Here is a 72,089-nt window from a genome sequence, read left to right on the forward strand (position 1 = left end):
GGCCAAGTTGGATCATCAACTCGGCACTTCTGGCTGAAGATTGTTGCAAATGATTCAGCCTTATCTTCTGCACTAATGTACTGGGCTCTCCCTTCATTAAGGATGGGGATATTTGTGGAGCCACCTCCTCCAGTTAGTTGTTTAATTGTCCACCACCATTCACGGCTGGACGTGGCAGAACTGCAGAGATTAGATCTAATCCATTGCTTATGGGATGCTTAGCTCTGCCTATCGCATGCTGCTTACGCAGTTTGGCATGCAAATAGTCCTGTGTTGTAGCTTCACCAGGTTGACACTTCATTTTGAGGTATGCTTGGTGCTGCTCCTGGCATGTCCTCCTGCACTCTTCATTGAACCAGGGTTGGTCTCCTGGCTTGATGGTAATGGTAGAGTGGGGGATATGCCGGCCCATGAGGTTACAGATTGTGGTTGAGTACAATTCTGCTACTGCTGATGGCCCACAGCACCTCATGAATGCCCAGTTTTGCATTGCTAGATCTGTTCGAAATCTATCCCATTTAGCACGCTGGTAGTGTCATACAACATGATGGACGGTATCATCAATGTGAAGGCGGAAATTCGTCTCCACAAGGACTGTGCCATGGTCACTCCTACCAATACTGTCATGGACAGACGCATCTGCGGCAGGCAGATTGGTGAGGACGAGATCAAGTCTGTTTTACTCTCTTGTTGGTTCCATCACCACCTGCCGCATACCCAGTCTAGCAGCTATGTCCTTTAGGACTCGGCCAGCTCGGTCAGTAGTAGTGCTACCGAGCCACTCTTGGTGATGGACATTGAAGTCCCCCACCCAGAGTACATTCTGTGCTTCCTCCAAGTGGTGTTCAACATGGAGGAGTACTGATTCATGAGCAGAGGGAGGGCGGTAGGTGATAATCAGCAGGAGGTTTCCTTGCCCGTGTTTGACCTAATGCCATGAGACTTCATGGGGTCCAGAGTCGATGATGAGGACTCCCAGGGCAACTCCCTTCCGACTGTATACCACTGCGCCACCACTTCTGCTGGGTCTGTCCTGCCAGTGGGACAGAACGTGCCCGCAGATGGTGATGGTGGTGTCTGAGACATTGTCTGCAATGTATGATTCTGTGAGTATGACTATGTCAGGCTGTTGCTTGACTAGTCTGTGGGACAGCTCTCCCAACTTTGGCACAAGCTCCCAGATGTTAGTAAGGAGGACTTTGCAGGGTCGACAGGGCTGGGTTTGCCATTGTCGTTTCCGGTGCCGAGGTCGATGCCGGGTGATCCGTCCGGTTTCATTCTTCATTGACTTCGTAGCGGTTAGATACAACTAAGTGGCTTGCTAGGCCATTTCAGAGGGCATTTAAGAGTCAACCACATTGCTGTGGGTCTGGAGTCACACGTAGGCCAGACCAGGTAAGGACAGCAGATTTCCTTCCCTAAAGGACATTAGTGAACCAGATGGGTTTTTACAACAATCGACAATGGTTTCATGGCCATCATTAGACTTGATTTTAATTCCAGATTTATTAATTGAATTCAAATTCTACCTTCTTCTGTGATGGGATTCAAATCCATGTCCCCACAGCAATACCCTGGGTCTCTGGGTTACTAGTCCAGTGACTACGCCATCGCCTCCTCCCATTTATTGCCGAGGTATAGAATACAAAAGCAGGGATGTAATGCTGGAACTGTATAAAACACTGGTTAGGCCACGGCTGGAGTATTGTGTACAGTTCTGGTCACCACATTACGGGAAGGACATAATTGCTCTGGAGAGAGTACAGAGGAGATTTACAAGTATGTTGCCAGGGCTTGAACGTTGCAGCTATGAGGAAAGATTGGATAGGCTAGGGTTGTTTTCCTTAGAACAACAGAGGCTGAGGGGTGACTTCATTGAAGTGGACAAAATTATAAGGGGCCTAGATAGAGAGGACAGGAAGAACCTGTTTCCCCTAGCGGACAGGTCACTTAGCAGGGGGCACAGATTTAAGGTGTTTGGTAGAAGGACTAGCAGGGATATGAAGAAAGCGTTTTCACCTAGTGCATGGTGGGTGTCTGGAATTCACTGCCAGGAACAGTGGTGGAGGCAGAAACCCTCAACTCATTTAAAAGGCACCAGGATATGCACCTGAAGTGTTGTAACCTGCAAGGCTACGGACCAGGTGCTGGAAGGTGGGATTAGATTGGGTGACTAGTTTTTTCAGCTGGCGCAGACACAACGGGCTGAATGGCCTCCTTCTGTGCTGTAATTTTTCTATGGTTCTACTTAAATGCAGGACAAAGGGAAACCCTAAAAAGGCTGCTCTTCACATTAATAGAAATCTTCAGGCTGATAGGTGCTGTCCTGCTCCAAGATGATGAGTCAGGTATTGAGAGACCAGTTGGGTACTTCTCCAAAAAATGTGGATGTAGGAGAGACCCCTCCCATAAAACAGAACCCCTATCACCTGGCTCCCAAGAAACTGACCCAGGTTCAGGAGGCAATGCAGTATATGCTGGAAAACAAGTTGATTGAGCCCAACCAGAGCAGCTGGACTTCCCCAATTGTGCTTCGGCCTAAGCCTGATGGCTCAACAAGGCTCTGCATTCATTATAGGAAGGTTAATGCAGTGACCAGAGCTGATTCCTACCCAATTCCCCCCCTGGAAGATTGTATAGATAAAGTAGGGAATGCCACCCACATAACCAAAATAGACTTGCTAAAAGAATATTGGCAGGTATTACCACCCCAAGCAAAAGAGATCTCAGCTTTTGTTACCCCAGACCACCTATTCCAATGTCGAGTGATGCCTTCTAGATTAAAGAATGCCCAACCACCTTCCAAAGGCTGATGAACAAGGTAGTGGCTGGCCTACCCAAGTGTGTAGTGTACCTGGATGATTTGCTAGTGTACCGTGAGACAGGGGGAACTACCTAGACCTTTTCCGAAGGTGGTAGTCAGCTGGTCTAGTGGTAAATCTTGCAGAAAGCAAGGTTGCTAAAGCTCAAGTAACCTACCTAGGGCATGTTGTATGTCAAGGGCAAGTGCTGCCCAGAGCAGCAAAAGTATAGGCGCTGATAGATTTTCCCATCCCCACGACAAACAGGAAATCATGTGATTTTTGGGCATGTGTGGGTTTTACCGCAAGTTTGTCCCAAACTTCAGCACCATAGCTGCCCCACTGACAGACATATTGCAGAAAAGAGCAAAGGTAGTGTGGTCAGAGAAGTGCCAAACAGTGTTTGAGAGGTTAAAAGCCATTCTAACCAATGAAACAGTTCTTGCAGCTCCAAATTTTAGTAATCCCTTTAAACTGGCAGTTGATGCTAGTGACTTAGGGATAGGTGCTGTCCTGCTCCAAGATGATGAGTCAGGTATTGAGAGACCAGTTGGGTACTTCTCCAAAAAATTAAACCGACAGCAAAAGAGGTATTCCACTATGGAAAAGGAAACACTGGGAATGTTGCTAGCTCTCCAGCATTTTGAAGTCAATGTCCAAAATGGATATAGAGAGACTATCATCTACACTGATCATAACGGCTTTACCTTTGTAAAGAAATTCAAAAATCAAAATGCAAGGCTATTTCGATGGAGTTTGCTTTTACAACCTTACCACTTAAAAATTACCCACGCTGCAGGAAAAAAAAATGTGATAGCTGATGCATTGTCCAGAGTATAACGCAATGCCATCATATAAGAAAAATTTAACCAGAGCCCAGCTAAGACAGTGTGAGTTTGAGAAGTGAGTGTTTGAGAATGAATGGGTTTTTTTCTTCCTATGGCCTTGTAATGAAATGTTACTGTCCTCACATTTCATTTCGTTTGGCGCGGAGGTGTCAAGAAAACATGCTATGCCATATCAGGATTTTTAATTCATCGCTTGGATCGGCGCAGGCTTGGAGGGCCGAAGGGCCTGTTCCTGTGCTGTAATTTTCTTTGTTCTTTGTTCTTTGTTCTATCAAACTTTTAAAAAGGAAAGCTGTGATCCTACATTTAACTTTTAAAAACCTGACAGCCAAGATGGCCACCACAATTTGCATTGAAAAACCTCACATTTTAGGACATCGAATTGGAGATGCAGGTCCAACGAGGTTCCACCCAGAACAATGCTTCATGAATTTGGAATCAGTTAACAGCTTCATTTCTAATGGCAAAACATTCAAAGCCATCTTGGAACATCAACAATGGAAATGTACCTCCATGGGGCGAACATTAAAACAATGAGATCAGAGAGAGTTTGAGAATTCCTAGACTTGAATCTAATTAAATTGCAAACAAGGACACTGGACAGTCATGTGATCACCTCCCCATCTGTGAAAAACTAGTAGTCTTTTGCAAAAGGAAAAGCTCCTGAGGCTATGAAGCAGACAACCTTCGAGTGTTAGCTGAACAAGACCCCAGTGGGACTGTCCATGCCTTTCTCTCTCTTCTCCTCCAGTTGTGTAGCAAGTTTTGAAACCTGTCTGTGACTGTGGAACACCCAAGTCTACCATTGCTACAGACAGAGACCCCGGGGAAGAAAGCCACCTACAACTCTGTAACCAAAAAAAACCTGAACCAGGTGGGCCAGCCACAAAGTGCACTTCTACCACCCAGAGACTTCAAGATCACAATTTCAGCTGGAAGACAATGGAATTACCTGACCTCACAAACTGTATATTATTTTTACTTGTTCTGGACTCTAAGCCAACCCAAACTATTCCTTATCACTCTGTAATTTATTTGTGTGTGTGATTCTCATATTTTATTCACATTGGGTTTTTGGTTAAGTACAATAAACTCACCTCTTTCTTGTTTAAAAAGGAATAAACCCTGTTGCAGTCAAGCAAGGAGAAGGACAAGAGGGGAGCCTTGTGACCCAAGCGCACCTGATTGTAACAAGGATGATACCAGAGCTGAGAGATTACAGCTATTGGGAAAGATTGAACTGGTTGGAGCTTTTTTTAAGAAAAAAGACATAGAGGTGACTGTTGTGTTTTCTTGCTTAACAAACACACCCATCACACAGACAAGATTGGTGAATCTAAAAGGTGGATTCTTTTATTGAAGATACTAACTTATATACAGCAATGTGGCAAGGTAGGGTAACATGTCTTGTCTCTGATGCTACTTCCAATAACTGCCTAGAGATCACATGGATCTGTACATCACATCCTGTCTAGTGAGGGAAAGCCATTTTAGATAGGTGCCTTAACATCCCTCTTTTTTCTAAATTAAAGATGTGTCTTAGAAGAATCAGAACTATTTACAATGCAATGAGTGAAAAAGATATTAAATGTTAAAAATTTACAGCAACAAATTTACAAGTCTCTATAGCGTTCTGGAGGTTGAACGATACGACAGGTTAATAGGGTGGTGAAAAAGGCATATGGGACACTTGCCTTTATCAATCGAGGCATAGATTACAAAAGCAGGGAGGTCATGTTGGAGTTGTACAGAACTTTGGTAAGGCCACAGCTGGAGTACTGTGTGCAATTCTGGTCGCCACATTCTAGGAAGGATGTGATTGCATTGGAGGGCGTGCAGAGGCGATTCACCAGGATGTTGCCTGGGATGGAACATTTAAGCTATGAAGAGAGGTTGGATAGGCTTGGGTTGTTTTTGCTGGAGCAGAGAAGATTGAGGGGTGACCTGATCGAGGTGTACAAGATTATGAGGGGCATGGACAGGGTGGATAGGGAGCAGCTGTTCCCCTTAGTTGAAGGGTCATTTATGAGGGGTCACAAGTTTAAGGTGAGGGGCGGGAGGTTTAAGGGAGACTTGAGGAAGAACTTTTTTACCCAGAGGGTGGTGACGGTCTGTAATGCACTGCCTGGGAGGGTGGTAGATGCAGGTTGCCTCACATCCTTTAAAAAGTACCTGGATGAGCACTTGGCACGTCATAACATTCAAGGCTATGGGCCAAGTGCTGGCAAATGGGATTAGGTAGACAGGTCAGGTGTTTTAATGCATCGGTGCAGACTTGATGGGCCAAAGGGCCTCTTCTGCACTGTATTATTCTGTGATTCTGAAATAATCTGGATGAGAGTAAAGGCTTTCGAAGGTTCCAACCTGTCAATACAGTCTGGGAGGTTGACAGTGTAAAATGCCTGTTCACTTTGTGTGTCAGTGCCCTGGCCACACTCACCTTCCAACCTTTCGGTCTGGCTGGATTTTTTGCCTTTGAAATTTGTACTGTTCCCTCTGTCTGTTGGGGTGTTGTACCTATCATGCATCCAACCATGGCCTGTCTTGTTGTAACTTTGGTTTCTTGCATTGGCGCTTCCAGTGCCCTCTGTTGCCAAATGCTTTGCAGATATCATGGAAGGCCTGACAATTTCTTGGAGAATGTATGAGGCCACGCTGCCTACGTGGCCTATTAGGCTTGGCTGTGTTGGAAACAGTGTCAATAGTAGACAAAGTGCACAGGGCTTGTACGCTCTGCCTGCCCATAAGGATGGCTTCGAATTTATGACTGTTTTTAGGCAAGGCATCTAAACTATAGCCTTTGGGTTGGTCAAGGAGGTCTTTTTGGAATGCTTTGATAGAGGTGGAAGTTATCATAAGCTCAATAATCCGGTCAGTTCGCTCAGCCTCAGAAAAATTGCCATCATGTCCCTTATCTCTACATCGGCTCACAAATTGGTCTATTGTTTCCTTTGGCAGCAGCCAGAACAACATAAGCTTGAGACAGTGTATTCTGAAGTTGAGTTTGACTTTCAATTGGTCTTCCAATGTGGACCATATTTTACTCATGTCTTGTAAGTCATCCTCCAAAAGACTGGACGTGTTTAACCTGTGAAGGTCTTCATTCCCAATGGCAATCTTAACTAAAATTGCTTGGCTATTTGGCTCAGCAACAGCCAAGTCAAGAAAGCACAGCTCCATTCTCTGGACTAGATTTTATGCTCAGTTAGAAGGCACGTTTTTTGGCTGGGGGGGTGCTGTAGAATCGGTGCGGAGTTGTCTGCCACAGAAGGCGAAGCCGTAATGCCAACTTCTAATTTTCTTGGAGACGGCGAAGTTCCGTGGCGGTCCCTCCGTTGCAACGCGACGGGATCATAATTTAAATCTGTTACATATTGTTTTGCATGAATACCAGGCGTTCGCAAGCTTTGGCTTGACGTGCGGCACTCAGGTGCCTTCACTTTCCTGCTAACTTCACAGCGGAATCACCGCCATTTTTCACACCTGCCGCTCTCGGCGGTGGATAATAAAATTCAGCCCTCTGTCTGAATAAATTAAGTTCAGTGAGGAGGTCTGCTGCCTTCCAGTTTAGGGCTGGAAACTTAGTTGTCATTTTGTTTTGGTAGTTTTGGTGGCAGGGATAAAAAAATTATATGAGCACAGCTTCTCAGTGCTTGAAATCTGTAGTCACTGTCTTACAATTCTTCAAGTGGCCACACCCTGTTGTTGGAGTAGGGATCCGTGGCACTGTTGCTGCCTTCCCGCGCTTCCAATAAGCCCCGCCCACAGAGCAGTGTTTCTGCATGAAAATAGCCCCCACGCCCTTGAGAAAAAATAGAAAAAAACGATGAAGGTCTCTGTCCTTCTCAAATGCTTAGAGGTTGCCGTGCACAAATGCTTCTGCCTGGCCATGTCACAATCGATCAATCAACCCCCTCTCCCCACCCAAATGCCCAATCTGGTGGCGTGCAAGCGATATGGTGCTCCCAGCCGATGGAGCTCTACCCAGCGCACACCTCTCGGAGTGGTTTTTCATTGATTGTTTCCTGCACAAACTGTTATCACAGGTTGATTCAGACTCATGATCCCTTAATGTAAAGCTGTAGAATTGAGACTTGTGCCTGCCAGTCAATGCGAGGTGTAATGTCCTGATGAAACAAACCTGCTGTGTGTTTGATGTCAACAATATCACACAGCCACTTACACAGACTTCGACATTGCCGCAAGGATCGCAGAGGAACCTGATGAGCTTCCAAACCTTCACATCTGAGTTTCCGTAGCGAGCAGATGCGTTCAGCTTTGCAGGATCTGTAGAAACTTGAAGTAAGATCTTCAACAATGACCAGCTGCTGCCATATTGTGTTTTCTCGCTTAACACAAACACACCTTGAGTGTTGTGTACAGTTCTGGTCACCGCACTACAGGAAGGATGTGATTGCACTAGAGAGCGTGCAGAGGCGATTCACCAGGATGTTGCCTGGGCTGGAGCATTTCAGCTATGAAGTGAGACTGGATAGGCTAGGGATGTTTTCCTTAGAGGAGAGAAGGCTGAGGGGGGACCTGACTGAGGTATACAAAATTTGGAGGGGCATCGATAGGATTGATAGGAAGAAACTTTTCCCTTAGTGGAGGGATTAGTAACCAGGGGGTGTAGATTTAAGGTAAGGGACAGGAGGTTTAGAGAGGATTTGAGGAAAAAATTTTCACCTAGAGGGTGGTTGGAATCTGGAACGCACTACCTGAAGGGGTGGTAGTAGCAGGAACCCTCACAACATTTAAGAAGTATTTAGATGAGCACTTGAAATGCCATAGCATACAAGGCTATGGGGCAAATGCTGGAAAATGGGATTAGAATAGATAGGTGCTTGATGGCCATCACATACATGATGGGCCAAAGGGCCTGTTTCTGTGCTGTATAACTCTATGAATCTATGACCAATCACACAGACAAGATTGGTGAATCTGAAAGGTGGGTTCTTTAATTGAAGACGCTTACTTATCTACAGCAATACTAGGAAGGTAGGGTAACACGTCTTATCTCTGGAGCTGCTTCCAACAACTACCTAGAGATCATCTGGGTCTGTACATCACATGCTGTCTGGTGATAGCCAACTATTTTAGATACACCCCTTAAAGAAATACCACAACAGTGACCTCATAGAGGCCTTTAAAATTTTGAATGGGATGGTCAGGGTAGATGTGGAGAGAATGTTTCCACTTGTGGGAGAATCCAAAACTGGGGGCCATAAATACCAACATAGTTACTAATAACTCTAATGGGAAAAAGGAGATATTTCTTTATCCACAATGGATCAAAATGTGAAACTCGCTAACAGAGGAAGTGGTTGAGGCAAATAGCTTGGATGCTTTAAAAATGAAGCTGGGCATGACAGAAAAGGGAATAGAAGGGTATGCTGAAATGAGGCACATGGAATGGCAGAGAGGATTTGTGTGGAGTATTAGCATCAGCCTGATGTCCTGTTTCTATCCTGTATATTCCATGTAATTTTATGTAATTCTTCTCCTGTCTACCATTTGTCCTTTCTCTACTTCCCTTATTGACTGACTCCCAAAAGCATATCTTGGCCTCAGCTCCAGTTTCACAGAATCACAGAATCATTACAGCACAGAAGGAGGCCAATCAGCTCATCGTGTTTGCACCAGCTCTCCGAATGAACAATTCAACTAATGCCATTCCACCGCCTTCTCCCCGTAACCCTGCACATTCTTTCCTTTTAGATAACAGTCTAATTCCCTTTTGACTGCCTCGATTGAACCTGCCTGCACCACACTCTCAGGCAGTGCATTCCAGACGTCGCACTGCGTGAAAAGGTTTTTCCTTATGTCGCTTTCACTTCTTTTGCCAATCACTTTAAATTTGTGCCCTCTCATCCTCGATCCTTTCACGAATGGGAACAGTTTCTCTCTGTCTACTCTGTCCAGACCGCCCATGATTTTGTATACCTCTATCAAATCACCTCTCAGCCTTCTCTTCCCCAAGGAAAACAGTCCTAACTTCTCCAATCTATCTTCATAACTGAAGTTCCCATCCCTGGAACCATTCTCGTGAATCTTTTCTGCACTCTCCAATGCTGTCACATCTTTCCTAAAAGTGTGGCGCCCAGAGCTGGATGCAGTACTCCAGCTGAGTCCAAACTAGTGTCTTATACAAGTTCATCATAACGTCCTTGTGCTTGTACTCTTTGCTATTAATAAAGCCCAGGATACTGTATGCTTTATTAACCGCGCTCTCAACCTGTCCTGCCACTTTCAATAAATTATGCACATATACACCCAGGTCCCTCTGCTCCTGCACACCCTTTATTCTATATTGTCTCTCCATATTCTTCCTACCAAAATGAATCACTTCACATTTTTCAGCATTGAACTTTATCTGCCACTTGTCTGCCCATTACACCAAATTGTCTATGTCCTTTTGCTGTTTGACACTATCCTCCTCATAGTTCACAATGCTTCCAAGTTTCTTATCATCCACACATTTTGAAATTGTGCCCTGTATAATTAGGTCATTAATATATATCAGGAAAAACAAGGGTCCCAACACTGACCCCTGGGGAACTCCACTACAAACCTTCCTCCAGCCTGAAAAACATCTATTAATTGCTACTCTGTTTCCTGTAATACAGCCAATTTCGTATCCATGTTGCTCCCATCCCTTTTATTGCATGAGCTATAATTTTGTTGACACGTCTGTTGTGCAATACTGAAAGTCTTCCTTCTGTAAGTCCATGTACACAACACCAACAGCATTGCCCTCATCAACCCTCTCTGTTAGCTCTTCAAAAAAGTCCAGAAAGTTAGTTAAACATGATTTTCCCTTGACAAATCCATGCTGGCCTTCCTTAATAATCCACATTTGTCCATGTACCTATTAATTTTGCCCCAATTTTTGTTTAATTCGTTCGGGGTATGTGGACATCACTGGCTAGGACAGCGTTTGTTGTCCATTCCTAATTGCCCTTGAGAAGGTGGTGGTGAACTGCCTTTTTGAACCACTGCAGTCCTTGGGGTGTAGGCACACCCACAGTGCTGTTAGGAAGGGAGTTCCAGGAATTTGACCCAGCGACAGTGAAGGAATGGCGATATAGTTCCAAGTCTGGATGGTGTGTGGCTTACAGGGGAACTTGCAGGTGGTGGTGTTCCCATGCATCTGCTGCTCTTGTCCTTCCAGGTGGTAGAGGTCGCAGGTTTGGAAGGTGCTGTCAAAGGAGCTTTGGTGAGTTGCTGCACTGCATCTTTTAGATGGTACACACTGCTGCCACTGTGCGTCGGTGGTGGAGGGAGTGAATGTTTGTAGATGGGGTGCCAATCAAGCGGGTTGCTTTGTCCTGGATGGTGTCGAGCTTCTTAAGTGTTGTTGGAGCTGCACCCATCCAGGCAAGTGGAGAGTATTCCATCACACTCCCGACTTGTGCCTTGTAGATGTTGGACAGGCATTGGGGAGACAGGAGGTGAGTTACTCGCCACAGAATTCCCAGCCACTGACCTGCTCTTGTAGCCACAGTATTTATGTGGCTGCTTCAGTTTAGTTTCTGGTCAATGGTAACCTCCAGTATGTTAATAGTGGGGATTCAACGATGGTAATGCCATTGCATGTCAAGGGGAGATGGTTAGATTCTCTCTTGTTTGAGATGGTCATTATTAGACACTTGTGTGGTGTGAATGTTACTTGTCACTTATCAGTCCAAATTATTGTATCTAGAAATTTCCCCACCACCAAAGTTAAGCTGACTGGCCTGTAGTTGCTGGGCTTATCTTTACACCCCTTTTTGAACAAGGGTATAACATTTGCAATTCTCCGGTCCTCTGGAACCACCCCTGAGTCTAAGGAAGATTGGAAAATTATGTCCAGTGCCTCCACAATTTCTACTCTCACTTCTCTCAGAATCCCATCCAGTGCTAGTGCTTTATCAACTTTAAGTATAGACAGCTTATCTAATACCTCATCCTTATCAATTTTAAATCACTCTTGTATATTAATTACCTCCTCATTCACCATGGCCTGGGTAGCATCTTCTTCCTTAGTAAATACAGATGCAAAGTATTCATTTAGCACTTCAGCTATTTCCCCTGCCTCCATGTGTAAATCCCTTTTTTGGTCCCTAATCAGCCCTACTCCTCCTTTAACCTCGGTTTTACTATTTATACGCCTATAGAAGACTTTGGAATTCCCTTTTATTTTAGCTTCCAGTCTCTTTTCATACTCCCTCTTTGCTTCTCTTATTTGCTTTTTCACTTCCCTCTGAACCTTCTACATTCAGCCTGGTTCTCCATTGTATTATCTACTTGACATCTGTCATAAACACATTTTTTCTTCATCTTAATCTCTATCTCTTTTGTCTTCTATGGAGCTTTGGATTTTTTTCCCCTACCTTTCCCCTTTGAGCGAATATACTTTGACTGTGCCTGAACTATCTATTCTTTGAAGGTTGCCCATTGTTCAGCTACCACTTTTCCTGCCAACTTTTGATTCCAATTTATTAGGCCCAGATCCATTCTTACACCATTTAAGTTGGCTTTCCCCAGTTAATTATTCTTACTCTAGATTGTTCTTTGTCCTTTTCCATAGCCAGCCTAAACCTTATAATACAATGATCACTGTCCCCTAAATCATGTCCTACTGATATCTGATCCACTTGGCCCACCCAATTACCAAGAACCAGGTCCAGCAGTGCCTCTCCTCTCATTGGACTGGAAACATACTGCTGTAGAAAATTTTCCTGAACACACTCTAGGAACTCTTGCCCCTCTCTGCCCTTTACACTACTACTATCCCAGTCTATGTTTGGATAATTAAAGTCCACCATTATAATTTTTTTTTAGAGATACAGCACTGAAACAGGCCCGTTGGCCCACCGAGTCTGTGCCGACCATCAACCACCCATTTATACTAATCCTATACTAATTCCATATTCCTACCACATCCCCACCAGTCCCTATATTTCCCGATCACCTACCTATCCTAGGGGTAATTTATAATGGCCAATTTACCTATCAACCTGCAAGTCTTTGGCATGTGGGAGGAAACCAGAGCACCCAGAGGAAACCCACGCAGACACAGGGAGAACTTGCAAACTCCACACAGGCAGTACCCGGAATTGAACCCGGGTCGCTGGAGCTGTAAGGCTGCGGTGCTAACCACTGCGCCACTGTGCCGCTTACTCTATAATTACTCTATAATTCTTGCACCTCTTTGTAATTTCCTTGCAAGTTTGTTCCTCTAAATCCTTACCACTAGTTGGTGGCCTAAGGACTACAATGAGCAATGTAATTGCACGTTTTTTGTTCCTTAGCTCTAGCCAAAATAGATTCGGTCCTTGACCCCTCCGGGATATCCTCTGTCTTGCATTTTAAAGCTCTCCTTAATCAATACTGCCATTCCTCCCCATTTTCTTCCTTTCCTATCTTTCCTGAACACCTTACATCCAGGAATATGAACACCCAGTTCTTCCTGTCTTTGAGACAGGTCTCTGTTATAGCGACAACTTCATATTTCCACGTGCTAATCCGCACCTGTAGTTCACCAATCTTATTAACTACACTCCGTGCATTCACATACATGCACATTAACCCTGATTTAGATTTTATTTCTTTCTCCCTTACTCTGACCCCACATAATCACTTACTATTCCCTACTCTAATGCTATCTATCTCTTCCAGTGTTCTGTGCACTTTGGTATTCCTCTCTGATATTTCCTCCTGGTTCCCACACCCCTGCCAAGTTAGTTTAAACCCTCCCCAATAGCACTAGCAAATCAACCTGCAAGAAACTCTGTCCCAGCTTTATTTAGATGCAACCCATCCGGCCTGTACAGGTCCCAACTTCCACAGAGCCAGTCCCAATGTCCCAAGAATCTAAAGCCCTCCCTCGTGCACCAGCCATGCATTCATCTGCTTTATCCTCCTATTTTTATACTCACTTTCTTCCCCACTAAACTTTTATTTCTCATTTCCAAGGCTCCCATCCTTCTGAGATAAGCTGCCAACTTACATACTGAAGATTTTTCTCTTCAATTACTCTTTAATCCCTCGCCCTTAAGTCTATACTAGATTTCTTATATTCTGATATTCTCAGATTTGTAAAACACTCTGGCATGTCTTACTGATATGTGTGGTACAGTATAAATGCAAGTTGTTTTTGTTGTTAATGCTCGAAAATGGTGATTCCACGTGAAAAAAAAACATTTGTAAACACGTTTCAGATGTAAATTCAGTGGTAATAAATTCACATCTGAGAGTTATGTGCCAGTTGGCTCAGATACAAGAGTGATGTACTTAACATGACTTCAAAGAAAGCATGTCCCATCAGCAGGAATAAAAGCTTTATTTTGAGACTAATTAAGGCTCCATGCAGATAATAAAGTGTTACTGTTGGTGTGTTTATGCCAATTAGTTTCACAATTAATGGACTTTTCCTAATCCACTCAGGACTCATAAGTGTCTCCTTCATAAGATATTTATATTTTCAGACTAGGCTATATTTTTCCAATAAAGAACAAAAATTCTCTTTATTTTCTATTGTGCATTTTCAAGTGATTAACATTACAGTGGATCATATTCATCAGAAAATGTGTTTTACTCATGTGCAACAACATATTGGGGCCTAAATTATGTAGCATCCCAAACCAGCCACAATTCTGGCAGTGCACAGCAACAGCATGATGGAATGCAGAGGTCCGAGGACCAAATCAAATTAAATCAGGTGAGCTGCAGGGGCCAATCAGGCACTCTGGCATAGCTCACCTGAAGGGATCTTCCCAATTTTGCCTTGCACCAAAGCCCAAAGGATCGTCTGGGAAGGGGTGGATGGCTTTCGGGATTTAGGGTGGGGAGGTGATTGAGAGGTGGGAAGTTGTTTTATGGAGCCAAGAGTGAACGTTTGCTCATTCCGACTGCACAAAGTACAAAACATTTTCAAGGTTTTTTAACCATTTTTGAAAGCTCAGTTGTTCCTCTAAGAAAAGCAAATGTAAGGCAGGCCTAAAACTTATAAAAGTTTGGAATCAACAATGGAGGTGCTTAAACAATCAAAGCAAGAATGTACAACAGAGACTACTTCTTAGCCATTGATATAACATTTGGAGCAATACTTTTCTTGTATCAAAGTCAATATCTTTCCTTTTAATTTAACCTTTCCAATTTCCCCAGCAACCACCAATAAAAAGTTAACTTTAATGCAGAAATTCTTTCAAATAACCCTAAAGGTATGCAGCAAAGATGTCAGAAGAAAATAATGGATTGCTTTAATACTTTTGGGTATCTATCAGCTCAAATGTATTTTAAAGTGAAAATCAAAACCAGGAAGTTAGGCACTTTAAGAACAGCACAACAGAATTCTACATTTCTTACTACACATCAATATTTGAAACTGCAATCTTTGTTCTAAATCCATGTTTCTCATTAGCCTTTGATAGAAGAGCTAAATTTCCCTGGAAGATTAAAGGCATAGAGGTTAAAATGAAGCAGGAAAGGGAGGCTTATGACAAACAAAGTTTCATAATATAGTAGAGAACCAAGCTGAAAATTGAAAGTACAGAGGAGATTTAAAAAGGAAGTAAGGGGGAAAAGAGAGAATATTTGAATAGAGTAGCACTTAACACAAAAGGGAACCCAAACGTCTATGATACACTCATTAACAGTAAACACTTAGTCAAAGTAAGGGTAGAGCCAAGTAGGAACCAAAAAGCAGATCTTCCAGTGGAGGTAGAAGACATGGTTGAGGTACATAGGAACATAGGAACAGGAGTAGACCATTCAACCCATCGAGCCTGCTCCACCATTCAATTAGATCATGGCTGATCATCTACCTCAACGCCACTTTCTCACGCTATCCCCATATCCCTTGACGTCATTAGTATCCAGATATCTATTGATTTCTGTCTTGAACATGCTCAATGATTGAGCTACCACAGCCCTCTGGGGTAGAGAATTGTGTTACGACCAACCACTCCAGTCAAAGACCCCAATCAAAATATACAATTCTGATTTTGGTGGGACCAACACACTGTTAATTCAATCCCGTCACTCCACAGATCAGCTAACATATCATTTAAAACTTTCCAAATTAAAGAAAGACCCAGCCAAACTGTACCATCTATTAACCCCCAAATGAGGCTAACCAAACCAGGTGTCTTTCAATCAACAAATTAACTGTTTAACTAAAAAAAAATTAAATTCTTAAACACTATGAAGATATAAACAACATTTAAAACAGAAAAAATTAGAGTCCTTGCAAATTTACAGTCCAATGTTGCTTGAAGTCCTCACAGAATGTTGCTTGAAGCCCTCACAGAATGTTGCTTTCTTTCTCCAGTGAATTTCAACAATTAACGACTTGCAAACACTTTCAACAGAATCAGTCTGACTTTCGAGTTTTTGAGGGATAAAGGATTGTCACAGTCTAACTTCTCATCCTTCTGTTTAAATTACTAGAGATCTCTGTTTTGGCTCGACTTTTTTTTAGAATTTTGAGAGATAATAATTAAACAGACTAAAATCCTCTTCCTTCAGTTTAAATGGTTGACAGCTCTTTCTTCAGGTGCCAACACCAGCTGTGTCTGTATGTCTCTGTGTCTGTGTCCTCTGTGTCTGTTAGAACAAACTGGCTTCAACTAAAAGCCAGTTCAAAACTGAATTGTAACAAATGTATCGCATGAGACTCACTCCGAGTGGCTGTATCTATGGTAACGAGAATTCAGTCTCCAAATGGCTGTTTCTAAAGCAATGAAAATGCACCTTCCTGTAACTCCTGAGGCTTTCTGGTTCTTAAAGCAATACTGATCTTTTGCAAGCCTTAAAAGCAAACTGCATATTCCCGAAAAAAAACTACAGGACCATGACAATTGCAAAGATTCACCACCCTCTGAGTAAAGAAATTCCTTCTCATCTCAGTCTTAAATGGCCTACCCCTTATTCTGAGACTATATCCCCTGGTTCTAGATTCACCATCCTATTGCCACGGAACCGTATTTATTTTCTCCTCGGATTAAAACAGTGTGCCTTTAAAACTCTGTTTTAAACTGTGCCTTTAAGACAGTGAGAGGAGCTTTTGGATTTCTGAGGCACAGTGTGCCAGCGGTGCTTGTTACTTAGGCCACAGCAGGGGAGAGAGAGAGCGGTCACATGGTATAATGTTTCGATTTGACTGTGTGTAAAACTGGCCAAAACTGGTCTGAGATAGCCACCAGCGAGGCGTGCTACTGAAGAAAAGAGCTCTCTATTCTCTCGCAGCAGAAAGTCTACAAGGAGCTACAGGCCAAGTTAATTGCCTAAGGAGAAATAAAGCCTTTTTTTGGAAGAGACCATTTGCATTGCTGAAGGTAGCAAAACTCCTTTTCTTTACTTCCAAGCCAGGAAGTATTTGCCTCAAGATTGAATCTCTCTTGACTGATTGTGTTTGCTGGAATTCAAAGTAAAGTTTTGACTGAGAGACTGTCGATTTTAAAATTCAAGTTGACCTATTGCTGTGTTCACCATTGAAAGAACTGTTTGATGCCTGCTACAGCCGAAGTGTTATGAATTAAGAACAGACTATTTCATCAAATCCGCGTGAAGACTTCAAGTAGCATTTGATTATTTTCACATTAGAATACCTCACCCATTAGGAACATATCCCACAAAGTCTTACTTATTTATTTATTCGTAAGAAAGAGCTAATCTTTAAACCACAATTTTTAAAGAAATTGGTTAACCATGATTTTTGAATGTATGTGTGTGAATGGGGGAGTTAGGTTAAAATAAGAAGTTATAAGGTCTTTAGACACAGGTTTATCTTAATAGTGTTTAAGATTTAGTGTTTAATAAATGGTTAATTTGTTGTTGTCTAAAGATACCTGGTTTGGTCTGTTTTATTCTGGGGGTTACTGGAGTGTTTAGTTTGGCTGTTTTTCCGGTTGGGTGGGAAAACTTTAATAATATGCTACGACGTGTGGAGTGATGGGACTGAATTGACAGTGCGTTGCTCCCACCTCGGTCATAACACTATCTATATCCACCCTGTCACGCCCTGTAAAAATATTGTAAGTTTCAATGAGATCACCTCTCATTCTTCAAAACTCTAGAGGATACAGACCCGGTTTCCTCAATCTCTCCACATAAGACAATCCTGCCATCCCAGGGATTAGACTGATGAATTTCCTTTGCATTCCCTCTATGGCATGTACACCCTTCCTTAGGTGAGGAGACCAAAACTGTACACAATACTCCAGGTGCAGTCTCACCAAGGCTCTATACAATTGTAGCAAGACTTCTTTACTCCTGTACTCAAAACACCTTGCAATGAAGGCCAGCATTTGCCTTCCCAATTGCTTGCTGCACCTGCATGCTAGCTTTCAGTGACTCATGAACAGCATGACATCAACACGTCCCAACTTCTCACCATTTTAGAAATACTCTGTCTTTCTGTTTTTTCTACCAAAGTGCATAACTTCACACTTATTCACATTATATTCCATCTGCAATGTTCTTGTCCATTTACTTAGCCTGTCCAAGTCCCCTTGAAGCCTCCTTGCCTGCTCCTCACAACTTACATTCCCACCTAGTTTTGTATCATGATCAAATTTGGAAATATTCCATTTGGTCCACACATCCAAATAGCTTGTGAACAGCTGTGGCCCCAACATTGATCCTTGCGGTACCCCACTAGTAACAGCCTGCCATCCTGAGAATGACCTGTTTATTCCTACTCTCTGTTTTCTGTCTGTTAACCAATTCTCAATCCATACCAGTATATTACCTCCAATCCCATGTGCTCTAATTTTGTTCACTAACCTCCTGTGTGGGATCTTATCAAAAGCCTTCTGAAAATCCAAATACACCACATCCACTGGGTCTTTTTTTATCTATGCTAAAAGTAACATCCTCAAAAAATTCCAACAAGTTTGTCAAACATAATTTCCTTTTCATAAATCCACGTTGACTCTGCCCAATCATATCATTATTTTCTAAGTGTCTAGTTATCACATCCTTTATAATAGCTTCTCACATTTTCCCTACTGATATCAAACTAACAAGTCTGTAATTCCCTCACTAAATAAGTACTTTGCATCTGTCTTCAGTAGAGAAGAGGATGCTTGCTATGTAGCAGTAAAGGAGAAGTCAATCAGCAATATTGCATAGGGTCAAAATAGAAAAATAGGCATTTAAATATTGGTAGTTCTCAAAGTAGAAAAATCACTTGGTCTGGATGGAATCCATCATGGAAGTAAGGGTTCTGGCCACAATCCTCCAATCATCCTTCGATATGGAGGTGGTGCCAGAGGACCAGAGAATTGCAAGTGTTGCATCCCTGTTTACAAAAAGGGTGAGGGATGAGCCCAGCCACTACAGCCCAATCAGCTTAATGTTGGTGGTTGGATTTTTTAGAGATAATCTGGAACAATATTATTTAGAAAATTATTTGAAAAAGTATGGGCTAATAAATGAATTTGTTAAAGGTAAATCATGTTTGACCAACTTGATCGAGTTCTTTGATGATGTAATGGAAAGGATTGATGAGGGTAGTGTGGGTGATGTTGCAGATGACAAGTGCTGTCTTACACTCTGTGTAGTCACGGCAACAGCTGAATCATTATTTTATATGTTCATTTGTAATGGGGAGGGGAAAGTAGGTCCTCAAGCAGGCCTCTCCTGGCATGCAAGGCATTTGAAACTGGCACGATTCAATTGATCCCCCTATGCGTCATGATTTTATATTGCTGCTGTTCAATGTATAAAATAGATATGGGACTGAATGAAATATAGATTATGGAGTTGAGCATGAGTGACCTACTTTCCCCTCCACTGTTACAAATGAACATATAAAATAATGATTCAGCTGTTGCTGTGACTACAGAGAGTGTAAGTCAGCATGTGGCCCATTTTTATACTCATCTCCTACTGCCCTTTCTCTTTCATCATTATCCAGTTATGTACAGTCTTCCCATCTGTGATCTCTAACTTATATCTTTTAGCATCACATTGTTGTGTGAAATACCTGAATATTTCTGTCAGTTGAACAAAGTTGAATAGCACAATTCTACTTAGATCTTACTCCTGTTATTCTTTTTCGTGAAATGATCAGTTCTTCTTGTAAACATTTTAGAATATTTAAAACCAAAATTATTGCATACAGAGCAAGTATTATACAACTGTTTTCCTAAGTAATAGACTGCTACACATAACCAAAAGAATATATTACATTTGTTGTGATAGGTCAGTACACAAACATGTTTTAATATGTGTATCAAGTATGATGGGCAAATACTTGTGAAATAATGACTAGGACCTCCCTAGGTTTACACTGAGAATAGATCATGAAAAGGAGCCCAAGATAAAGGTGCTCGACTAGCAATGAATTAATTTCAGTGATGTGATGTGAAATGGACTTAGCTCAGCTTACTTGGTTGGGAAGGTGGCAGATTAAACAGTGGGTCAATGGTCAGAGACATTTAAGTACTAGATGGATGATACATGTTAAATACAGTCTGACTAGAAGAAAAAGTATTGTTTCAATAGTAGCATCAAAGTATTGATTCATAGATAAATAGAAAAGTTAGGAAAAAGATAAAGTTAAAAATGGCATTTAATAAATATAGCTCAGTTAATACAGAAGAAAATTGTAAATTATAAAAGATACAGGAAGGAAACAAAAAGAGAGGAAGACTTTGAAGCTGATTAGCAACGTGAAAAAAGACTGGCAATCTGCATAAAGGGAAATAGCAAAAGCCTTGAAGTAAAAAGGTAGTCAAAGAAGTAAAGGGACAACTTAAAGGTGAATTTGAGAGGTTATTTTATTGGCTATTGGGACATGGGTGACACTGAGGCTATCTTTATTGTTTATCACTTCTCCTTGAACCAATGCAAACCTTGTAGTGACAGTGATACCACAATGGTAGGTAGATAAAGAATTCCAGAATGTTGTCTCAGCAATGCTGAAGGACATGTGTCCAAGTCAGGATGGTGTATGACTTGAAGGGGACTTCCCACAACATTGCCGCAGTTGTACTCTCAGTAGCAGAGGTTGAAGGGGAGGGAGATGCTAATGAAGTGACTTTGGTGAATTGCTGTAGTGCATCCTATTATACATAGTACATAGTACACAGTTGATGGAGGATGTGGATAATGGGTCGAATGGCACATGCACCAATCAAGCAAATATAGAAAAATCACCAGATACATATGTTTTTTTTTTCAAATCTTTTATATGCAGCCAATAAATACTGAAGAAGGTCAGGAACAGCTACTGGTACTACCATGAATTTATATAAATCTTTTTAAATGGGAATTGTGCCGAAGGACTAAAGGATTCTGAATGTCAGGAAAGGTGAAAAGGCTAAGCCAAAAAACTTGTAGAGCAGCAAAATTTTTTTATTCGTTTCATGAAATGTGGGCGCCGCTGTTTGTTGTCCATTCCTAATTGCCCTTGAAAAGGCAGTGGTGAGCTGCCTTCTTGAATCTGTGCAGTCCATCTGGTGCAGCTACACCCACAGCGCGATTAGGGAGGGAGTCCAGGATTTTGATCCAGTGACAGTGAAGGAACAGCGATATAGTTCTGTTTCAGTGCTGTATCTCTAAATAAAAATAAAAATAAAATAAATAGTTCCATGTCAGGATGGCGTGTGGCTTGGAGGAGAGCTTGCAGGTGGTGGTGTTCCCACACGTCTGCTGCCCTTGTCCTTCTAGGTGGAAGAGGTCACGAGTTTAGAAGGAGACGTGCTGTGTTGCTGCAGTGCATCTTGTATCTGGTACACACTGCTGCCACTGTGTGTCAGTGGTGGAGGGAATGAATATTTAAGGTGGTGGATGAAGTGCCGATCAAGCGGGCTGCTTTGTCCTGGATGGCGTTGAGCTTCCTGAGTGTTGTTGGAGCCGCACTCATTCAGGCAAGTGGAGAATATTCCATCACATGCCTGACTTGTGCCTTGTAGAAAGGGGACAGGCTTTGGGGAGGCAGGAAGTGGATTACTCACCACAGAAATCCCAATCTCTGACCTGCTCTTGTAGCCAGAGTATTTATATGGTTGCTCCAGTTCTGTTTCTGGTCAATGGTAACCCCAGGATACAGAGAGCAAAGCGTATGGGTAAATGGAGGGTTTTGGTTTGGCAGAATGTGGTTCAGGGAATGTGGCTCCAATTTTATAAGTAATTTGGTCAAGGACAGAAGAGGAACAATATAAACATTGCTGATAATAGTAACTTGGGTGGAAAGGTCATATTAAACATTGAGGAAGGATGCAGGTGAGTACAGGTGGATACAGGCAGATTATAAAAGTGGACAGTTAGGTGGTAAATACAGTTAATTGCAGAGCAATGTGAAGTAGTGCACTTTGGAAAAAGAATGTATTTAAAAAGGAAGGATACAAATAATACGAGCTGAACAATTAGAGGAAACTGATCAAAATGAGGCATTTTTGGCTGAGGAATAGCTTGGTAACAGCTCCTTTAATTCAGTCATGATACTTAGTTGTAAACCAGCTTTACTCACTGAAATCATGTCCTAATTTCATAATACAATACTATCTTTGCAAAATATAATTATAGTTTTAGCACTAGAGTTAGTGACTGTTTATTAGTTTTAACTATACAAGGAACTGATAAGGTCTATAGTGTGAATATTGTTCAGTTGATAAAGACAAGGAGAACCCTGTGGAGGTGCTCTACAGAAGCAGTAACTGAAGTAAACTAAGAGTTCTCCGTTCATTATCCTGATATCAGGGAAATTAAAAATGCTCTTGATGATGTAGGGAGTGAGAGGCCACCTGGAAGAATAGGCTGAAACACAGAAGCCAAAAATATTTCAAATAGAAAGGGTAAAAGAATTTAAAAATGTAACACAGACAGATCCAACTGAAGAATAAACACTGCTAAAGTCAATGGGATATGTGACCTTTTTCTACGCTTCATAAATATGCAATGAGAAAAAGTGCACAACTAATTAAAATTGTTTTTCATTTACTTAGAAAATTGTCACCCAAAACCCACAAGCATTTTCGATACAATCATTACAGAATCGACCTTTAAAATTGATTTCAATTTAATGTATTAAATTTAATATGTTTCAAGCATAGCCATATCTTTAAAGATCGGAGATTGCAGTGCCTGAAATTTGATAGATGAGTGTGTACCATCTCAAATTATGGGTAATTACATTCAACATCATTTTTATGTAGCAACTATAAGCGCAATCTACAATTTTCCATCGCATTAAATCAAAATGGCAAGCAAAGCATGCTTTATAAATATTGTACAGTTTTAAGAGACTTTATGGTGGGAAATTGGAGATGAGATTCAACCTCTTCTTCTTTGGCCTCCTTATCTCGAGAGACAATGGGTAAGCGCCTGGAGGTGGTCAGTGGTGTGTGGAGCAGCGCCTGGAGTGGCTATAAAGGCCAATTCTAGAGTGACAGACTCTTCCACAGGTGCTGCAGAAAAATTTGTTTGTCAGGGTTGTTACACAGTTGGCTCTCCCCTTGCGCTTTTGTCTTTTTTCCTGCCAACTGCTAAGTCTCTTCGACTCGCCACACTTTAGCCCCGCCTTTATGGCTGACCGCCAGCTCTGGCAAACGCTGGCAACTGACTCCCACGACTTGTGATCAATGTCACAGGACTTCATGTCGCGTTTGCAGACGTCTTTAAAGCGGAGACAAGGACGGCCGGTGGGTCTGATACCAGTGGCGAGCTCGCTGTACAATGTGTCTTTGGGGATCCGGCCATCTTCCATGCGGCTCACATGGCCAAGCCATCTCAAGCGCCGCTGACTCAGTAGTGTGTATATGCTGGGGATGTTGGCCGCCTCGAGGACTTCTGTGTTGAAGATACGGTCCTGCCACCTGATGCCAAGTATTCTCCGGAGGCAGCGAAGATGGAATGAATTGAGATGTCGCTCTTGGCTGACATACGTTGTCCAGGCCTCGCTGCCATAGAGCAAGGTACTGAGGACACAGGCTTGATACACTCGGACTTTTGTGTTCCGTGTCAGTGCGCCATTTACCCACACTCTCTTGGCCAGTCTGGACATAGCAGTGGAAGCCTTTCTCATGCGCTTGTTGATTTCTGCATCGAGAGACAAGTTGCTGGTGATTGTTCAGCCTAGGTAGGTGAACTCTTGAACCACTTCCAGAGCGTGGTCGCCAATATTGATGGATGGAGCATTTCTGACGTCCTGCCCCATGATGTTCGTTTTCCTGATGGTTAGGCCAAATTCATTTCAGGCAGACTCTGTCGATGAGACTCTGCAGGCACTCTTCAGTGTGAGATGTTAAAGCAGCATCGTCAGCAAAGAGGAGTTCCCTGATGAGGACTTTTCGTACTTTGGATTTCGCTCTTAGACGGGCAAGGTTGAACAACCTGCCCCCTGATCTTGTTTGGAGGAAAATTCCTTCTTCAGAAGACTTGAACGCATGTGAAAGCAGCAGGGAGAAGAAAATCCCAAGAAGTGTCGGTGCAAGAACACAGCCCTGTTTCACGTCACTCAGGATAGGAAAGGGGTCTGATGAGGTGCCGCCATGTTGAATTGTGCCTTTCATATTGTCATGGAATGAGGTGGTGATACTTAGTAGCTTTGGTGGACATCCAATCTTTTCTAGTAGTCTGAAGAGACCATGTCTGCTGACGAGGTCAAAGGCTTTGGTGAAATCAATGAAAGCAATCTAATTAAATGATCTAATTAAATGGCAGAACAGGCTCAGGTGGCTGAATGGCCAATCCTGTTCCTATGTTCCTATCGATCAGTAAGTTGGGTCATAGACTTAGGACTATTTACTCCATGAATGAAAGCAAAGAAGAAATATTTTTACATAGAAGAATTCTTTATTGAGGGAGAAACAATAACATCATTGGATAAATATTCAAAACAAAGAATAGAAAAAGATTTGAGAAAAGGGAAGGGAAATGGATTTAGATAGCTCTAATTATAGGGACAGCACTGGTACAAGTATAATGAACACCACTGCTGTAAATTTTATGATTCTACTACCACGAACATACTAATTAGGAGCAGGAGTAGGCCACTCAACCAGTCGAGCCTGCTCTGCTATTCAATAAGTTCATGGCTGAACTGATTACTCCACATTAACACCTACCCCCAATAACCTTTCACCTCCTTGCTTATCAAGAATCTATCTACCTCTGCCTTAAACATATTTAAAGACTCTGCTTCCACCGCCTTTTGAGGAAGAGAGTTCCAAAGACTCACGACCTTCTGAAAGAAAAAAATTTCTCCTCATCTCTCTACCACAGGATTCTACTGTTTTAATGTGGACTTTTGGTCCGTAACTTTTAGACGAACGTTTGTAATTCTTCAATTTTGGCATGGATTCTACTTTCATCCCCCTACGATTTGTTATCTGTTGAAAGTACCAACTGGGACACACACCTCTTGCAGCAGAGAAAGGAGCAGCATGCTCTGATGCCATCAGCAACATTAATCTTTGTCTGGGCCACTGCTGTGTACCTCCTAGCAGTTGGCCACAGAGCTTCTTTGGGATAGGCCCAGAAGAAGGTAAATCACTCACTGTTTTAACAGGGAATTGTGCATACTTCAGTAAGACCAAGCAAGAAAATCAAAAGGAAACAAATGTCTTAATATAATAGGTTAGTAAAAAATATATAACCAAAGAATCAACTGCACCATAAATAAATTCCCTATTTCACATTGTTTCTTCAGATTTCATTCTATTATGAGAAAATCTCAACTTGCTGCCAGCATTCCCTCAATCAAAAAGCAAGGAGTTGGGAATAAGACAATATGTAGCATACCATTAGACTGCTGTCAAGAAAATCTGCTATGCCAAAGGAGGATTTTGAATTCATCTATTGGAAACCTGCATTAAACTTTTAATTTAAAAAAAAGGAGCTGGAATCCTACAGTTACCTTTTTTAAAAAACTGGCCAAGATGGCCACCACAATTTGTATCTGAAAACCTCACATTCCAGGACATTGAATTGGATACTCATGTCTAACAAGAAGCCCATCCAGAACAATGCTTTGGCTAACTGATTAGATTATCCATATCACCCTTGTTAGCGGGACTTTCAAAGCCATCTTGAGGCATTCATGAGTGGAGACGTCCCTCCAGGGGTAAACACTGACAATATCATCTGAAAGAGGTTTTGGATTTTAGACTTTGGACCTCATTAAAAACAAAGGGGGATTGAGAGAACCATGTGATCATCTCCCCAGGCTGTGTAAAACTGGGAGCTTTGTTACACACAGCAGACAAGCTACTGAGACCTTGAAGCAGAGAGGCTTCATCTGCTAACCAAGCAGAACCCAGGTGGGACTGTCTCTCTCCCTCTCTCTCCAGATAACATCACAAGTTTAAAAATTTTCTGCTACTGTGGACCATCCAAGCCGATAGATTACTACAAACAGAGACCCCAGGGGAAGAAAACCACCTACAATTCTGTCTCCAAGAAAATTCTGAGCCAGGTGTGCCAGCCACAAAGTGCACTGCCACCAGCCAAAGACTTCAAGATCACAACTTCAGCCAGAAGGCAACAAAATCATCCAACCCCACAGATTATGTATTAATTTTTACTTGGACACTAATCCAAAATAAACTATTTCTTATCACAAGAAATGCTGGAACCAGTCAGCAGGTCTGGCAGCATCTGTGAAAATAGAAGCAGAGTTAACATTTCGGGTCAGTGACCCTTCTTCGGAACTGACAAATATTAGAAAAGTCACAGGTTATAAGCAAGTGAGGTGGGGGTGGGGCAAGAGATAACAAAGGAGGTCTAGATTGGACCAGGCCACATAGCTGACCAAAAGGTCACGACGCAAAGGCAAACAATATGTTAATGGTGTGTTGAAAGACAAAGCATTAGTACAGATTAGGTGTTAATACACTGAATATTGAACAGCAGCAAGTGCAAACCTGAAAAAAAACAGTGGGTAAGCAAACTGAACAAACTAAGATGAAATGAAATAAATGCAAAAAAAAAGATTGTAAAAACTGTAAAAAAGAATGTAAAAAAAAAAGGAAGAAAAAATAACTAAAAATGAAAGTAAAATGGGGGGTTGTCATGCTCTGAAATTATTGAACTCAATGTTCAGTCCGGCAGGCTGTAGTGTGCCTAATCGGTAAATGAGATGCTGTTCCTCGAGCTTGCGTTGATGTTCACTGGAACACTGCAGCAATCCCAGGACAGAGATGTGAGCGTGAAAGCAGGAGGGAGTGTTGAAATGGCAAGCAACCAGAAGCTCAGGGTCCTGCCTGCGGACTGAGCGGAGATGTTCCGCAAAGCGGTCACCCAGTCTGCGCTTGGTCTCCCCAATGTAGAGGAGACCACATTGTGAGCAGTGAGTACAGTATACTACATTGAAAGAAGTACAAGTAAATCGCTGCTTCACCTGAAAGGAGTGTTTGGGGCCTGGGATAGTGAGGAGAGAGGAGGTAAATGGGCAGGTATTACACCTCCTGCGATTGCAGGGGAAGGTGCCATGGGACGGGGACGAGGTGGTGGGGGTAATGGAGGAGTGGACCAGGGTGTCGCGGTGGGAACGATCCCTTCGGAATGCTGACAGGGGAAGGGAGGGGAAGATGCGACTGGTAGTGGCATCACGCTGGAGGTGGCGGAAATGGCGGAGGATGATCCTTTGGATATGGAGGCTGATGGGGTGAAAAGTGAGGACAAGGGGAACCCTGTCATGGTTCTGGGAGGGAGGGGAAGGGGTAAGGGTAGAGGTGCGGGGAATGGGCCGGACACAGTTGAGGGCCCTGTCAACCACAGTGGGGGGAAATCCTTGGTTGAGGAAAAAGGAGGTCATATCAGAAGCACCGTCATGGAAGGTAGCATCATCAGAGCAAATGCGTCGGAGACGGAGAAACTGGAAGAATGGAATGGAGTCCTTACAGGAGGTAGGGTGTGAATAAATGTAGTCGAGGTAGCTGTGGGAGTCGGTGGGCTTATAATGGATATTAGTAGACAACCTATCCCCAGAGATGGAGACAGAGAAGTCGAGGAAGGTATCTCTGACACTTCCCTTCCCTTCCTTGCCATTTCAACACTCCCCTCTGCTCTCATGCTCACATCTCTGTCCTGGGATTGCTGCAGTGTTCCAGTGAACATCAACACAAGCTCGAGGAACAGCATCTCATCTGTGTGTATGATTCTCGTGTGCGCGTCTGAGTGAAAGTGTAGAGTAATTTTATTATTTTATCTAGATTGGATTTAGTTTTTTTCAGTAGAATAAACTCAAACTCACCTCTTTCTTGTTTGAACTCAAAAAAACCTGCCAATTGGTTCTTTGCAATTCCAACAAAGGTAAACGTTAAAACACTCACTGAGGTGGGAAAGACAACCACTGTTTAAAAAGGGAATAAAACAGTGAAGCTGTCTGGGGGCAGAAGGGAACAGTGCAGCTGTCCGAAGGTAGTGGGGAACAATGCAGCTGTCTGAAAGCAGAGAGGAACAGTGCAGCTGTCGGAAGGTGGTGGGGAACAGTGCAACTGTGTGGAGGCGGTGACTGACAGTGCATCTGTCTGGAGGCGGTGGGGAACAGTGCAGCTGTCTGGTGGGGAACAGTGCAGCTGTCTGGTGGCAGAGGGGTACAGTGCATCTCTCTGGACGTGGTGGGGGACAGTGCAGCTGTCTGGTGATGGTGTGGAACAGTGCAGTTGTCTGGTGGCAGAGGGGGACAGTGCAGCTGTCTGGAGGTGGTGGGGAACAGTGCAGCTGTCCGGAGATGGTGTGGAACAGTGCAGCTGTCTGGAGGCAGAGGGGAACAGTGCAGTTGTCTGGAGGTGGTGAGGAACAGTGCAGCTGTCTGGTGTGGAACAGTGCAGCTGTCTGGTGGCAGAGGGGTACAGTGCAGCTGTCTGGAGGTGGTGGGGAACAGTGCAGCTGTCTGGAGATGGTGGGGAACAGTGCAGCTGTCTGGTGGGGAACAGTGCAGCTGCCTGAAGATGGTGGGGAACAGTGCAGCTGCCTGGAGGCAGAGAGGAACAGTGCAGTTGTCTGGAGGTGGTGGGGAACAGTGCAGCTGTCTGGAGATGGTGGGAAACAGTGCAGCTGTCTGGAGATGGTGGGGAACAGTGCAGCTGTCTGGTGGCAGAGGGGTACAGTGCAGCTGTCTGGAGGCAGAGGGGAACAGTGCAGCTGTCTGGAGGTGGTGGGGGACAGTGCAGCTGTCTGGAGGCAGAGGAGAACACTGCAGCTGTCTGGAGGCAGGGGGGAACAGTGCAGCTGTCTGGAGGTGGTGGGGAACAGTGCAGCTGTCTGGAGGTGGTGGGGTACAGTGCAGCTGTCTGGTGGCAGAGGGGTACAGTGCAGCTGTCTGGTGGCAAAGGGGTACAGTGCAGCTGTCTGGAGGTGGTGGGGAACAGTGCAGCTCTCTGGTGGCAGAGGGGTACAGTGCAGCTGTCTGGTGGCAAAGGGGTACAGTGCAGCTGTCTGGAGGTGGTGGGGAACAGTGCAGCTGCCTGGGGGTGGTGGGGAACAGTGCAGCTGTCTGGTGGCAGAGGGGTACAATGCAGCTGTCTGGAGGTGGTGGGGAACAGTGCAGCTGTCTGGAGGCAGAGAGGAACAGTGCAGCTGTCTGGAGGTGGTGGGGAACTGTGCAGCTGCCTGGAGGCAGAGAGGAACAGTGCAGCTGTCTGGAGGTGGTGGGGAACAGTGCAGCTGTCTGGAGGCAAAGGAGAACAGTGCAGCTGTCTGGAGGCAGAGGAGAACAGTGCAGCTGTCTGGAGGCAGAGGAGAACAGTGCAGCTGTTTGGAGGTGGTGGGGAATCGTGCAGCTGTCTGTTGGCAGAGGGGTACAGTGCAGCTGTCTGGAGGTGGTGGGGACCAGTGCAGCTGTCTGGAGGCAGAGGAGAACAGTGCAGCTGTCTGGAGGCAGAGGAGAACAGTGCAGATGTCTGGAGGCAGAGGAGAACACTGCAGCTGTCTGGAGATGGTGGGGAACAGTGCAGCTGTCTGTTGGCAGAGGGGTACAGTGCAGCTGTCTGGAGGTGGTGGGGACCAGTGCAGCTGTCTGGAGGTGGTGGGGAACAGTGCAGCTGTCTGTTGGCAGAGGGGTACAGTGCAGCTGTCTGGAGGTGGTGGGGACCAGTGCAGCTGTCTGGAGGCAGAGGAGAACAGTGCAGCTGTCTGGAGGCAGAGGAGAACAGTGCAGATGTCTGGAGGCAGAGGAGAACACTGCAGCTGTCTGGAGATGGTGGGGAACAGTGCAGCTGTGGGAGATGGTGTGGAACAGTGCAGCTGTCTGGTGGCAGAAGGGAACAGTGCAGCTGTCTGGAGGCAGAGGAGAACAGTGCAGCTGCCTGGAGGTGGTGGGGAACAGTGCAGCTGTCTGGAGGCAGAGGGGAACAGTGCAGCTGTCTGGAGGTGGTGGGGAACAGTGCCACTGTGTGGTGGCGGTGGCTAACAGTGCATCTGTCTGGGGGCAGAGGAGAACACTGCAGCTGTCTGGAGATGGTGTGGAACAGTGCAGCTGTCTGCGGGCGGTGGGGAACAGTGCAGCTGTCAGGAGGCAGAGGGGAACAGTGCAGCTGTCTGGAGGTGGTGGGGAACAGTGCAGCTGTCTGGTGGCAGTGGGGTACAGTGCAGCTGTCTGGAGGTGGTGGGGCACAGTGCAGCTGTCTGCAGGTGGTGGGGGACAGTGCAGCTGTCTGGAGATGGTGTGGAACAGTGCAGCTGTCTGGTGGCAGAGGGGTACAGTGCAGTTGTCTGGAGGTGGTGGGGAACAGTGCGGCTGTCTGGTGTGGAACAGTGCAGCTGTCTGGAGATGGTGGGGAACAGTGCAGCTGTCTGGAGATGGTGGGGAACAGTGCAGCTGTCTGGAGGTGGTGGGGGACAGTGCAGCTGTCTGGACGCAGAGGAGAACACTGCAGCTGTCTGGAAGCAGAGGGGAACAGTGCAGCTGTCTGGAGATGGTGGGGAACAGTGCAGCTGCCTGGAGGCAGAGGAGAACACTGCAGCTGTCTGAAGGCAGAAGGGAACAGTGCAGCTGTCTGGAGATGGTGGGAAACAGTGCAGCTGCCTGGAGACAGAGAGGAACACTGCAGCTGTCTGGAGGTGGTGGGGAACAGTGCAGCTGTCTGGAGGTGGTGGGGAACAGTGCAGATGTCTGGAGATGGTGGGAAACAGTGCAGCTGCCTGGAGACAGAGAGGAACACTGCAGCTGTCTGGAGGTGGTGGGGAACAGTGCAGCTGTCTGGAGGCAGAGGGGAACAGTGCAGCTGTCTGGAGGTGGTGGGGAACAGTGCAGATGTCTGGAGATGGTGGGGAACGGTGCAGCTGTCTGGTGGCAGAGGGGTGAAGTGCAGCTGTCTGGAGGTGGTGGGGGACAGTGCAGCTGTCTGCGGGCGGTGGGGAACAGTGCAGCTGTCTAGAGGCAGAGGGGAACAGTGCAGCTGTCTGCGGGCGGTGGGGAACAGTGCAGCTGTCTGGAGGCAGAGGGGTACAGTGCAGCTGTCTGGAGGTGGTGGGGAACAGTGCAGCTGTCTGGAGATGGTGGGGAACAGTGCAGCTGTCTGGTGGGGAACAGTGCAGCTGCCTGAAGATGGTGGGGAACAGTGCAGCTGCCTGGAGGCAGAGAGGAACAGTGCAGTTGTCTGGAGGTGGTGGGGAACCGTGCAGCTGTCTGGAGGCAGAGGAGAACAGTGCAGCTGTCTGGAGATGGTGGAAAGCAGTGCAGCTGTCTGGAGATGGTGGGAAACAGTGCAGCTGTCTGGAGATGGTGGGGAACAGTGCAGCTGTCTGGAGATGGTGGGGAACAGTGCAGCTGTCTGGTGGCAGAGGGGTACAGTGCAGCTGTCTGGAGGTGGTGGGGGACAGTGCAGCTGTCTGGAGGCAGAGGAGAACACTGCAGCTGTCTGGAGGCAGGGGGGAACAGTGCAGCTGTCTGGAGGTGGTGGGGAACAGTGCAGCTGTCTGGAGGTGGTGGGGTACAGTGCAGCTGTCTGGTGGCAGAGGGGTACACTGCAGCTGTCTGGAGGTGGTGGGGAACAGTGCAGCTGCCTGGAGGTGGTGGGGTACAGTGCAGCTGTCTGGTGGCAGGGGGGTACAGTGCAGCTGTCTGGTGGCAGAGGGTACAGTGCAGCTGTCTGGAGGTGGTGGGGAACAGTGCAGCTGCCTGGAGGTGGTGGGGAACAGTGCAGCTGTCTGGTGGCAGAGGGGTACAATGCAGCTGTCTGGAGGTGGTGGGGAACAGTGCAGCTGTCTGGAGGCAGAGAGGAACAGTGCAGCTGTCTGGAGGTGGTGGGGAACAGTGCAGCTGCCTGGAGGCAGAGAGGAACAGTGCAACTGTCTGGAGGTGGTGGGGAACAGTGCAGCTGCCTGGAGGCAGAGAGGAACAGTGCAACTGTCTGGAGGTGGTGGGGAACAGTGCAGCTGTCTGGAGGCAGAGGAGAACAGTGCAGCTGTCTGGAGGCAGAGGAGAACAGTGCAGCTGTTTGCAGGTGGTGGGGAACAGTGCAGCTGCCTGGAGGTGGTGGGGAACAGTGCAGCTGTCTGGAGGCAAAGGAGAACAGTGCAGCTGTCTGGAGGCAGAGGAGAACACTGCAGCTGTCTGGAGATGGTGGGGAACAGTGCATCTGTCTGGAGGCAGAAGGGAACAGTGCAGCTGTCTGGAGGCAGAGGAGAACAGTGCAGCTGCCTGGAGGTGGTGGGGAACAGTGCAGCTGTCTGGAGGCAGAGGGGAACAGTGCAGCTGTCTGGAGGTGGTGGGGAACAGTGCCACTGTGTGGTGGCGGTGGCTAACAGTGCATCTGTCTGGAGGCAGAGGAGAACACTGCAGCTGTCTGGCGATGGTGTGGAACAGTGCAGCTGTCTGTGGGCGGTGGGGAACAGTGCAGCTGTCAGGAGGCAGAGGGGAACAGTGCAGCTGTCTGGAGGTGGTGGGGAACAGTGCAGCTGTCTGGTGGCAGTGGGGTACAGTGCAGCTGTCTGGAGGTGGTGGGGTACAGTGCAGCTGTCTGGAGGTGGTGGGGAACAGTGCAGCTGTCTGGAGATGGTGGGGAACAGTGCAGCTGTCTGGTGGGGAACAGTGCAGCTGCCTGAAGATGGTGGGGAACAGTGCAGCTGCCTGGAGGCAGAGAGGAACAGTGCAGTTGTCTGGAGGTGGTGGGGAACAGTGCAGCTGTCTGGAGGCAGAGGAGAACAGTGCAGCTGTCTGGAGATGGTGGAAAGCAGTGCAGCTGTCTGGAGATGGTGGGAAACAGTGCAGCTGTCTGGAGATGGTGGGGAACAGTGCAGCTGTCTGGAGATGGTGGGGAACAGTGCAGCTGTCTGGAGATGGTGGGGAACAGTGCAGCTGTCTGGAGGTGGTGGGGGACAGTGCAGCTGTCTGGAGGCAGAGGAGAACACTGCAGCTGTCTGGAGGCAGGGGGGAACAGTGCAGCTGTCTGGAGGTGGTGGGGAACAGTGCAGCTGTCTGGAGGTGGTGGGGTACAGTGCAGCTGTCTGGTGGCAGAGGGGTACACTGCAGCTGTCTGGAGGTGGTGGGGAACAGTGCAGCTGCCTGGAGGTGGTGGGGTACAGTGCAGCTGTCTGGTGGCAGGGGGGTACAGTGCAGCTGTCTGGTGGCAGAGGGTACAGTGCAGCTGTCTGGAGGTGGTGGGGAACAGTGCAGCTGCCTGGAGGTGGTGGGGAACAGTGCAGCTGTCTGGTGGCAGAGGGGTACAATGCAGCTGTCTGGAGGTGGTGGGGAACAGTGCAGCTGTCTGGAGGCAGAGAGGAACAGTGCAGCTGTCTGGAGGTGGTGGGGAACAGTGCAGCTGCCTGGAGGCAGAGAGGAACAGTGCAACTGTCTGGAGGTGGTGGGGAACAGTGCAGCTGCCTGGAGGCAGAGAGGAACAGTGCAACTGTCTGGAGGTGGTGGGGAACAGTGCAGCTGTCTGGAGGCAAAGGAGAACAGTGCAGCTGTCTGGAGGCAGAGGAGAACACTGCAGCTGTCTGGAGATGGTGGGGAACAGTGCAGCTGTCTGGAGGCAGAAGGGAACAGTGCAGCTGTCTGGAGGCAGAGGAGAACAGTGCAGCTGCCTGGAGGTGGTGGGGAACAGTGCAGCTGTCTGGAGGCAGAGGGGAACAGTGCAGCTGTCTGGAGGTGGTGGGGAACAGTGCCACTGTGTGGTGGCGGTGGCTAACAGTGCATCTGTCTGGAGGCAGAGGAGAACACTGCAGCTGTCTGGAGATGGTGTGGAACAGTGCAGCTGTCTGTGGGCGGTGGGGAACAGTGCAGCTGTCAGGAGGCAGAGGGGAACAGTGCAGCTGTCTGGAGGTGGTGGGGAACAGTGCAGCTGTCTGGAGTTGGTGTGGAACAGTGCAGCTGTCTGGAGGCAGAGGGGAACAGTGCTGCTGTCTGGAGGTGGTGGGGGACAGTGCAGCTGTCTGGAGGCAGAGGGGAACAGTGCTGCTGTCTGGAGGTGGTGGGGGACAGTGCAGCTGTCTGGACGCAGAGGAGAACACTGCAGCTGTCTGGAGGCAGAGGGGAACAGTGCAGCTGTCTGGAGATGGTGGGGAACAGTGCAGCTGTCTGGTGGGGAACAGTGCAGCTGTCTGGTGGCAGTGGGGTACAGTGCAGCTGTCTGGAGGTGGTGGGGGACAGTGCAGCTGTCTGGAGATGGTGTGGAACAGTGCAGCTGTCTGGTGGCAGAGGGGAACAGTGCAGTTGTCTGGAGGTGGTGGGGAACTTTGCGGCTGTCTGGTGTGGAACAGTGCAGCTGTCTGGTGGCAGAGGGGTACAGTGCAGCTGTCTAGAGATGGTGGGGAACAGTGCAGCTGTCTGGAGATGGTGGGGAACAGTGCAGCTGTCTGGAGGTGGTGGGGGACAGTGCAGCTGTCTGGACGCAGAGGAGAACACTGCAGCTGTCTGGTGGCAGAGGGGAACAGTGCAGCTGTCTGGAGATGGTGGGGAACAGTGCAGCTGCCTGGAGGCAGAGGAGAACACTGCAGCTGTCTGGAGGCAGAAGGGAACAGTGCAGCTGTCTGGAGATGGTGGGAAACAGTGCAGCTGCCTGGAGACAGAGAGGAACACTGCAGCTGTCTGGAGGTGGTGGGGAACAGTGCAGCTGTCTGGTGGTGGTGGGGAACAGTGCAGATGTCTGGAGATGGTGGGAAACAGTGCAGCTGCCTGGAGACAGAGAGGAACACTGCAGCTGTCTGGAGGTGGTGGGGAACAGTGCAGCTGTCTGGAGGCAGAGGGGAACAGTGCAGCTGTCTGGAGGTGGTGGGGAACAGTGCAGATGTCTGGAGATGGTGGGGAACAGTGCAGCTGTCTGGTGGCAGAGGGGTGAAGTGCAGCTGTCTGGAGGTGGTGGGGGACAGTGCAGCTGTCTGCGGGCGGTGGGGAACAGTGCAGCTGTCTAGAGGCAGAGGGGAACAGTGCAGCTGTCTGCGGGCGGTGGGGAACAGTGCAGCTGTCTGGAGGCAGAGGGGTACAGTGCAGCTGTCTGGAGGTGGTGGGGAACAGTGCAGCTGTCTGGAGATGGTGGGGAACAGTGCAGCTGTCTGGTGGGGAACAGTGCAGCTGCCTGAAGATGGTGGGGAACAGTGCAGCTGCCTGGAGGCAGAGAGGAACAGTGCAGTTGTCTGGAGGTGGTGGGGAACAGTGCAGCTGTCTGGAGGCAGAGGAGAACAGTGCAGCTGTCTGGAGATGGTGGAAAGCAGTGCAGCTGTCTGGAGATGGTGGGAAACAGTGCAGCTGTCTAGAGATGGTGGGGAACAGTGCAGCTGTCTGGAGATGGTGGGGAACAGTGCAGCTGTCTGGAGGTGGTGGGGGACAGTGCAGCTGTCTGGAGGCAGAGGAGAACACTGCAGCTGTCTGGAGGCAGGGGGGAACAGTGCAGCTGTCTGGAGGTGGTGGGGAACAGTGCAGCTGCCTGGAGGTGGTGGGGTACAGTGCAGCTGTCTGGTGGCAGGGGGGTACAGTGCAGCTGTCTAGTGGCAGAGGGGTACAGTGCAGCTGTCTGGAGGTGGTGGGGAACAGTGCAGCTGCCTGGAGGTGGTGGGGAACAGTGCAGCTGTCTGGTGGCAGAGGGGTACAGTGCAGCTGTCTGGAGGTGGTGGGGAACAGTGCAGCTGTCTGGAGGCAGAGAGGAACAGTGCAGCTGTCTGGAGGTGGTGGGGAACAGTGCAGCTGTCTGGAGGCAGAGAGGAACAGTGCAGCTGTCTGGAGGTGGTGGGGAACAGTGCAGCTGCCTGGAGGCAGAGAGGAACAGTGCAGCTGTCTGGAGGTGGTGGGGAACAGTGCAGCTGTCTGGAGGCAGAGGAGAACAGTGCAGCTGTCTGGAGGCAGAGGAGAACAGTGCAGCTGTTTGGAGGTGGTGGGGAACAGTGCAGCTGCCTGGAGGTGGTGGGGAACAGTGCAGCTGTCTGGAGGCAAAGGAGAACAGTGCAGCTGTCTGGAGGCAGAGGAGAACACTGCAGCTGTCTGGAGATGGTGGGGAACAGTGCAGCTGTCTGGAGGCAGAAGGGAACAGTGCAGCTGTCTGGAGGCAGAGGAGAACAGTGCAGCTGCCTGGAGGTGGTGGGGAACAGTGCAGCTGTCTGGAGGCAGAGGGGAACAGTGCAGCTGTCTGGAGGTGGTGGGGAACAGTGCCACTGTGTGGTGGCGGTGGCTAACAGTGCATCTGTCTGGAGGCAGAGGAGAACACTGCAGCTGTCTGGAGATGGTGTGGAACAGTGCAGTTGTCTGTGGGCGGTGGGGAACAGTGCAGCTGTCTGGAGGTGGTGGGGAACAGTGCAGCTGTCAGGAGGCAGAGGGGAACAGTGCAGCTGTCTGGAGGTGGTGGGGAACAGTGCAGCTGTCTGGAGTTGGTGTGGAACAGTGCAGCTGTCTGGAGGCAGAGGGGAACAGTGCTGCTGTCTGGAGGTGGTGGGGAACAGTGCAGCTGTCTGGTGGGGAACAGTGCAGCTGTCTGGTGGCATTGGGGTACAGTGCAGCTGTCTGGAGGTGGTGGGGGACAGTGCAGCTGTCTGGAGATGGTGTGGAACAGTGCAGCTGTCTGGTGGCAGAGGGGAACAGTGCAGTTGTCTGGAGGTGGTGGGGAACAGTGCGGCTGTCTGGTGTGGAACAGTGCAGCTGTCTGGTGGCAGAGGGGTACAGTGCAGCTGTCTAGAGATGGTGGGGAACAGTGCAGCTGTCTGGAGATGGTGGGGAACAGTGCAGCTGTCTGGAGATGGTGGGGAACAGTGCAGCTGTCTGGAGGTGGTGGGGGACAGTGCAGCTGTCTGGACGCAGAGGAGAACACTGCAGCTGTCTGGAGGCAGAGGGGAACAGTGCAGCTGTCTGGAGATGGTGGGGACCAGTGCAGCTGCCTGGAGGCAGAGGAGAACACTGCAGCTGTCTGGAGGCAGAAGGGAACAGTGCAGCTGTCTGGAGATGGTGGGAAACAGTGCAGCTGCCTGGAGACAGAGAGGAACACTGCAGCTGTCTGGAGGTGGTGGGGAACAGTGCAGCTGTCTGGTGGTGGTGGGGAACAGTGCAGATGTCTGGAGATGGTGGGAAACAGTGCAGCTGCCTGGAGACAGAGAGGAACACTGCAGCTGTCTGGAGGTGGTGGGGAACAGTGCAGCTGTCTGGAGGCAGAGGGGAACAGTGCAGCTGTCTGGAGGTGGTGGGGAACAGTGCAGATGTCTGGAGATGGTGGGGAACAGTGCAGCTGTCTGGTGGCAGAGGGGTGAAGTGCATCTGTCTGGAGGTGGTGGGGGACAGTGCAGCTGTCTGCGGGCGGTGGGGAGCAGTGCAGCTGTCTCGAGGCAGAGGGGAACAGTGCAGCTGTCTGTGGGCGGTGGGGAACAGTGCAGCTGTTGGAGGCAGAGGGGAACAGTGCAGCTGTCTGCAGGCGGTGGGGAACAGTGCAGCTGTCTGGAGGCAGAGGGGAACAGTGCAGCTGTCCGAAGGTAGTGGGGAACTGTGCAACTGTCTGGAAGTGATGGGGAATAGTACTCTGTCTGGAGGTGGTGGGGAACAGTGCAGCTGCCTAAAGGCAGCCTCCCAGCAGCAGACCAGGAACCTGTGATCCAGGCAGGCTTCGAGGCCACCCCTGCCTGCCTGGCTTCAACTGTAGTTGCAGGCTGGACTGTGGTGGGGTGTCCCTCCAACAATGGGGACCAAGCTGCTTGATCTATTTTTTATTTAAAATTTTTTAAAGTTGGAGAGAGGGACCCTCCGTCTTGGGGCACCATCTCCCTCACTTACCTTGAATTGCATCCTGCTGCTGTTTCCAAACTGAATCACAGAATCACAGAATAATACAGTGCAGAAGAGGCCCTTCGGCCCGTCACGTCTGCACTGATGCATTAAAGACACCTGACCTGTCTACCTAATCCCATTTGCCAGCACTTGGCCCATAGCCTTGAATGTTATGACGTGCCAAGTGCTTATCCAGGTACTTTGTAAAGGATGTGAGGCAACCTGCCTCTACCACCCTCCCACGCAGTGCATTCCAGACCGTCTCCACCCTCTGGGTAAAAAAGTTCTTCCTCAAATCCCCCTTAACCCTCCTGCCCCTTACCTTAAACTTCTGACCCCTCGTAACTGACCCTTCAACTAAGGGGAACAGCTTCTCCCTATCCACCCTGTCCATGCCCCTCATAATCTTGTACACCTCGATCAAGTCACCCCTCAGTCTTCTTTGCTCCAGTGAAAACAACCCAAGCCTATCCAACCTCTCTTCATAGCTTAAATGTTCCATCCCATAAACATTCTGGTGAATCGCCTCTGCACCCACTCCAGTGCAATCACATCCTTCCTATAATGTGGCGACCAGAATTGCACACAGTACTCCAGCTGTGGCCTTACCATAGTTCTATACAACTCCAACATGACCTCCCTTCTTTTGTAATCTATGCCTCGATTGATAAAGGCAACTGTCCCATATGCCTTTTTCACCACCCTATTAACCTGCCCTTCTGCCTTCAGAGACCTATGGACAAACACGCCAAGGTCCCTTTATTCCTCAGAACTTCCCAGTGTCAGGACATTCATTGAATACTTCCGTGTCACATTACTCCTTCCCTGGCTTATCTCTACAACCTTTCTTAAATAGTGGGACCACATTAGCTGTTCTCCAGTCCTCTGGCACCTTCCCCGTGGCCAGAGAGGATTTAAAAATTAGGGTCAGGGCCCCTGCAATCTCCACCCTTGCCTCCCACAGCATCCTGGGACACAAATCGTCCGGACCTGGAGATTTGTCCACTTTTAAGCCTGCCAAAACCTCCAATACCTTGTCACTCCCTTTGACAATTTGCTCAAGAATCTCACAGTCTCTCTCTCTGAGTTCCATATCTACATCTTCATTCTCTTGGGTGAAGACAAATGTGAAGTATTTGTTCAACACCCTACCAATGTCCTCTGGCTCCACCCACATATTTCCCCCTTGGTCCCTAATGGGTCCTACTCTTTCCCTGGTTATCCTCTTCCCATTGATATAGAATATCTTGGGATTTTCCCTACTTTTACCAACCAGAGCGTTCTCATATCACCTCTTTGCTCTTCTAATTGCTTTCTTAAGCTCCATCCTACACTTTCTGTACTTCACTAATGCTTCCGTTGATTTGCTCTCCTTGTTTTTGCTAAAAGCCTCTCTTTTCCTTCTCATTGTACCCTGAATGTTTCTGGTCATCCATGGTTCTCTGGGCTTGTTGATCCTACCTATTACCCTAGAGCGAACATGTTGGGCCTGTACCCTCCCCATTTCCTTTTTGAATGCCTCCCACTGCTCTTCTGTAGATTTCCTGACAAGTAACTCTTTCCAGTCTACCTTGGCCAGATCCTGCCTTATTTTACTAAAATTCGCTCTCCCCCAATCCAAAACCTTTTTTTACAACTTGTCTAGTTCTTTCTCCATAACTAGCTTAAATTGTACCATGGTGTGGTCGCTACCACCAAAATGCTCCCCCACCAACACATCAACCACCTGTCCGGCTTCATTCCCCAGAATTAGGTCCAGCACTGCACCCTTCCTTGTTGGATCCTCTACATATTGAGCTAAAAAGTTCTCCTGTATACATTTTAAGAACTCCACTCCATTTAAGCCCTTAACACGATGACTATCCCAATTAATGTTGGGAAAGTTGAAATCACCTAATATAATTACCCTATTATTATTTTTACACACCTCTGCGAATTGCGCACATATTTGCTCCTCAATTTCCCGCTGACTATCATAAACACCTAGCAATGTGGCTGTCCCTTTTTTATTCCTAAACTCTACCCATAAAGCTTCATTTGATGCCCCCTCCAAGATATCATCTCTCCTTACTGCAGTAACTGACTCCTTAACTAATATTGCAATGCCCCCTCCTCTTTTACCCCCTCCTCTGTCTCTCCTGAAGATTCTATATCCCGGGATATTGAGCAGCCAATTTTGCCCCTCCCTCAACCTCTTATTGGCCTTCCAGTTTCATGAGCAAATACGAAGGCCATTACTAGGACAATTCGCAGAAAATCACTGTAAAAACTCCTGTTCAATCATCAAGTCCTGGCTATTAGGAAAGGTGCTCTGAGCTTCGTACTTTTAAATTTAATATTGAATAAATGGAGGCGTGTGAGTCGAGCTGTGTTGTGGACCTCATTGACAAATTACTGCATAACTATGCCATTTTACTCAACACACAAATGAAGATACTGGTCTGAGTTTAAATATCAGTTTCTGTCAATGTGGGAAGTGGAATATTACAGCATTGTATTGCATTATTCTGCTGAAACAAATAGTTTTTCTCCCATTACAAAATGGAATGCTGAATACCTTTGGTCGAGTAACTGCAAAGGAACCATTTAAATTGCAATATTGTTAATATACAATATACACCTATATCTGTTTTTTAGCACTGCTTATCATCAGTGCTCCTGACACAGTAATGAATAAACCAATCACTCCTTTGTATTTAATGTTCTATCCTTGTGATTCAAAATCCCTCTGTGCAATATAGTGTTTTATATGTACAAATACATGCATATATTCAAGAAGAGGTATAAGATAAGCCAGTATGTCAATTAGTTATAGTGCTCTGGCTTAGAAGGTTTGATGAAGTCCGGCTGGTTGAAAGTAATAAATGACTCTAACTTGTCAAAAGAACCTGTTTTATGCATTAAAACAAAGCTTTTTGTAATCGAATAATTGGCTGCAAGAACCACAGTGATTGACAAATAGAAATGACTTAAGGAAGAATTCAGACACAGCCTCATAGTACACCCAAACGAATCACCATTTTGACTTGAAATAATCGGTATCACCGATTACTACATTGTCTTTGTTCATTAGTTCTTCATTTCATGTGACAACAACAACTTGCATTTATATAGCCCCTTCAATGTAATAAAATGTTCCAAGGCACTTTACGGAAGCATTATCCATCAAACATTGACACTGAGCCACATAAGGAGACAATAGGACAGACAACCAAATGCTTGGGTGAAGAGGTTGGTTTTAAAGGAGGAGATAGAGGAAGCAAGGTGGAGAGGTTTAAGGAGGAAATTCCAGAACTTAGGGCACAGGTAGCTGAAGGCATGGCTGCCAATGGTGGAGCATTTAAAATCGGGGTGGCACAACAGGCCAGAACTAGAGGTTTTGAGGGTGTAGGTCTGGAGGAGATTACAGAGATAGGGAGGGACTAGGTCATGGAGGGATTTGAAAACAAGGATGAGAATTTTAAAGTTGAGGCATTGCCGGACTGGGAGCCAATGTTGATCAGTGAGCACAGGGGCGATGGGTGAACAGGACAGGCGAGTTAGGATGTGGGCAGCAAAGTTTTGAATTAGCTTAAGTTTATGTAGGGTGGAAGATAGGAGGCTAGCCAAGAACGCATTGGAATAGTCAAGTTTAGAGGTAACAAAGACATGGATGAGGGCTTCAGCATCAGATGAGCTGAGACAGGGGCAGAGTTAGGTAATGTCACAGAGGTGGAAGTAGGTGATCTTGGTGATGGAGCTGATATGTGCTCAGAAGCTTATCTCAGGCTCAAGTCTGACACCAAGGTTGCCAACAGTCTGGATCTGCCTCAGAGAATGATGTAATGCTTCAAAGTGGATTAGATAAACCACAGAACCAGGTTACTGTAAAGTTTCTGTACTCTGCTTTCGGAAGGATATTAATGCCATGTGGATAGTGAAAGAAAATGGGGTGTGGGGTCATCACAGTTCAGGGTTCCAAGCCTGAAAACAGGCCTTGATGAATATTGCACCCTAAATATCCTACCAGAAATAAGGGTGGAAGCAGAATCCATAATAGTTTACATGGAAGCTGAGTGCATCTCACTCTCCAACCAGGTGTGTGATCACCATACGCACAGGCCCGTTGAGGCAGGTAGCATATAAACTTCATGCTGCCTCCACATCTAAATGATTTCAGCATGCAGACCAGCGCAGAACACTGCTGATTGGCTGCACACTCGACAGGGGACAAAGTAGTGTGCATGGTTAGCATGTGTTTCAGCTAGTCTACATATCTTAAATATTAGATGAGACAGAGGATACCCAACCCACCTCACCTTGGGATTCTTGACCAAAATAGACCTACAAGGTACAGGGTCAAGTTCTGTGATCAAATCAGAGAGTTTATTAGGCTTAACTAAGATATACAAAGTTAATACTTAACAAGGGCAATAGGTATGCAGCTGCAACTCAGCACCAGTTCTTGCTTCTGAGCTCACTGGGGCATGAACATCCCTCCTTCTTCTCTTGCTGTGTTTTGTTGACCATTGTCTATCTTCTTCTTCTTAGTGTGCCAATGATGTTCTGTTAACTCCTCTCTAAGTGTGCCACGAGGTCCCAAACTCTCCTCTTTTTATCCCTCTTGCCATATTAGGCCATGATCTAATTCAGCCAATGTGATTGGGTTAAGACTACACCATTGTTTGCTCCTAGTCTCATGATGGCTTAGCACACAGATCCTCACAGATGGTTCCTGTTTTTAACCCTTGCCAGATACCCCAAAGTTCCCCTTTTTCCTGAGATACATCTATTTCTGCAGTTTTGTGGTTTTAACGACTAGACTCTTTGACCTTTTTTATCCTAGTTCTATAACAAGTGCAGAAAAACATGTTTTCCAAATGTCAATTCAGCATTAAACAGCTATACATAAATTGGCCTGTTTCAGCCAAGCCTGTCCATCATGCGTTGCAGTCAAGCCTTGACACTAGTTTCTTGCAGAAAGAGTATTACAATGCTATTCATAAAAGTAAGCCATGCAAATGCTATAAACCTTACAAGGGGGAGGGGGGGGGGGGGTGCAGGAGGAATATTGGAAAAGCAATAGTAATAGAGGATTCAATAGTTAGGGAATAGACAGGTATTTCTGCAGCCACAGACGTGAATCCAGAATGGTATGTTGGTGCCAGGGTCAAGGATGTCATTGAGCGACTGCAGAGCACTCAAAGGGGGAGGGTGAACAGCCAGCGGTCGTGGTCCATATTGGTACCAACAACATAGGTAGAAAGAGGGATGCAGCACAGACAGATTTTAGGGATCTAGTAATGAAATTACTAGATTACTTCTGGTACCACGCATAAGTGAGCATAGAAATAGGAGGATAGAGCAAATGAATGCATGGCTGGAGAGATGGTGCAGGAGGGCGGGCTTTAAATTCCTGGGACTTTGGGACCAGTTCAGGGTGAGATGGACCTGTACAGGCCGGACAGGTTGCGCCTGAACAAAGCCGGGACCAATGTCCTTGCATGGCAATTTGCTAGTGCTATTGGAGAGAGTTCAAAATACTTGGCAGGGGTTTGGAAATCAAGAGGTAATATTAGAGAGGAAAACCAAGGTGCACAGAGAATTGGGAGACACAGATGGCACTAGAGTAGGAAATAGTAAGGTATTAGGTGGGGTCAGAGTAAGAAGAAATATAATAAGATCTAAATTAGGTTTACTGTGCATGTATGTGAATGCATAGAGTGGTAAAAAAGGTTGGTGAGCTGCAGGCACAGATTGCCAGGTGGAAATATGATGTTGGAGCAATAACGGCGATCTGGCTCAAAAAAAGCGCAGGACTGGGTACAAAATACTCCTCGATACAAGGTGTTTAGGGAAGAAGGGAAAGGAGGAGAGGTAGCAGTATTGATTAAGGAGAACATTACTGTGTTGGAGAGAGAGGAAGTCCTAGAGGGGTCAAGGACAGAATCTATTTGGTTAGAGCTAAGGAGCAATAGAGGTACTATTATATTACTGGGTATATTCTATAGGGAAAGATATAGAGGAGCAAATCTGCATGGAAATTACAGAAAGGTGCAAGAATTATCGTGTAGTTGTAATGGGGGACTTTAATTACCCTAATATAGACTGGGATAGTAATAGTGTAAAGGGCAAAACAGAAGGATATTGAGAGGGGTAGAAGAAGTGAGAGACCTTGGAGTGCATGTTCACAGGTCCCTGAAGGTAGCAGGACAGGTAGATAGAGTGGTGAAGAAGGCATATGGAATGATTTCCTTTATTGTCTGAGGTATAGAGTACAAAAGTAGGGATGTAATTCTGGAACTGTATAAAACGCTGGTTAGGCCACAGCTGGAGTATTGCATACAGTTCTGGTCACCACATTACAGGAAGGACATAATTGCTCTGGAGAGTGTACAGAGGAGATTTACAAGAATATTGCCAGGGCTTGAAAGTTGCAGCTATGAGGAAAGATTGGATAGGCTGGGGTTGATTTCCTTGGAATAGAGGAGGCTGAGGGGTGGCTTAATTGAGGTGTACAAAATTATAAGGGGCCTATATAGAGTAGACAGGAAAGACCTGTTTCCCCTAGCGGAGAGGTCAATTACCAGGGGGGCACAGATTTAATGTGATTGGTGGAAGGATTAGAGGGGACATGAGGAAAAACTTCTTCACCCAGAGGGTGGTGGGTGTCGAGAATTCACTGTCTGGATCGGTGGTGGAGGCAGAAACCCTCAACTCATTTAAAAGGTACCTGCACATGAATCTGAAGTGCTGTAACCCACAAGGCTATGGACCAGGTGCTGGAAGGTGGGATTAGATTGGGCAGCTAGTCTTTTCAGCTGCAGGACATGATGGGCTGAATGGCCTCCTTCTGTGCCGTAACTTTTCTATGGTTTTCTATGGCAGAGAGGAACAAGAGCTTCTACAGTACGTTCAGGAGAATTTTCTACATCAGTATGTTTCCAGTTCAATGACGAAGAAGGCATTGCTGAGTCTGGTTTTGGGAAAAGAGGTGGGGCTAGTGTCAGTAGGAGAGCATTTTGGGGACAGTCATTATAGTATCATAAGGTTTAGGTTGGCTATGGAAAAGGAGAAAGAGCATTCCAGAGCAAAAATAGTTAATTGGAGGAGGGCCAATTTCAATGGGGTGAGAATGGATCTGGCCCAGATAAATTGGAATCAAAGATTGGCAGGCAAATCTGTCACAGAACAATGGGCTGCCTTTAAAAGGAAAATAGATCGGGTGCAGTCAAGGTACATTCCCCCGAAGGGGAAAGGTAGGACAAACAAATCCAGAGCTCCCTGAATGACGTAGATATAGAGAGTAAGATGAAGCAGAAAAGGGTCCATATGTCAGATGTCAAGTGGATAATACAATTGAGAACCAGGCTGAATATAGAAGGTTCAGAGGAGAACTGTAAAAATAAATAAGAGAAGCAAAGAGAGAGTATGAGAAGAGGCTGACAGCTAACATAAGAGAATCCAAAAGTTTTTGATAGGCATATAAAAAGTAAAACGGTGGTAAAAGGAGAATTTCAACCAATTAGGGACTTGAATTGATATTTACACATGGAGGCAGAGGGTATGGCTGAAGTACTAAATGAGTACTTTGCATCTCTCTTTACCAAGGAAGAAGATGCAGCCCAAGCCATAGTGAAAAAGGAGGTAGTTGAGACACTGGGTGAGCTACAAATTGATAAAGAGGAGATATTAGATAAGCTGGCCATACTTAAAGTTGATAAGTCACAGGACAGGATGGGATCTATCCAAGGTGTCATGCAGGCCCCCACCTGTCAAGAATGAGGCACATTAATTTTGCCACATGGACATTAAAGCTTCAAATTGTTGCTAGGAAGAAGAGAAGGCCTATTACAAGGGCTGCCAGACTGGCTGCATATTAACAGACAGTGTTTGAAAGGACAAAGGGGCTATTCCCTGCTCCAATTTAACCCACAATGGACCTTTGATCATCAGGTATTATGTGCAGAGGAGACATTTTAAGGTCTGCTAGGACAAGACAATCCACAAGGGCCAGGACTGGTTAGGTGAGCTGGTCACATGACTAACTGGCTGTTGCAGGTTTTTTTTAATTTGCCACAGAGAATTTTAACTCAGAAAGCTCTCGGCTCCTGGATTGAAAAGATCTCTCCTGGCTGGCTCGCCGCAGCTTCTCCTGTCTGTTCCCATCTCTTCCTCATGGAACTCCAAAAACCCACTGAAGACACATGAACCCCAAGAGAGAAAAGTCTCCTCCAGTGAACAAGGTTTAAGAAGAATACTAGGCCCCAACGAAAAGCAAGATCAACCTAAAAAAGGACTCTACAGTCAGCTCAAACAAACTCTTCAGATATTACCTCAAACATCTCCACTTATTTTTTTCTCCTGCTCTTTTCTGTCCCTATCTGCATGTGTGTATCGCATATGCATGCTAGCGTGGGTGCGGAGTGTATCCGTAGGCATTAACCAAACTAGAGTTTAAGTTTAAGTTTTAATAAATTTTACCTTTCTTCTTTAAACCTAAGAAAGCTTGTTTGTGCTCATTTCTTTACCTTATAATTGGAAAGCGGTGAACAAGGATTCACCAAGGGGGAGCTAAAAACAGAGTGTGTTTAAAAATAAAACCCTGTTATAGTAACACCAGGTGAAGGCTCAAAGGGAACCCTTAAATCTCTTTCTTACCTGGTCGTAACAAAGGATATTGAGGAAAGTAAGAGTGGAAATTGTGGAGGCACTGGTCATAACCTTCCAATCCTCCTTCGATACAGGAGTGGTGCCAGAGAACTAGAGAACTGCAAATGTTACCGAAAAAGTGTAAGGATAAGGCCAGCAGCTACTGGCCAGTCAGTCTCTAATCTTGTTAATGGGAAAGCTTTTAGAAACGATAACTCAGGACAAAATTAACAGTCACTTGGGCAAATGTGGATTAATTAAGGAAAGCCAGCATGAGCTTTTTAAGGGAAAATCATGTTTAACTAACTTACTTGAGTTTTTTGATGAGGGTTACGTGGTTGATGTGGTGTAAATAGACTTCCAAAATGCAATTGATAAAGTGTCACGTAACAGGCATCTCAGCAATGTTAGAACTCATGGAATAAAAGAGACAGTGGCAGCATGGATATGAAATTGGCTGAGTGACAAGCAAAAGAGAGTAGTTGTGAACAGTTGTTTTTCTGACTGGAGGAATATATAGTGGGGTTCCCCAGGGGTTGGTGTTAGGCTGGTGCTTTTCTTGATATATATTAATGGCACAGAATTGGGTGTACTGGGCACAATTTCAAAATTTGCAGATGACACAAAACTTGGAAGTATTGTGAACTGTGAGAAGGATAGTAACAATCTTCAAAAGGACATAGAAAGGCTAGTGGAATGGGCAGACAAGTGGCAGATGAAATTTAATGCAGAGAAGTGTAATGTGATTCATTTTGGTTGGAAAAACAAGGAGAGCCATACATTCAATTCTAAAGAGGATGCAGGAGCAGAAGGACCTGGGGGTATAGATCATTGAAGGTGACACGGCAGGTTGAGAAAGTTTTTAATATGGTGTATGGAATCCTGGGCTCTATAAATAGGGTGATAGAGTACAAAAGCAAGGATGTTATGATAAACCACTACAAAAAACTAGTTCAGCCTCAACTGGAATATTGTGTCCAGTTCTGGGTACCACACTTTAGGAAGGATGTGAAGGCATTAGTGAGGGTGTGGAAAAGATTCACGAGAATGTTTCCAGGGATGAGAAACTTCAGTTACGTAGATAGGTTGAAGAAGCTGAGTCTGTTCTCCTTGGAGAAGAGAAGATGAAGAGGAGATTTGTTAGAGGTGTTTGTGAGAGTGTGGTGGATTCACTCAAGGCCTTCAAAAGAGAACTGGATAATTATCTGCAGGGCTATGGGAAAAAGGCAGGGGAGTGGGACTAGGTGAGTTGTTCTTTCAGAGAGCCAGGATAGACGTTGAAGGGGTTAAGTAGACATAAAATGTTAATTAGAAAGGCAACACAGTAGAATATAGTTAGGTCAGGATGAGAAAAAGACAAACAAGCAGCTAAGATGGTGGCAAGATTAGGGAGTGAATGTTGAAGCCGAATTGGCCCAGGCTGCATAATGTTTGACTAATGTGAAACAAAGAGATAGAGGACCAAGGCTGGAGACATCTGTTGTGTGCTCTGATAAGACTGGAACTGTGTATTCATAACAGTGCATGACCAATCATCCATTGTGTGACCACATTGCATGACAAGAACAGTATATAAGTTTGTATCTTTGAGTGTAAAATCAGAGTATTATCTCGGACTACCAGAGATGGTCTCTCCCTGTATACGCTTGAATAAATGATCGAAACCTGTACCTGAGTCTCCTTGTATAGTGATTCAGTTGTCCCACAACAGATGTGATGGGCCAAATAGTTTCCTTTTGTTTATGATTCTATAGTTTCTATGTTTAATTCATGTTTCATTTGAAGTGGATTATTTGTATTGTTCCTGTATCTTAGAGTCACCCATCTGATCTTTTTCATCCATGCTGTTATTGAAGTGAAATTCCAGCCAAACAGTATGGGCTTCCAATTCAATGAAAAGATGTGTTTTTAAAACCATGTCTAAAGAGGTCACACTGTGATTGAAACCAGAGGTACCAACATTGGACAAGCCCAGGTGTCTGATGCTGAGGCTTCAGCCTGATATCTGAGACCCTAACTAATTGAAAACATATAGTTCAAAGCAGTAAACAATTTCTGTCTTGTTAAATGCAGGGAAAACCAAGGCCCTCTGTGGGTTGTGGGCTACAACACTACCTGTGTGCAGTGGTACTGGAAGCCTTCTATAACATCAATAGGGATGTTAACTTTAATAGAGGGTTTCCACTACTGCTCTGAATACTGGGATAACTCTCCCTGCACACCATTTCCTTCTTTTTCTCCTGTTCTTCAATAAGTCAAAGTAAAACAAAGCCCTTGCAATTCCTGAAGCCAAATAGTCTATGGCAGGAAAAAAAGAATAGCAAACGAATAGGAATGGCCAAGAGAAAGAGAAGGAAAACTGGATGAGATAAAGGGGAAAAACAAAGATTTATGGAGCTTGGCCATCCTCTGTGACCTATGTTTTTGTGTAAGTGAACCTTCAGATATATAACTTGGGCCTGAAAATCACACCATTGGGTTTGTCCAGTATTAACAATTGACCACCAGAGACAGATAAACGGTCATACCAGAAATGTTAACCTATCTTTCTCTTTTAGATGCATGTGTGAAAACTTGGCAGGAGAAAGAAAGATTTTCAACAAGCAGTCTTGTTTGCCTCAGAAAACAAGTAGTGAAACATCCCCAAGCACTTCACTAAAGAATCAGATTGGACATCAAGCAGGAATTGGAAGAGCTGAGGGGAAGTGACTGAAGGTGTGGTTGAAGAGACACTTTTTCACAAGTGTGAATAATTTACATTAGATTTGGTCTTTGGTACTCAAAGCCGAGAGGAAACCTAGTATAGAGACTATGGGTAGAATCCTCCCAGCCCTGCGGAGGCAGCTTTGGAGGCTAGTGAGCAAGTAAATTTAGAAAGTTGCACATTGGGTCAACTCCCCGACACGTTCTCGCCCCCGTGCACTTTTGCCAGATGTGGGCACATTGGCAGACACTGCCCACCTGGCAGCAGCAGGTAGCCAATTAGGCCAACAAAGGATCCTTTAGGGATAAGTTGTAGATGCCGCTGGGATTTTCCCAGTGTCAGACTAGCACCCCCTGCTGATTCAGGAGGCTGGCAGCAGCTTGGAGACAGCCTCCCGGCAGCAAGTGGAAGGGCCATCGGTGTCTCCTCTCATTGGCTCCATTATTGTGCTGCATGAATGCAAAGGCTACAGCCTGAGCCATGACTATTCCCATGGAGGGGTTTCCCTTCCACACTGATGACTATAAGAGTTGTGGGCCTTCCTTATATTTAAATGTTCGCTGATGATTGCACAATGTTCAGCACCATTCGTGACTCCTCAGATACTGAAGCAGTCCGTGTAGAAATGCAGCAAGACCTGAAAAATATCCAGGCTTGGGCTGATAAGTGGCAAGTAACATTCGCGCCACACAAGTGCCAGGCAATGACCATCTCCAAGAGAGAATCTAAACATCTCCCCTTGACATTCAACGGCATTACCATCGCTGAATCCCCCACTATCAACATCCTAGGGGCTACCATTGACTAGAAACTGAACTGGAGTAGCCATATAAATACCGTGGCTACAACAGCAGGTCAGAGGCTAGGAATCCTGAGGCGAGTAACTCACCTCCTGACTCCCCAAAGCCAGTCCACCATCTACAAGGCACAAGTCAGGAGTGTGATGGAATACTCTCCACTTGCCTGGATGGGTGCAGCTCCAACAACACTCAAGAAGCTCGACACCATCTAGGACAAAGCAGCCCGCTTGATTGGCACCCCATCTACAAACATTCACTCCCTCCACCACCGACGCACAGTGGCAGCAGTGTGTACCATCTACAAGATGCACTGCAGCAATGCACCAAGGCTCCTTAGACAGCACCTTCCAAATCCGCGACCTCTATCAACTAGAAGGACAAGGGCAGCAAATGCATGGGAACACCACCACCTGCAAGTTCCCCTCCAAGTCACACACCATCCTGACTTGGAACTATACCGCCGTTCCTTCACTGTTGCTGGGTCAAAATCCTGGAACTTCCAGGTATACCCTGTACCTACCCCAAATGGACTGTAGCGGTTCAAGAAGGCAGCTCACCACCACCTTCTCAAGGGGCAATTAGGGATGGGTAATAAATGTTGGCCTGGCCAGCAACGCCCACATCCCTGAATGAATTTTTAAAAATCTTAAGCAGGCTTCCGAGGGCACCTCCCTCTTGAGATGGCCTCACACTTCCCTATCTGCCTCACCAGAGCCTACCTCTCCCAGTGGGGCTGCCATCCGTCCAGTGCTGCAGGCTCTCCTATTGAGCTCCTGCCTCGGGAACCCGCCCATTGTCCCTAATTGTACGGTTCGGTTCACCTCTGACCCATGCGGGTTCAAGTCCCAGATATGGTCCCGATGCCTGAAATTTTTCAGTTTCCGCCCTATACATTAGTTATAAAAAGAAACTATAATAAGAGAAGTAAAGGGGTTAAGTACAAAGATTATACTTATAACTTTGTAAAATAAGAGCAATACAACCTGCTAACATCTATCAGATTTCGAGTTTATCAATGTCGAATAGCCTTGTGATAATACTGAGCATGTCCTGTTCTGCTCCGAGAATGTTCTAATATTCTATGCCGTATGTCTACCTTATATGCATTAAATCACTCATTATATTATGGGAACTTGTGCCAGCTTTTGTGCCTGTATGTCAAGAGATTTCATTGTTTCCCCAAGCCAAGTAGCCTCCTAACAATTTCTGCACATTCCAAAATAGGCAAAAACAGTCAACCCATAGTTTCCATGCTATGTTCCCATTAACATGAGATAACCATAGTAGACAAAATGCCTTCTGATGTAGGTATACCAGGACAGTTACACCAGCTGCTGACAATAACAGCTTTGAATCGAAAAGGCTTATTCTACTGAAAAACCTGCAAAATATACTTTTCGCACACTGGGGCTTTCAAAGATCGAAACAGGTAGTAACACAAGGAAGTTTAGAGAGGAAATTCCAAGGTGCAGGGCTGAGTGTTATATATTGTTATACTATCTGTAAAGTGCTAGGAAATAATTAGCTAGGAACTAGTTGTTATGTGTAAGTGTTCCAGGGGGCTACATTCATGGCTGTACTGGAGAGTCATGTGACATGTAATAGGATCCCAGCCTGGGTCTGTCCTATATCAGAGAGCATGAAGCTGAATGAGTGAAATAAAGATTCCAGTCTTTCCAAGTCTTACGTGTAATTATTTCCAACATATGGGAACCAGAAAACAACCAGGAGACATAATACTCTGCTACCAATGACAGTGCAGAGGGTTGGGGACGTACAGTAGTCTGGAGTCAAAAGAGAACTGGAAGTAAGTTGGATGTGCTGGAAATCACACATGCCAATTTTGTCATATGGAACACTGCTTTAAACTTTTACTGGACATTGCAAATAACTTTAAAAAAACAGAACTGAACAGTTAAAAAATGGTCAAGCACATTTGCATTTTGAGAAGTCAAAGGCTGGCTGAGAGACAGAAGTGAAATACCAGTCTAGCTGGAACAATGGTGGCGCTCCCTGATTCAATTAGCGAGATTGGTTTTGCCAATAGGGGTAATCAAAAGACATCAACACTCCTTTGACTTTGTAAGGGCCAAACTCCATCCCCCACTGAGTATGTCAGAAAGGCTCTGAAATTCCAACAACCCTTCAGGGATTGTTGCTCCAAACAAAGAGATGGTCACATGGCCTACCTGCTGGGTTAAGACTGAGGTTTTTGAATTGGGCCTCAGAAAGCAAAGAGACTGCAGCTGAACTGGAAGAAAAAGTTTCTTTCTCACTGTCTCTCTCTCCAACAAAGTCCCAGGGAAACCATGGTGGCATTTGTAACCCTAAAGACTATGGAACTTTACAGGCAACCAGCAAGAGAACAATTAAAACTTCCCTTCGGTCATCTGGAGCCAGAGAAGCAAGCCTGAAATTGTGCACGTGGACCCCAGCAAGGATTCCAAGACTTTAACTTCAATTAAGGACATTACAGCCCAGTATTTGCATTCCATTTATTACCAACTTTACTTCAACCTCCCAACTCTTTCATCCCCTCTGTATCTATTTGTGTGTTTGTGTGCTTCTTGTATGCATGAGAGAGTGGATGCGTCGCATATTTTAGTGATATTAGCCAGGTTAGAGTGATAAGGTTAATAAACTTACATCTTTCTTGTTTAAACTCACAAAAACCTGTCTGATTGGTTCATTTGTAATTATATTCGAGGAACAGTAAGCAAGTACTCACTGAGGTGGTAAGCTAAAATCACTGTTTTAAAAGGTAAACCCCATTACGGCCAAACCAGAGAAGAGGCAAGAGGGGAGCCTGAGACCCCTTCCTCACCTGGTCGTAACATAGAACATAGAGCTGGATGTGGTTGCTGAGTTAGGGCAGAGCAACCTGACAGAGGGATTGGGACATGATGGCAAGGATTTTGAAATTAATGTGCTGGGAGCTGGTGAGTCAGTTGAAGTCAACAAGGACTGAGGGAATAGTTAAGCATAGCTTAGGTTTCAGGCAATGGAGTCCATGATAAGTTGGAATTTGTATAGGGACAGCTGAAGAATTTGGTTGTAAGTGTTGGAAAAGTTGAACCTGGAGGTAATAAAGGTGTGGATAAGGGTTTTATTACAGTAAGGGTCAGATCAGGACAGATATGAGCAATATCTTTGGAAGTAGGTGGTTGTCACATCAGACAAAGTGTGGAGTTTGAAGCTCAGGACTGTATTAGTGGATAATTATGGAGCACTGTACATTTTAGTCCATTTGTGAACAGACCAATTCTTGGCAGACAAAAAACGTTATTTATTGAAGTAGTTCTACCAATACAGACTGAACGGTCCACAGCTGTACATTCATTCTGTAGGAGCTATAAGGAAAGTATGAATAGACTAGGGTTGTTTTCCTTAGAACAGAGGAGGCTGAGGGGTGACTTAATTGAGATGTACCAAATTCTGGGGGGCCTCGACAGGAAGGATCTGTTTCCCCTGGCGCAGAGGTCAATTACCAGGGGCACAGATTTAAGCTAATTGGTAGAAGGATTTGAGGGGACATAAGGAAAAACATTTTCACCCAGAGGGTGGTGGGTGTCTGGAATTCACTGCCTGGATCAGTGGTGGAGGCAGAAACCCTCAAATCATTTAAAAGGTACCTGGACCTGCACCTGAAGTGCTGTAACCTGCAGGGCTACAGATCAGGTGCTGGAAGGTGGGAGTAGATTGAGCAGCTATTTCTTTTCAGCCGGCAGACATGATGGGCTGAATGGCATCTTATTATGCCGTTACTTTTCTATGGTTCCATGCGGATAGACTGAAAAAGCTGGTGTTGTCCTCCTTAAAGCTGTGAAGACTAAAAGGAGATTTGATAGAGGTGTATAAAACCATAAAGGATTTTGCTAGAATAAATAAAGAGAAACTGTTTCCAATGGCTAAAGAATCGATAACAAGAGGGCACAGATTTAAGGTAATTGGCAAAAGAACTAGAGGCAACATGAGAAAAAACCTTTTTTACGTAATGTGTAATTTGGATATGGAATGCGCTGCCTGATAGGCTGGTGGATAAAGATTCAATAGTAGCCTTCAAAAGGAAATTGAATAAATACTTGAAGGAGAAAACATTGCAAAGATATGGGGAAAAAGCCAGGGAGCGGGACCAACTAGGTTGCTCATCGAAAGAACTGCTGGAGACTTGAAGGGCTGAATGGCGTTCTATGATTCTATGTTTAAACAATATCTGCTTTGTATTGGTATTAATCCCACTCACAGAGAGCTGACTCCATACCAGGGCATGTCAGGACAGTCAAGCATAACAACCCAGTTAGAATGATGAAAGAAGGCTGCATTTGTAATAAGATCTGAGTTTCTTTTGCCATTATAACTATCTAATTCTACTAGTCCCAAATTAAGAAGATTAGTGATTAGGAGACGTTTCTCTCCACCAAAAGTAATGGATACATGCAAATAGCAGCCACAGTAGTTAATGATATGTGAGTTAATTCCTTTACCATAAATAGCTGGTTAGGATTATAATTGGGGATTTGAAACATAAGTATGGTAGAGATGAGAAAATGTTCCCTGGACCTTGGTTGTCCTGAGGCAATGGGGGTGCCATTTAGGAAAGCAACAAGCCAGTTGGATAATACAGGTTTTGAGCTTAGTAGCTATTTTCCATCTTTTCTTGACTTCCCTTTGGCAGTCAGAGAGAACATTTTCTTACACTACCATAGGGAGATGAAATAACATAGGTGGCATCCATTGGGGGAAAATCCACATGGCCTTGGAAAAAAGAGCCTTTTTCTTATTCCATACATCTTTACATTCTTTCTTTCCATTTCCATTTTATATTTAATTTCATTTTCATTTGGATCTGGGAAAACAATTATTTTTATATTTTTATAAGTCACTCTGTAAAACAGAGTGACTTTTACCACTTTTGCTTGGAATGGTGATGTGGAGGTGAAACAGCTATGATTGGTGGTACTCAATCCAACTTTGTCATGATTCAGTGTCCGGGATACATTATACATTAGTAACAGGTAAAAACAGCAACACTTCAAATCATTTTTGGAAAATATTATTTTTCCCTGTTTCATTTTTAATTGTAGAATAAATGTTTAATGGGACTAATGTCCACAAACTTGCAAATCAGTCATCCTTTGGAAAACAATTCTGGTTAAAGCAGAAAATGCTAAATGCTAAATTCATGCAACATAGTTTAATCTTAAATGGAATTAAAAGTTCAATAAATATTCCTCTGCTGCCACCTTGTGGTGTTAATAAAGAAATCGAAAGCTATAGTTTGTTGCCATTCTCTCTGAAAGTAGTCTGATTAAGAGGGCATTAAGATCAGAAATGAGAGGAATTCCCTTTTGAGTTGTTTCAATTAAGATCTGATATTCATAAACAAATAAAAATAATTGTTTTCCCAGATCCAGGTGAAAATGAAATTAAATATAAAATGGAAATGGAAAGTTCTGCCTCCACTAGACAAAACTGGGTAACTGAATGTAATAACAATTCCCAAAATTCCCCCAAAGCTGATATGAGAAAATTTGTTGTCGATAGTTTGCAAAAGAAAATGAAACTCAGATACTTGGTAACAAAACTAAAACAACTAAAACAGATAGTAAGAGTTTCTACAGGTATTTAAAAAGGAAAAGAGTAAGTAAAGTGCGTGTTGGTTCTCTCGAGAGTGAGTCTGGGGAGCTAATAATGGAAATTAAGGAAATGGTGGAGGAATTGAACAGATTGGCAGGATGTGACGAGTGGAGTCCCGCTGGGGCTGCAACTTTTTACAACTTAAATCAATTACTTAAATGAAGGGAGCAATGGCATAGTAGCTAAATGTGCAGACAACACAAAGATAGGTAGAAAGTATGCTATGAAGAGGACATAAGGAGGTTGCAGACCGATATAGATAGGTTGAATGAGTGGGCAAAAATCTGGCAGATGGAGTATAATGTGGGACAATGTGAAGCTGTTCACTTTAACAGGAAGAATAAAAAAGCAGAGTATTACTTAAATACTTGCAGAATTCCGAGGTGCAGAGGGATCTAGGTGTTCTACTGCGTGAGTCACAAAAAGCTAGTATGCTGGTACAGCAAGTAATAAAGAAGGCTAATGGAATGCTGTCCTTTATTACAAAAAGAATTGAAAATAAAAGTAAGGATGTTATGCTTCAGTTATACAGGGCATTGGTGAGACCACATCTCGAGTACTATGTGCAATTTTGATCTCCTTATTTAAGGAAGGATGTGAATGCATTTGAGGCGGTTCAGAGGAGGTTTAATAGATTGATACCTGGAATGAGCGGGTTGTCTTATGAGGAAAGGTTGGACAGACTGGGCTTGTTTTCACTGGAGTTTAGAAGAGTGAGGGGATCCTGAACGGTCTTGACAAGGTGGATGTGGAAAGGATGTTTCCTGTTGTGGGTGAGTCCAGAACTAGGGGGCACTGTTTTAAAATTAGGGGTTGCCCTTTTAGGACAGAGATAAAGAGAAATTTTTCTTTCAGAAGGTTGTGCAACTTAGGAACTCTCTGCTTCAGAAGGTGGTGGAGGTGGGGTCATTGAATATTTTTAAGATGGAGGTAGATAGATTCTTGTTAGGCAAGGGAATCAAAGGTTACCGGGGGTAGATGGGAGTGTGGAATTCCGCTATTCCCATTTATGCCTCTTTTAGACACATTGGCCGGGATTTTATCCGGGCGACAGGGGTCTCGCCGTCCGGCAAAAGCGACGCCGTGAACCCCACATTGCCTCTTCTGTGGAAGGCCCACCGAATCAAATGCCAATAAGGAACATAGGAAGATAAGAACAGGAGTAGGCCATTCAGCCCCTCGAGCCTTTCCCGCCATTCAAAGAGATCATGGCTGATCCGTGGCCTAACTCCATATACCTGCCTTTGGCCCATATCCCTTAATATCTATGCTTAACAAAAATTTATCTATCTCAGATTTAAAATTAACAACTGTTCTAGCTTCAACTGCTGTTGGGGGAGAGAGTTCCAAACCTCTACTACCCTTTGCATGAAGAAGTGCTTCCTAACATCTCTCCTGAACGGTCTGGTCCTAATTTTTAGACTATGCCCCCTAGTTTTAGAATTTCCAACCAGTGGAGATAGTTTATCTTTATCTAGCCTGTATTTTCCTGTTAATATCTTGAAGACTTCGATCAGATCACCCCTTAACCTTCTAAATTCTGGCGAAAACAGGCCTAATTTGTGTAACCTCTCCTCGCAACTTAACCCCTGTGGTCCAGGTATCTTTCTTGTAAACCTATGTTGCACTCCCTCCAAGGCCAATATATCCTTCCGAAGGTGTGCTGCCCAGAACTGCTGACAGTAGTCCAAGTGGGGGTCTAACCAGGGTTTTGTACAGCTGCAGCATAACCTCTGTGTCTTTATACTCCAATCCTCTAGATATAAAGGCTATCATTCCATTAGCTTTTTTGATTATTTTCTGCACTTGCTCGTGGAATTTTAAAGATCTATGCAACTGAACCCCCAAGTCTCTTTGGACATCCACTGTACTTAACCTCTTCCCATTTAGAAAGTACCCTGCTCTATCCTTTTTTGGTTCAAAATGGATAACCTCACACTTGCCCACATTGAAATCCATCTGCCACAGTTTGCCCACTCACCTAGTCTGTCAATATATCTTTGCAATTTTATGCTATCATCCAGACTGTCTACAATGCCGCCTAACTTTGTATCATCAGCAAATTTGGATATATGACTTACTATGCCATCATCCAAGTCGTTAATGAATAATGTGAATAATTGAGGCCCCAAAACAGATCCCTGCGGGACACCATTAGTCACATCCTGCCAATCAGAGTACTTACCCATTATCCCCACTCTCTGTTGCCTACCACTCAACCAACTTTCTGACCATGTCAATAATTTGCCCCTAATTCCATGGGATTTTACCTTAGTTAACAGTCTCTTATGTGGGACTTTATCAAATGTCTTCTGGAAGTCCATATAAATAACATCCATAGACATTCCCCTGTCCACTACCTTAGTCACCTCTTCAAAAAATTCAAATGAGATTTGTCAGGCATACCCTTCCCGTCATGAATCCATGCTGGCTGTCCCTGATTAACTGAAATTTTTCTAGGTGTTCAGTCACTCTATCCTTGATTATAAACTCCAGCAATTTCCCCACCACAGATGTCAGGTTAACAGGTCTGTAATTTCCTTGGTTCCCCTTTTCACCCTTCTTAAAAAGTGGAGTGACATGTGCAACTTTCCAATCCAGAGGGACCACTCCTGAATCTAGGGAACTCTGAAAGACTATAGTTAGGGCATCTACAATGTGCTCCCCTACTTCCTTTAACACCCTCGGGTGGAAACCGTCAGGTCCTGGGGATTTCTCACTCTTTAGTTCCATTAATTTCCTTGTTACTGATGTTTTACTTACATTTATTATATTAAGTCCCTGTCCTCTATCGGCTATTAATTTTTTCGGGACTTCCGGCAAGTTATCCTTCTTTTCAACTGTAAATACTGAGGCAAAGTAATTGTTCAACATGTCTGCCATTTCCCCATTATAGCTTTTAGTGGGCCGACATTGCTCTTGACCACCCGTTTTCCCTTTATGTAACTATAAAATTTCTTCTTATTGATGTTGATGTCCCTTACAAGTTTCCTTTCATAATCCTTTTTAGTAGCTCTTATAAGCTGCTTTGTGACCCTTTGCTGGTCTTTGTATCTATCCCACTTGGCCAGATCTGTGCTGCGTTTTGCATTTTTGTAAGCCCTTTCTTCTAGTTTTATGCTATCCCTAATCTCTTTAGTCGTCCATGGCTGTTTTTTCTGTGAAGGGGAGCTTTTTCCTCTCAGGGGTATATACTCGTTCTGTATTTCGTTAAATGTTTCTTTAAATATTCTCCACTGTTCTTCAGTCGTTTGACCCATTAACAGATCTACCCAGTTTACCGTGGACAGTCTCTGTCTCATCCAGTTAAAGTCAACGTTATCCAAGTCTAAAATTCTAGGAGCTGATTTTTTTTTTTCTTTTTCTTTTTTTTTGCAGCGGCGACAGGGAGAGCGAGGTGGCAGCTGGGTAAGTAATTCCTATATATTTGGGCAGCGGCTGAACCCGAGACACTACACCTGTAGTGTCTCCCACCCGCCCTCCTCCTCGAACCAAAAAAAAGGACTCGGTGGTGTGTAGATAAGGTAAGGCTTTTTCTATTTTTTTTTTTCGTGTAATTGGTAAAAACTTTTTGTTCCTTTTTCGTTTATCTAAGTTAAGACTAACTTAAGCTTAAGATTGAAAATGGCAGGAGATCTCAGACCCGTGTTATGCTCCTCTTGCTCAATGTGGGAGCTCAGGGACACGGCTGATGTCCCTGACTCCTTCACGTGCTGGAAGTGTGTCCAGCTGCAGCTCTTGTTAGACCGCATGATGGCTCTGGAGCTGCGGATGGACTCACTTTGGAGCATCCGCGATGCTGAGGAGGTCGTGGATAGCACGTTTAGCGAATTGGTCACACCGCAGATTAGGATTGCTGAGGGTGAAAGGGAATGGGTGACCAAAAGGCACAGAAAGAGCAGAAAGGCAGCGCAGGTGTCCCCTGCGGTCATCTCCCTCCAAAACAGATATACCGTTTTGGATACTGTTGAGGGAGATGGCTCACCAGGGGAAGGCAGCAGTAGCCAGGTTCATGGCACCGTGGCTGGCTCTGCTGTTCGGAAGGGCGGGAAAAAGAGTGGAAGGGCTATAGTCATCGGGGATTCGATTGTAAGGGGAGTAGATAGGCGGTTCTGTGGTCGAAAACAAGACTCCCGAATGGTATGTTGCCTCCCAGGTGCACGGGTCAGGGATGTCTCAGATCGGCTGCAGAACATTCTGAAAGGGGAGGGTGAACAGCCAGTTGTCGTTGTGCACATAGGCACCAATGATATAGGTAAAAAACGGGATGAGGTCCTACAAGCAGAATTTAGGGAGTTAGGAGCCAAGTTAAAAAGTAGGACCTCAGAGGTAGTAATCTCAGGATTGTGACCAGTGCCACGTGATAGTCAGAGTAGAAATGAAAGAATAGCCAGGAAGAATGCGTGGCTTGAGAGATGGTGCAGGAGGGAGGGGTTCAGATTTTTGGGACATTGGGACCAGTTCTGGGGGAGGTGGGACTATTACAAATTGGACGGTCTACACCTGGGCCAGACTGGAACCGATGTCCTTGGGGGTGCTTTTGCTAACGCTGTTGGGGAGGGTTTAAACTAATGTGGCAGGGGGATGGGAACCAAATGAGGGCAGGGGACAGTAAGGAGGTAGTAACTAAAGCCTGTAAGGAACTAGATAATGAAGTCAGTGTGACTAAGGGAAAGAGTAGACAGGGAGCAGATGATGAACGCAAAGGGACTGGTGGTCTGAGGTGCATTTGTTTTAATGCAAGAAGTGTAGTAGGGAAGGCAGATGAACTTAGGGCCTGGATTAGTACCTGGGAGTATGATGTTATTGCTATTACTGAGACTTGGTTGAGGGAAGGGCATGATTGGCAACTAAATATCCCAGGATATCGATGCTTCAGGCGGGATAGAGAGGGAGGTAAAAGGGGTGGAGGAGTTGCAGTACTGGTCAAAGAGGATATCACAGCTGTGCTGAAGGAGGGCACTATGGAGGACTCGAGCAGTGAGGCAATATGGGTAGAACTCAGAAATAGGAAGGGTGCGGTAACAATGTTGGGGCTGTACTACAGGCCGCCCAACAGTGAGCGTGAGATAGAGGTACAAATATGTAAACAGATTATGGAAAGATGTAGGAGCAACAGGGTGGTGGTGATAGGAGATTTTAATTTTCCCAACATTGACTGGGATTCACTTAGTGTTAGAAGTCTAGATGGAGCAGAATTTGTAAGGAGCATCCAGGAGGGTTTTTTAGAGCAGTATGTAAATAGTCCAACTCGGGAAGGGGCCATACTGGACCTGGTGTTGGGGAATGAGCCAGGCCAGGTGGTTGAAGTTTCAGTAAGGGACTACTTTGGGAACAGTGATCACAATTCCGTAAGTTTTAGAATACTCATGGACAAAGACGAGAGTGGTCCCAAAGGAAGAGTGCGAAATTGGGGGAAGGCCAACTATACCTAAATTCGGCAGGAGCTGGGGAATGTAGATTGGGAGCAGCTGTTTGAAGGTAAATCCACATTTGATATGTGGGAGGCTTTTAAAGAGAGGTTGATTAACGTGCAGGAGAGACATGTTCCTGTGAAAATGAGGGATAGAAATGGCAAGATTAGGGAACCATGGATGACAGGTGAAATTGTGAGACTAGCTAAGAGGAAAAAGGTAGCAAACATAAGGTCTAGGAGGCTGAAGAAAGACGAAGCTTTGAAAGAATATCGGGAATGTAGGAGCAATCTGAAACGAGGAATTAAGAGGGCGAAAAGGGGTCATGAAATATCTTTAGCAAACAGGGTTAAGGAAAATCCCAAAGCCTTTTATTCATATATAAGGAGCAGGAGGGTAACTAGAGAAAGGATTGGCCCACTCAAGGACAAAGGAGGAAAGTCAGAGAAAATGGGTGAGATTCTAAACGAGTACTTTGCATCAGTATTCACCGAGGAGAGGGACATGACGGATGTTGAGGTTAGGGACAGATGTTTGATTACTCTAGGTCAAGTTGGCATAAGGAGGGAGGAAGTGTTGAGTATTCTAAAAGGCATTAAGGTGGACAAGTCCCCAGGTCCGGATGGGATCTATCCCAGGTTACTGAGGGAAGCGAGAGAGGAAATAGCTGGGGCCTTAACAGATATCTTTGCAGCATCCTTAAACACGGGTGAGGTCCCGGAGGACTGGAGAATTGCTAATGTTGTCCCCTTGTTTAAGAAGGGTAGCAGGGAAAATCCAGGTAATTATAGACCGGTGAGCCTGACGTCAGTGGTAGGGAAGCTGCTGGAGAAGATACTGAGGGATAGGATCTATTCCCATTTGGAAGAAAATGGGCTTATCAGTGATAGGCAACATGGTTTTGTGCAGGGAAGGTCATGTCTTACCAACTTAATAGAATTCTTTGAGGAAGTGACAAAGTTGATTGATGAGGGAAGGGCTGTAGATGTCATATACATGGACTTCAGTAAGGCGTTTGATAAGGTTCCCCATGGTAGGCTGATGGAGAAAGTGAAGTCGCATGGGGTCCAGGGTGTACTAGCTAGATGGATAAAGAACTGGCTGGGCAACAGGAGACAGAGAGTAGCAGTGGAAGGGAGTTTCTCAAAATGGAGACGTGTGACCAGTGGTGTTCCACAGGGATCCATGCTGGGACCACTGTTGTTTGTGATATACATAAATGATTTGGAGGAAAGTATAGGTGGTCTGATTAGCAAGTTTGCAGACGACACTAAGATTGGTGGAGTAGCAGATAGTGAAGGGGACTGTCAGAGAATACAGCAGAATATAAATAGATTGGAGAGTTGGGCAGAGAAATGGCAGATGGAGTTCAATCAGGGCAAATGTGAGGTGATGCATTTTGGAAGATCCAATTCAAGAGTGAACTATACAGTAAATGGAAAAGTCCTGGGGAAAATTGATGTCCAGAGAGATTTGGGTGTTCAGGTCCATTGTTCCCTGAAGGTGGCAACGCAGGTCAATAGAGTGGTCAAGAAGGCATACGGCATGCTTTCCTTAATCGGACGGGGTATTGAGTACAAGGGTTGGCAGGTCATGTTACAGTTGTATAAGACTTTGGTTCGGCCACATTTGGAATACTGCGTGCAGTTCTGGTCGCCACATTACCAAAAGGATGTAGATGCTTTGGAGAGGGTGCAGAGGAGGTTCACCAGGATGTTGCCTGGTATGGAGGGCGCTAGCTATGAAGAGAGGTTGAGCAGATTAGGATTATTTTCATTAGAAAGACGGAGGTTGAGGGGGGACCTGATTAAGGTGTACAAAATCATGAGAGGTATAGACAGGGTGGATAGCAAGAAGCTTTTTCCCAGAGTGGAGGTTTCAATTACTAGGGGTCACGAGTTCAAAGTGAGAGGGGAAAAGTTTAGGGGGGGATATGCGTGGAAAGTTCTTTACGCAGAGGGTGGTGGGCGCCTGGAACGCGTTGCCAGCGGAGGTGATAGACGCGGGCACGATAGCGTCTTTTAAGATGTATCTAGACAGATACATGAATGGGCAGGAAGCAAAGAGATACAGACCCTTAGAAAATAGGCGACATGTTTAGATAGAGGATCTGGATCGGCGCAGGCTTGGAGGGCTGAAGGGCCTGTTCCTGTGCTGTAATTTTCTTTGTTCTTTGTACCTCCGCTCCCCGTTGATCTGAAGCGCCTCGCTTAAGGCGGATTTCCTCTGTAAGGTATCAAAGGACGTGTAGCTCATGCTGACTGGCAGGGAAAGTGGCCGCTACTATTCTCAGTCCCTTTAACTGGACATTTAACTGGACAGTAGCAGGCCTTCCACGGGATCAAGGACCCCGGCGACGGAAGTCCCGCCCTCTGAGCTGCCGGCCAATCAGAGGCCAGCAGTTCTCTAACTGAGCAGCGTCATTGCAGAAGCGGTGACTGCTGCCAGTGGAGGACCTACCCGAGGCCCAGAAACGGCGCTGGACCCAAGCCACAGGTAGCTCAGGGTGAGAGAGGTCTCACAGGTGGGGATTGCAGGGGAGGGGGATCAACAGCGAGGGCAGGAGGTAGCTTTCACCGGCACCCCCCTTCCCGAAGGTGGGTCCCTCGTTCAAGCACTGTGCCTTTTAATGAAGGAACCCGGCCCCCTCACCGCTGCACCACCACCCCCACCAGAACAGGCAAGCAGCCTACACAGCTTTTCCTGCCATGCTTTCTGTGCGATGACAGGTCCTCAGCTAATTGCAGTGGTGGCAAGATGTGGCTCTTAATTGGGCATTAATTGCCCGGTTAGGGGCCTCAATTGGTGGTGGAGTGGTAAGGCCATTCACAGCTCTCCCTGCCTTCAAACCTACTGAAGGGGGAGAACATAAAATTCCCCCATCTTGTATCTTTACTTGTCCCATGACCATCTTCTTTTGCCTTGGACTTTTGTCATTTAATTTCTCCTGTCTTCCACTCTATCACAGAGCTTTGCTGTTGTTCTTATCGCTCCCACGTTTGCCTGCCTCTGTACTTGCCTAAAACCTGAAACATTGGGCTGGATTTTATGACGGGTGGACGGGAGCTGGCAACCAGCGTAAAAGTCGGTGACAAACCCGCAACTGCCCAGCCTGGGATCCGACCCGCATTTTAAGGGTCCCCAGGCTTTAATTGTTCAGAGGCAGGACTTCCACCCGCTTGAGGGAGGAAGTCCTGCCTCATTGATGCCGGCCAATCATCGGGCCGGCAGCTCTCAGTGTCAGTAGCGCCACCGGGAGCGAAGGCCCTTAAGTGGCCATTAAGGGTCTCGATTGGCTTGGGGGGGGGGGGGGCGTCCCATTTCTTTCCCTTCCCCCCGCGGCCATTAACTCTGTTCCCCTCTTCACAGATGCTATCAGACCTGTTGAGTATTTCCAGTATTTTCTGTATTTATTTCAGATGTTCAGCATCTGCAATATTTTGCTTTTCCATTTATATGCGTTAATTGCCAGTTGCCATAACAGCTACTAAAGGAGGTTTCATGTCAAATAAATGTTCAACAAGCTTTAATGAAGATCTGAAGTACCAAACAGCTCATCAAAAAACTTCTCTTCCCCATCCACCTGGATTATATAAATAATTAATGTTAATTCTTAGGCTGATGAGAAAGAATCTGGTTATTTCCTCTAAGACGCTTGCCAATGTGAAAGGCCTGCTTTTGTTCTGAGCTGCCAGAAGCTTCCTGAACTAGGTCCAAGTAATAGACAGGAAATAAAGTTAATTTTGAGAGGCTGAGAATGGAACTGGCAAAGGTAAACTGAGAAAAAAATTACAAAGAGATGGAACAGCAATGGGAAATATTTAAAACAGTGATCAATAAAGTTCAGGAGAGGTATATTCCTCCAAAAAACAAGAACAGACCAACCAATGATAAAGCTCCATGGATGAATAAAGGCATAAGGACAAAACTGAATCTGAAGAAAAAGGCATACACCATGTATGTGGACAGTAGAGGTGATGATGATAAAAGGGAAACCAAAAAGGTTAGGAAAGAAGCCAAAAAAATTAGGAGAGTAAGGAGGAACTACGAAATTAAATTTTCAAGGAATACAAAAAGAAATAGTATTCTGCAGACAAATAAATTTTAAAAAATCAGGATAGGGATAGGGCCACTAAGGGATACACAGGATAATCTCACAGCAATAACTCAAAATGGCAGAAAATATTCAGCATTTACTTTGCCTCAATATTTACCAGGAAGACTAACAAGGTGGGCATGACATTAGAAGAAGAGATCAAAAAATATATAAAGCTGTTTAAGATATAAATGGGGGAGATAATTTGTGAATTAATCAAACCTAAACTCTGAGTATGTGGAGTCAGGCGACAAGTAGCAGAATGGATAGGAGCCTGGGTGAGGTGAGAGTGACTGCCCTTGACATCAAGGCAGCGTTTGACTGAGTATGGTGTCAAGGAGCCCTAGCAAAACTGAGGTCAATGGGAACCAGGGGGAAAACCCTCCGCTGGCAGGAGTCATACCTAGTGCAAAGGAAGATGGTTGTGGTTGTTGGAGGTCAATCATCTGAGCTCCAAGACATCACTGCAGGAGTTCCTCAGGGTAGTGTCCTAGGCCCAACCATCTTCAGCTGCTTCATCAATGACCTTCTTTCAATCATAAGGTCAGAAGTGGGGATGTTCGTTGATGATTGCACAATGTTCAGCACCATTCGTGACTCCTCAGATACTGAAGCAGTCCGTGTAGAAATGCAGCAAGACCTGGACAATATCCGGGCTTGGGCTGATAGGTGACAAGTAACATTCGCACCACACAAGTGCCAGGCAATTACCATCTCCAACAAAAGAGAATCTAACCATCTCCCCTTGACATTCAACAGCATTACCGTCGCTGAATCCCCCACTATCAACATCCTAGGGGCTACCATTGATCAGAAACTGAACTGGAGTAGCCATATAAATACCGTGGCTACAAGAGCAGGTCAGAGGCTAGGAATCCTGAGGTGAGTAACTCACCTCCTGACTCCCCAAAGCCTGTCCACCATCTACAAGGCACAAGTCAGGAGTGTGATGGAATACTCTCCACTTGCCTGGATGGGTGCAGCTCCAACAACACTCAAGAAGCTCGACACCATCTAGGACAAAGCAGCCCGCTTGATTGGCACCCCATCTACAAACATTCACTCCCTCCACCACCGACGCACAGTGGCAGCAGTGTGTACCATCTACAAGATGCACTGCAGCAATGCACCAAGGCTCCTTAGACAGCACCTTCCAAACCCGCGACCTCTACCAACTAGAAGGACAAGGGCAGCAAATACATGGGAACACCACCACCTGCATGTTCCCCTCCAAGTCTCACACCATCCTGACTTGGAACTATATCGCCGTTCCTTCACTGTCGCTGGGTCAAAATCCTGGAACTCCCTTCCTAACAGCACTGTGGGTGTACCTACCCCAAATGGACTGCAGCAGTTCAAGAAGGCAACTCACCACCACCTTCTGAAGGGCAATTAGGGATGGGCAATAAATGCTGGCCTGGCCAGCATCGCCCACATCCCATGAATGAATAAAAAAAATAAAATAAAATAAAACAGAAAATAGAGTAAGGGTTAGGGGTAGCTCTTCAGACAGGTGAAAGGTGGGAATGTTGTTCCACTGGGAGCACTTTTGTTCACAATTTTCAAAAGTTTCAAAATTTCCAGCGCACCAAATTGGGGGTTGTAGTTAATACAAAGGAAGAATGAAAAAAATACAAGAAGACATTAATAAACTTGTAGAATGGGCATGTAATTGGTAAATTCATTTCAATATAGACAAGGGTGAGGTTTGGTAGGAAGCATAAGGAGGCCATACAATGCTTGGATGATAAGAGTTTGAATGTAATAGAGGAGCAAAGAGATCTCGGCGTACAGAGATATAAATCACTAAAAGTAGTGACAAGGTTAACAACCCATAACAAAGGAAACCAATCACAGGGGTTTATTTCTAGAGGGATAGAATTGAACAGCAGCAATGTTATGTTGAACCTGTATAGAACATTGGTTCGACCACACTTGGAGTACTGTGTGTTGTTCCAGTCTCCAAATTTTAAAAAAAGATATAGAGGCATTGGGGTAGATGCACAAAGATCCACAAGGATGATACCATAACTGAGAGGTGATAACTATCATGAAAGACTGAACAGGCGGAGGCTCCTTTCTCTAGAAAAGACAAAGCTGAGGAGTGACCTGATAGAGGATTTGAAGATAATGAAAAGGGTTTGCTAGGGTAGAAGTGGATCAAATGGAAGTGGATAAAATGTTTCCACTCATAGGAGGGTTCAGAAATAGAGCCATAAATATAGTGTCGTGATCCTGTTTTCTCTCTCCTTGGGAAATAAGCGGACCGCCTTTAAGGCTGTAAAAGATGAGTATTTCTTTAAGGCAGCAAGCTCCAGAGACTGAGCAAAAGTGCATTCTGGTTGCTTAGTTACAACCATACAAATTGAGAAGAGATGAAATACAATGTTGCCGTTTGACTTTGAAACTGGCTGGCAGAGACACACAATTCTGGCATATGAAGAAAATAGGAGAGCTCTCTCTCAGTCTATTTAAATCTAATTTATTATACTCTGTCAAAATTCTAAAGAAGCTTCAAGTCAGATTAATTTCTTGAAGAGATAACACATTCTTGATCTACTGTGTTCATTGCTGGAAAGAAGAAGAGTTTGATGCTTCAAATGCTGAACTGAACTGCTGAACTCCTATCTCTGAAAGGATCCTTTCCTCATCAGGCCTTGGAAGACTGCAAGTGAGCTTTGAATCAGAGGACTGTTCGTCGGGAAATGGAATCTGCAAAGACTTTACTGTTATTTCTATTTTTCTGGGCAGCTAATTAAACACCAAATTACAGTTAGTTTGGGTATATGTATGCAAATGTGAGAGTTAGATTCTTTAAATAAGTTAAAAGGTCTTTAGATATTGGTTTATCTTAGTAGTGTTTAAGATTTAATTTTTTTTAATAAACAGTTAATTTGTTGATATCTAAAGATACCTGGTTTGGTTCGCCTCATTCGGGGTTTACTAGATTGTTTCAATTCGGCTGCTGATTTCTTTGATTTGGGAAAGCTTAAAGATATGTATGATGTAATGTGTGGAGTGGTGGGACTGAATTGACAGTGCGTTGATCCCACCACAATCAGAATCATATATTTTGATTGGGGGCTTTGTCTTGAGCAGTCGTACCATAACAATAGAATAGTCACTAATAAATCCAATAGGATATTCAGATAAGCACATGAGGGAGAAAGGAATAGGTGATCATGCTGATAGCATTAGATGAAGAAAGGTGGGAGAAGGCTCATGTGGAGCATAAACATCTGAATAGACTAGTTGGGCTGAATGGACTGTTCAAAGTGACTGGTTATATTTACTTTCACCAGATGTAGGCTTGGGTTGGGGGATAAAATAATGGGATTGGCTGGTAAGTGACCGGCCAATACAGCAGTTAGAACCATGTGAAAAGAAGTGGCAGGTCCCTAATTCCCAGAAATCTAACCAGTGCAAGACATGGTTTAAACAGCTCGCAAGGTATGTGCGATGTCTGAAAGCTACCATTAGTTTGTATATTTTACATTTCAGATAGTAGACCTATACCTACCCTAAAAGAGCTATGGGAATTACTCTGTGCACTAAATAATCTGCAGTGACACCTGTACAGGGAAGCCTTCAATTAAATGGATACAGCATTTTGTAATGCACACATGCCCACTGAAGCTTCACTGTTTGGGTAGGAATCGCATTAGAAAAGTGATGAGAGTTCTCAAATAGTTGTCACATTAGTCAGTGACTGGCAATAACAAGTATGCATTTTTCATGCAGGAAAGAATTCTGAAAATGGCAGGCTACAGGAAGAGGGACAGCAGAAGGAGGAGACAAAATGAATCCTGGCAATTCACTCAGCTAACCTTATAGGAGATTGGAGCGCCTTCACCCTCAGATGGTTTGTGCTAATGGTCAAAAATCAAATAGTTTCTCTCTTTCACATCTCATGTTCTAAGGAGACCCTGATATAGAGTCATAGAGAGATACAGCACTGAAACAGGCCCTTTGGCCCACTGAGTCCATGCCAACCATCAATTTATACTAATCCTACATTAATCCCATTTTCCCTCTCACATCCCCACAATTCCCCTACCACCTACCTACACTAGGGGCAATTTTTACAATAGACAATTTGCCTATCAACCCACAAGTCTTTGGCATGTGGGAGGAAACTGGAGCACCCGGACGAAACCCACGCAGTCACAAGGAGAACTTGCAAACTCCGCACAGGCAGTACCGAGAACCAAACCTGGGTTGCTGGAGCTGTGAGGCTGCAGTGCTAGTCACTGCGCCACCCTTTTTACCTCTTTTAGCAAATTCCTTATATTGCTCCTGGAAGTCCTGCTCTTCCCTTTTTCCCGTAAAATTTGTATGCTTTGTATGTCTTTCTTATTTCTATTGTAGATGTTCTTTTGTATTGCTGAAAATAGAGACATTTTGACGAAGCTTTTCGTCCTGCGTTCATCAGGACTATTTGCAAGGATACCAATGTAAAGGAAACTACAAATTCAAACTGTATGAGAAGAGAGTGCTGTTTAGTTGGCAAGTGGACTCTGATTGGTAGAAGCATTGCCATGGAGAATGCTCCAGTTTATGGTGTCATGCAGACCCCCAGCTGCCAAATATGAGGCATATTAATTTTGTCATATGAACATTAAATTTAAACTGTTGCTGGAGTGAAGAAATGACTTGTTAAAGAGATCACCAGACATTTGGGCTGAGAGGAAATTTGCATACTACGAGACAGTGCTTGCGAAGACAAAGTACTACTCCCTGATCCAATTAACCAAAATGGATTTTGGTCACCAGATGTTGAAGGTGTAAGGAAGCACATTCCAGGGAATGCTAAGATGATGCAATCCACAAACGCAGGAGTGATTAAGCCAGTTAGTCAGATGACTGACCTGCTGGCCAACTTGGAGTTGAATTGTGCCACACAGAAAGGAACAGAAGGCAGTTTGCAACTGAAACTGAAACAAGGAAGCCTCTCACCTGGCTGTCTCTCTCCCGCTTTCTCCCAAGCCACCGGACCCACGGAAGACACGTAAACCTCAAGAGAGAAAACACTCCGACATTGAAACATGTTGAAGCGTGCACTGGGCCCCAATGAATTGCAGGACTTACCGGCAATCAAAGACTCCACATTGAACTTAAAGGACTGTAATTATAACCCAGCTATTGCCTGAAACTTTTCCCTTTTATTCTTTTCTACTTTTTCTGTCTCTATCTGCGTATGTGTTTATCACGTATGCATGATAGCGTGGTCGCGTCGCATATTCGTGGTCGTTAACCAGATTAGAGTTTAAGATTAATAAACTTCCACCTTTCTTGTTTAAATCCATGGAAACCTGTCTGATTTCTTTGCTTTACAATTGGAGCAGTGAATAAGGATTCTCTGAGGGGGAGCTAAAAACACGGTGTTTCTAAAATTAAACCCTGTTACAGTTAAACCAGGCAAAGGCTGAGAGGGAACCCCTAGACCCATTCTCACCTGGTCATAACAATGGTAACTGCAAGATAACTGTCAAACTTTGTTCAAAACTTAAAACAGGCAGCTTGACTCTAATTGGTCAAGGCATTGCCCTGAGGAATGAACCAGTGAATGGCTATCATTTATTTTGTTTAGCTGAAACAGGCACAATGTGTGTACATGTTCTTTCTGTTTGCAAAGAACAGGGCCCTGTGTATTAATATATGTAGCTTCCAGTACGCGCAAATGCACCACACTGCAAGCTTGACTGACAGTCTTAAATTAATTGTCAGCATAATTCTTAGCACACTGAGGATTATTTAGCAAATGTTGTCCAATTGCAGAATCACATCTAATGTTGGACACTGTGTTTTGAGTTTTTCAAGCACGGGCTGGTTGGGTACGGCCTGTACCTTACCCGTTGCGAACAGCAGAAGGGACATGTTGTTTGATATGATCCACCAGTCTTTGAGACATACAGCCTATATACCTAGCATCACACTGGCCTTGAAATTCATATATCATATGACTCATTTGTGTTCTTTTTCTCCAGTTTAGGTACTGTTTGTTTAAGTTTTCATTTTCTTGGGAAAACTCTTATTTGCAAAATAGACATTATAACTTTAAAAGTGTTCCATTTGCTCTAAACTGAGATAGCTTTCAGCAATGCATCCTCATTAATTTATTTTATTTCATCCTTGCTCCTTTGAAGTTTGCCTTTCTTAAATCCATATAAGATTGGAAACACAGCCCATTCATAGTCAATGGGCAGAAAATCGTACTGGTTGGAGCCATTGGATCTGAATAGAAATAATCTTGAATGTAATTTAATATTGTGGTCACTTGTGCCAGAGGTTCCACTGTGGAATGGGAGAGCAGGAAACAAAGAATGGGGGAAACGCAATGACAGGGAAGACAATGAGGAAATAAGATAACATGTTGTGCATCATCTTTTTATTTGTAAAAAAAAAGTTTCAATGTAAGTTAGCTTAAATGGATCCTTAACACTTTGAATCAGATCAATCTTAGACCAAATTCATCAGTTCTGAGTTTGTTCCCTCACTTATATCCTAGTTGAGCTATAAATTTATTACTTGATTAGTCAAATTTTATGCAAAGTAAATATTTTTTTCTTTATAAATATGGCATTCCCTATGTGATACACTAACTGCACCATTTGCCACAGCATGAACTGTATGTTGATTGCATATAAAATACATGTCTAAAATTACCTGATTTTTTTTTTGGCATTTCTAAGGTAGCTGAGATTCAGTGGAAAGTTGTTCAGAGGTAGTTTACTGCCACCTACAGACAAAAAGAAAAGTAAAACCAAATAACATTGCACATAGGAGCTGAGTTGTTTTTTGATTTTTATTACACATAATATAGGACTCAATATTGTTGGTTTACTTTTAATGGATCATTCCTGAAGCTGAATCTAAGGCCAGAATTTTACAACATTCCCCCTCCCCCCTCACCCCAGGGAGCGGGCAAGGAGGCAGGTGGGATAAAATCGTGCAGGATGGTGGGAGTGCCGTGCCCATTGCCTACTCACCCCCGCTACTATCTTACCAGCAGTGGGGGAAGTGGCAGGAAGCCCATCCACC

Source organism: Heterodontus francisci, chromosome 2 (assembly GCF_036365525.1).
Source record: "Heterodontus francisci isolate sHetFra1 chromosome 2, sHetFra1.hap1, whole genome shotgun sequence".
NCBI classification, from domain to species: domain Eukaryota; kingdom Metazoa; phylum Chordata; class Chondrichthyes; order Heterodontiformes; family Heterodontidae; genus Heterodontus; species Heterodontus francisci.